General features: G+C 41.6%; 6 protein-coding genes and 1 pseudogene across 6 annotated transcripts; 3 read left to right on the top strand and 4 right to left on the bottom strand.

Moving 5' to 3' along the window:
• The first annotated feature begins 17,249 nt into the window (after positions 1–17,249).
• Positions 17,250–18,203, top strand: LOC128331132 (olfactory receptor 5V1-like). Its single transcript, XM_053264486.1, has one exon. It carries the CDS (start codon positions 17,250–17,252, stop codon positions 18,201–18,203), a length of 954 nt encoding a protein of 317 aa, XP_053120461.1.
• Positions 18,204–26,150: 7,947 nt separating this feature from the next.
• LOC128331131 (olfactory receptor 11L1-like) lies at positions 26,151–27,104 on the bottom strand. Its single transcript, XM_053264485.1, has one exon. The coding sequence runs from the start codon at positions 27,102–27,104 to the stop codon at positions 26,151–26,153; it is 954 nt and encodes a 317-aa protein (XP_053120460.1).
• An 11,092-nt stretch (positions 27,105–38,196) lies between these two features.
• LOC128330632 (olfactory receptor 2F1-like) lies at positions 38,197–39,132 on the top strand. Its single transcript, XM_053263770.1, has one exon. It carries the CDS (start codon positions 38,197–38,199, stop codon positions 39,130–39,132), a length of 936 nt encoding a protein of 311 aa, XP_053119745.1.
• Positions 39,133–45,886: 6,754 nt separating this feature from the next.
• Positions 45,887–46,822, top strand: LOC128331130 (olfactory receptor 2F1-like). Its single transcript, XM_053264483.1, has one exon. The coding sequence runs from the start codon at positions 45,887–45,889 to the stop codon at positions 46,820–46,822; it is 936 nt and encodes a 311-aa protein (XP_053120458.1).
• A 6,987-nt stretch (positions 46,823–53,809) lies between these two features.
• Positions 53,810–54,736, bottom strand: LOC128331129 (olfactory receptor 5V1-like). The gene has a single exon (XM_053264482.1). It carries the CDS (start codon positions 54,734–54,736, stop codon positions 53,810–53,812), a length of 927 nt encoding a protein of 308 aa, XP_053120457.1.
• A 5,653-nt stretch (positions 54,737–60,389) lies between these two features.
• LOC128331127 (olfactory receptor 2D3-like) lies at positions 60,390–61,319 on the bottom strand (annotated as a pseudogene).
• Positions 61,320–66,393: 5,074 nt separating this feature from the next.
• LOC128330652 (olfactory receptor 5V1-like) lies at positions 66,394–67,323 on the bottom strand. Its single transcript, XM_053263820.1, has one exon. The coding sequence runs from the start codon at positions 67,321–67,323 to the stop codon at positions 66,394–66,396; it is 930 nt and encodes a 309-aa protein (XP_053119795.1).
• Positions 67,324–72,089: the final 4,766 nt, after the last annotated feature.

Here is a 72,089-nt window from a genome sequence, read left to right as displayed (position 1 = left end):
TGGGTAACTTCATGGAGGAGAGGTCTATCAATGGAGACTAGTCTGAGGGCTATAGGCCACCTCCAGCCTCAGAGGCAGGATGCCAATGAATACCAGTTGCAATGCAGAGGAGTAACAGCAGGAGAGAGGGCATGCTCATAGCTCTTGCCTGTGGGCTTCCCAGTGGCATCTGCTGGGCCACTGTGTGAAACATGATGCTGGACTAGATGGGCCTTAGGCCTGATCCTTATGCTGACTTCAAACCTCAGGTGACACTCCCCCCACCCCCGCCACCCCGCCCCATCTCCTCCTCCTGCGGCGGCTGCCACTACCGTTGCCTTCCTCCTCCTCCCTTCCCTCCATACTCACCCTCCCCATGCTGAGGCCTCAAGGTGAGTGAGCCTCTGAGGTGAGTGGGGTGCCAGTGCACCCCTGAAATGCCTCCCCCCAGAGGAGGCGGGCAGGCAGGAGAGGAGCCGCCGCCACCACAGCCGCCGCTGCTGCCACCGCTGCACCAGCGGGAGAACTCCTTCTTTGAAACAGAGCGTTCATTCATCCCTTGAAGCTCCTGCATCCTGGCTTGCCAGTTTCCAGAGCCATGGCAATGGAAGAGAAGAAACCTGATGCAGAATCGACCAAAACACAATTGATGCCAAACCTCAGGTTGGTGCAGTGAAACTCACTACAAACAGAAGATTCAAACAGGAGTTTGTCAAGGGAAACTGCATGTTGCTTTTGTCATGAAACTAGAGCTGTGCAAACAGGTTCTATGTAAAAAAGAAGTGGTACTATGTAAAAAAGAAGTGGTAAAAAAGAAGTGGTACTATGTAAAAAAGAAGTGGTACTATGTAAAAAAGAAGTGGTACTTACCACTTCCTGAAGGCTTGTCCGAGGCCACAGGGGGTATCCAGAGTTTCCCCCCTCCCTACCAGACTCCATTATGCAGAAAATAACTCTGTTTGGGTGGTCTTCGGCTCCTACCAGGCCTCACTTCTGTCACAGTCATTTTGGAGACCTCCACACATGCCCAATGGGCCTCTGCATGCCCACGTCATAAGGCCCATTGCAGAGGGCCTTGCTCAGTGCATTGCAGAGGGCCACGCAGAGGCCCATTGGGCATTCACAACAGTCTCCAAAATGGTCACCATGTCCTAGTCCTAGAATGGGCTGACGACCACCCAAACAGGGTGATTTCCCACATAATGGAGGTTGGCGGGGGAGGGGAAACTCTGGAGACCCCCCCATGGCCTCAGAGAAGCCCCCAGGAGGGGGTAAGTACATTCTAAAAAAAACAACCAATTGCTCACATCCTCCCGGACCGAACCGGTCTGGAGGCATTCGAGGGGGTGCCCGGCCAAACTGGCCCGGTCTGGTTCAGGTACGGTTCAGACCCAAACTGAACTGGGCCAGCTGGTTTTGTGCACACCCCTACATAAATCCACGGTTTCACACATTTGGACAAATACAAATTCCAACCTCTACTCCATTCAACTTGTGTGAATAAAGCCATTGTTTCACCAAGTCCGTCCCTTCCTTCCTTCCTTCCTTTCATCAGAAATGGCTACCTGATGTTGATATCCCTTCTCAGAGGTTTGCAAGATGGGTGTGTTTCTTATAGAACTGGGTGCTCTGTTTGAAATGGGGAAAAAATAGGTCATAACATTCTTGCATTGCAGTGATCCATCTTGGTATCACTAGAGATAACATTACTTCTTTTCATCCAAGATTTTACCGATGAAACCTCTTGTTATTTTTCTAGTCCATATGGATTCATTAGTGGGATATTCCCGGGAGTTTCCTTGTAATTAAGTAGCATCAACTTAGAGAACGACATTACAGGGGGGGGAAACCTGTTATTTGTTACATCACGTATCATTGCAATGAAGCAAGAAAGAGCATTTGTTCCATCTGCAAAGTAAGATTCAGTGGGTGGTTTGTTGCCAGTATAACAAAGACATGTGATCTAATTTTGGGATTGAGAATGAGGTCTGCATGATCTTGCTTCATTCATATTGGAATGAAAGGAACATCTAACATAGTACAGAGGATCGACTTTTGCATTTCTGCATAACGGGGAAAGTTGTGATGGTGATAGCAACAGAAACATATAGATAGAAGCATCCTAGTGTGATTTTGTTTAGATATGTATTGAGTTATACTCCATCTCTTGCAATCAGAAACACTCAATGTGGCTGATACAAAAAAAATATAAATTATGAATTTTTTTTTTAAGGATCAGTACAAAGGGACTTAAAGTAGGTTCTCTCTTTGTCCTTTTGCTGCCTGCAAAGTAGTTTGACACTCATGAAGTCTGTGAGGGGAGGGGTTGCCTGACAGTGCAACATCTTTAGTGACCAGTGCAGATGTTCTCTGAACTGGCCTATGCAATGAGGAAGGGGGTTGCCCCAACATCACACTCAACCAGACATCATTTCGATATAGCCTGACATCATCCTGGGATGTTCCTTTATCATATAGAAGGTGGTTTGTCCAAATTGTGAATCTACATGATCCAAATATGAGTTTAAACTAGTATTTAGACTGTGTGTAGAGTGGTGGTTCAGAAAACTGCCCCCCACCCCACGATGTATTAAAGGAATGCTACGGAAGGATGTCAGGCACACTCTCACTGCATTCCCTTTCTTAATTGCATTGAGCCAATTCATGGGGGTGGGATAGATAGTGTCTGAATCCACCCTGTGTTTTTATCTGGACCTGATGCCCTTTGGTTCACACGTCCTCCATTGTGTGGTGCTCATCCAGAAAGTATAGTATGTAGCTCTATTCTTCTTCAGTAACTAGGCTTAGGACTTCCGGTCAAGACGCTGATGGGAGGACAGCGTTTTTGTGAGCTTACTCTTTTAATCTTTTAGCTTTGTTTATTTCGTTTTATCAACTTGGCTAGCTGCCTCTGAGGAAAATCTTGAAGCACAGCAGCTGCTGTTTGGCTTGTTTTAATTTGTTTTTATTCTATTTGAGCAAATATCTATTTGAGAAACTATGTCAGAAAGGAGACTGAGCATTGAGTATTAACAAGGACTACCTGATTGTTTTCTATTATAAAGAGATCTCCTGACTGGTCTTCGAGGTGTTATGACTAAGAATAAATCTTCTAGATTTAAATCACGAGAGCAAGGGTTGAACTCTGGATCTCCAAAGCATGCCTTTGTCCAGACTAAATTGGATACCTTCTTATCAAAACAACGGAATGCTCATAAAAGTGATAGTAATGATGAAGTCATTTTATGCCAAGAGTTAAAGTTCTTGGGGAATGAGACTCTCCCTTCTGAATTAGATGTGACTGGAAGGCAGAAAGGAGATGGAGTTAGAGAAAACTTTGCTTCTTCCTTGTCTCTATCTTTATCCACTCCTACTCCCTTTCTGCTTACAGACTCTCCTCAAGCACAGAATCTGTCTGATCCAACTAAAGAGTCATTTTTCCCTTTGGCTAGCACGGCTAGTGATCCATGCCTTAAACTCTCACTTCTTACATCAGAGACGCTTATTTGTTTATTTCAGCGTATGTCATCAATTGTTGCTAAGCTTGATGAACTTAAGGTTGCAGTCAATAAACTATCTTCAGTATCAACTTCAACTTCCTCCAAATATGAGACCAAGAAGTTTGACTTATATTCTGCTGAAGGATCTCAAAAGATTTGTCAAGTGAACTCAGATGATTGGGCTAATGTTAATTCTAATTTTGCCTCTACTCATTGCAAGGAGACTCCCAATGAAAAAGCAGCCCCTATAGGCTGTCTTAGTAAAGTTTTACAATTGAAGCAAGTTTCTCTTTTAATCTCTTTGAACCGTTTGAACTCAAGCCGATGGTCTAGTTGGTTTTTAATTAAGCGCTCTCTTGCACAACTTCTTTCATTCCATATCAATTTTATTGATCTTCAGTCATATGATATACAACCCACCAGAAGACCGAATACTCTTAAGCTTCTCCTCACATTCAAGTCATCCTTAATTCCGCTTTCTCTTCTATGTATGCATGATTTTTTGGCTATCTACAATATCCAACCTCAAAGAGTTTTTGCTGATGTTTATTCTAAAACATTTAAAAGGAAGAGCTCTCCTGAAGTGTCAAATAGGAATTTCACTTCGGCTGTTAAATGCTCTGTGTTCCCTCAGGATATTGCTCAGGACATTTCCCCCTTGGCTGATTCTGCTATGAATCAATTGCAAATTTTATCTGTTAAGATGGACTGTGAGTCCTTTAATAACTCTGGAAATTCTGGAAACAATCTTAGTATTTCTCCGGATGAATTGAATAGTAGCCAGCTGTTGACCTTATCAGAGATCAATTCTTTTCCTGATCATTCTTCTCCTTCCACCTCTGGAACAGATGAACAATTAATTGTTATGCAGGAGGAACTGGAGTCTAGTCAGAGGATCTGTATTAAATCGGATACTTTGCCAGAATTACCAATCCTATTAGACAGTTCATCCCAAGACAAGAGGGACCCTGCATTGGAGGGTCAAGTATTGCCTTTCTCTGCAGATCCACATTTTGATCAATGTATGTTACTCTTAAATACAGGTTCATCCCGTCAACCTTTGCAGGAAGCTATTCAAACTAAGGCAGCACTATCTCCTATGCCTGCCCTAATGAATTTGCAAGATTCTGGTTCTCCAGCTCTTCTTCCTTCTCTGCTAGACCAGTCATTTCAGCCCGAGATGGAGGACCTTCAGGCATTTGCTGATTTTACTGGTCCGTATATGGAACACAGGCAACTTTTGGATTATGCTAATATTGTAACTGAGCATTCTGACTGACAATTTTGTAAGAGCCGTTTTCTCAAAAGTCTCTCGTGGAATGTGGCTGGACTAAGGACAAAACTGCTGGATTTGGAATTTCGGAAATTTCTGGTGGACGCTGACCTTCTTTTTTTGCAGGAAACTTGGATGACCGAGGACCCGTATTTGAATAGTTTTGTTACCTTCTCACTTGCAGCTACTCCTCCAGTGAATAGAGGTAGAGCGACTGGTGGTCTCTGCATATCAGTTAACACTGCTCTTAATTTTGAATGTCTTTTACTACCGAGTTGTGATCAGTTTGCTATGGCCCTTCTTGTTAAAGCTAAGGCCTTGCTCCTATTACTCATTAATGTATACATTCCACCTTTGAATCGGATTGTTTGCATTAAGTCAATATGGTCTAAACTGAAATTATACATAGAAGGTCTCCAATGTTTGTATCCTCAAGCGCATTTGATAATTGCCGGCGATTTCAATGCTAGGCTGGCTGATAATAATCAAAAACTATTTGCTATGTTTAAATCTTATTCATTTGATGGGGAAATTCAATACCCACTGTTAACTCGTCAATTTAAGGACTCCAAGGGAAATTTTGCTGGGCTATGCCTATTACAAACTTTTGATGAACTAAACTTGCATATTCTTAATGGGGCAATGTATGGTGATTATCCAGCTGAATATACATATTGGTCTAGCGCTGGCTTTTCAACAATTGATTATATGGCTATCTCACCTTCGCTTTTTACTCAGCTGGTAAATTTTAGAATTGTTATCCGGTGTGAGAGTGACCACCTCCCGGGGGAATTACTCCTAAATTTTGATACTTTACCTAAATTGGATGTGATTTGTACCCCCACTTCTGATCTGGAGGTTTGTCCCTCTCGGGTGAGATGGTCGGATAGTTTGGGTGCTAGGGTGGACTCCTTACTGACGTCTCGTAACATTGATATGCTTCGCTCAGTTATACTATCTGGTGGTTGTGAACTTGGGCCAGACTTTTTAAGATCTTATGACAAAATAATACAGACCCTACAACCTATTCTTACTCAGCCAAAGCCTGGGGGAGCTGGTGGGATCTCAAAAAGCTCCCATGGGTGGTTTGATGAGGAGTGTTACAAAGCTAAACACCAACTTACTGCTGCCCTTTTGGTCCACAGAACTACTCTGACCTCTACCTCATTGGCTGAGGCGATGGATAGGAAGAAAGCTTATAAACTTCTTATAAAGCGCAAAAAGAGCGAAGCAGTTATGGCTGACTGGAATCAATTAATTATGGCAGCTAAAGCTAGAAACTCTGCAGTCTTCTGGAGACTGATTACCTGTCAGTTACGATGCAATTCTATTCTTTTTGATTATGTAATCCCCCCATTAGTTTGGGAGCAACATTTCACGAAGTTATTCCAAAAGGAGGACGATTTAGTCTTCCATTTAACAGACATTTCGGCTCCATCATCAGACTGGCCTCCGGTGTCATGCAGTGAAATCAATGCTCTTATTACCCAGTTGAAATCAGGCAAAGCCCCAGGTATTGACCATATTACCGCAGAGATACTTAAGAGTAACATGGCTTGGTGGTCTCCTGTTTTAGCTTCCCTATTCACTTTTATAGACCGAACCACTCAGATCCCGAGTGATTGGGGCATAGCAATCATTATTCCTATCTACAAAAAGGGAGATAGGAGACTCCCAGAGAACTATCGCCCAATTAGTTTACTTAGTACTATTGCTAAACTCTATGCTAGGCATCTGTATGAAAAATTGGTGGATTGGTGCGATAGAGAAAACATTCTATCGGATGAGCAATTTGGATTTAGAGCGGATCGATCAGTTTTGGATCCGGCTTTAATCCTTCAACATCTTGTTGGGAAATATGTGCTTGCTCATAAGGCTGCTCTTTTTGCCGCCTTTATCGATTTTAGGGCTGCATTTGACCTGATCCCGCGTGATAAATTATGGTCTAAGCTGTCTGAATCCACAATTGATCGTCATCTTCTATGCCTCATTCGCAAGCTTCATAATAATTCTAGGATCAGAGTTCGTTGTTCTAGAGTTGGGCATCTTACTAAGGAAGTACTGGTATCTAGAGGAGTTAGACAGGGATGCATTTTGGCTCCCTTGCTGTTTAACCTATATATTAATTCATTGATCGCTCACTTGAATCAACTGCATCACCATCCACCTAAGTTAGGCACAAGACATTTGTCCATTTTGCTTTATGCTGATGATGCGGTAATTTTATCTAGAACTCAAGTGGGTTTAAGGAGAGCTATGCGTGCCCTTGATGATTATTGTAAGTTGAATCTGCTGGAAGTTAATTGTTCCAAAACTAAAATTGTGGTATTTGCAAGACGTCCTATTTTACATCGCTGGTTTTTTAATGGAGTCCAACTTGAACAAGTGAAACAATTCAAATATCTCGGGATTGTTTTTTCTGCTACTGGATCACGACTACTGCACAGAGATTATGTTATCCAGAGTGGAAGAAGAAGTGCTAATTTGATCCAGTCCTTTTTCCGCTCTAGAGGTGCTCAGTATGTCCCAGCAGCCATCAAACTATTTAATGCAAAGGTAAGGGCTCAACTACTGTATGGTGTTCAGTTGGGGCTATACTCCAATTTCGAGAAAGTTGAGGCAATACAATCAACCTTTCTGAAAAACATCTTTCAAGTACCTGGCTGTGTGCCCAGAGTAGTGCTGCGCCTTGAGGCAGGATTGATTAAAGTTGAAGCCTGGGCATGGCTTTTCATTTTGAGCTATTGGCTCAAATTGATGTTTAGGCCTATTGGTATTGTCTCATTGATTTTTCAAGATTCTTATCGCTCAGCCTGGTTGGAAGCTATTGAAGCGAGATTGCAGTACTATGGATTTTCACCTGCAGCCATCCTTAGTTTGCCTTATGAGGAGGCTAGGGGCAGACTTAAGGAAAGGATTCTCGATATGGAATCTCAGATTGACAGGAGTTTAATTCCTAGGGGTGTTTTCCTGAATGTCGAAACTGTAAGCTATTCCCCAGCCAGATATGTATCTCTTCTTACAGTACCTAAATTTCGTAGGGCTTTAACTTTGGCCCGTTGTAATGCCTTGAATACAGCTGTGCTGCAGGGGAGATTCCAAAATATTCCTTATCATTGCCGTGTTTGTCCGTGTGGATCGGGAGAAGTTGAGACGACGGCTCATGTTCTTTTGTATTGCCAATTTTACAGTGATATTAGGAAGAAATACATTTCACCTCAACTTATCCTGTTTCCAGGATTAACTGAAACTGATTATTTAAATTTAATTTTAAAGGATTGTAAAGAGGAGAACTTACTCAATGTTGCTAAATTCTGTTATATTTGTGGTGTTATTCGGAATGAAGTTGTTAATTCTAAATGATTTTATTTTTGTAATTCTGGTCATTGGCTGTATTAATAAAGACTAACTAGGCTTAAGACAAAATATTTGTAATAGATGGCATTTTATAGTCTGAATCAGTTTCTCTGACCTTATGTTTAAGAAAAGAAAATGTTGGGTTAGTTGGTAGAAGTCAGAAGACCTATCCAAATGAGATCTCTAGAAGATGGACTCACTTCAACTCCCCTTTTTGTGGGAGAGAGATTTGTGCCACATCCTTTCTGGGGTAGGGGAGTTAGATGGGATGGTTACTGGTCCTTCCAGAACTGTCCATGACTGATGCTCCAAAATGCATCTAGGTTGAAACCAGTGCAGAAATCCTGTGAATCAATCCATGCTTCTAAACAAATGAACATGGATTTCTGCAGAAATGACTAACACTCTGTGTTCCCTGCAGACTGAGTACTTCCCAAGTTGTTGTTATTGTTGATGAAGAAGAAGAAGAAGATGATGATTATGATTTAGTACATTTAAATACCGCCCCATAGAAAAAGTTCCTGGGAAGTGCACAATATAAACTTTAAAACATAAATTTTAAACTTAGTGGTTGATATCCAGACTATGATCGGTCTTCTATTGCTAATGCCTTATTTGTCCTAAGGGGTAGGGATGATTTTCATCAATCTCCCCTTCACATCAAAGCTTATTGTGCCTGCTGAGAGTATATTCCTAAGGGATGTACAACCCTCAAACACATACTTTTTCAGGCACAATGGGCTTTTGAGTTGGAAATTGATGAAAATCACTTCTTTCCTCTAGGACCTGAGCAGCATTAGCAGCATGAGCACTACAGTAGTATGGATGTCAGACACTGTCTTCCTGATGTGCTTGCTTATTTACTTACTTAATTACTTACTTATTACATTTATATCCCGCTCTTCCGCCGAAGAGCTCAGAGAGATGTGCATGCTTATTTTTATCTTCACAACAACCGTGTGAGGTAGGTTAGGCTGAGAGATACATGACTGGCCCAGAGTCACACAGCGAGTTCCATGGTTGAATGGGGATTCAAACTTGGGTCTTCTCACAGAATGGCATCAAGTTTGCTTTTTACCATTATTTATCATAGTACACAACTGCACATGTAAAACTGCCTCAAAAGGATTCTGATCCGATGGTGCCTATGGTTAGAGCAAGCAGGGGCGTAACTATAATAGGGCAAGGGGAGACAGTTGTCTGGGGGCTCACTGCCTTGGAGGCCCCCCCAGAGGCAAGTCACATGACTGACTCCCCCAGCCGCTCACCCACCCGGGCTTCCTTCCGTTGTATTCATCCTCCGAAATTGATGTGAATGTTAAGACCTGGAGCTACCAGAACAGCAAGTCCTTCTCTCGTACCATTAAATGACTTGCATCGTCCACAATTTACAGAACCTTTAAAAATAATTTAGGATGATGTTCTATTGTGGCACATAGGATATATATTTACTCTGCTTTTTGTTACCACTATTCAGCCTCATTTAAGATTTCTTTACTTCACGAGCTGAGCTTCATTGGTGGGGGGACATTTTAAAATCTTGTCTCTGGGCCCACTCCAACCTTGCTACGCCCCTGACAGCAAGAGTACTCTTTTGCACTCTTTCAGCACTTCATCCATTGCATTGACAATACAAACAGAGGCGATAGAGATGTCAATTACATAAAGGGACTGAAAGTTGTAGCAAGGTATGCATGCACAATGCTGTGTATAAATATTGGAAATGGTGGTGGTGGTGATGATGATGAAAGGAGAAGGAGAAGGTGAAGGAGAGGAGAGTTCCTAATGCATTGGTACCACTTGGCAAAAAAGAATTGCTAATTTGGAATTCATAAAGTTGAAATAAATTTGGAAGAGAGTATTTCAAGAGCATCCATTCCACTAGATTTCCTTTCCAGCAATCTTTCCCCAATTTCACCATCTGAAGGAGGTATTTTAATATTTTGTCTTGAATTACAGTTTTTATCCAATTTTGGCTATTCTCAGTACATTCAAATCAGTTTAATGCACATAACATTTGATGATTTGAGACCCTGAAGTCTTTTCACTACAAAAAGTTAGCAATCACAGAGTGCAACAGGTCTGACTCAAGAAACAAGTTCTTTGATGTTTGAGAACAAGGATATAACTTACTGAATCATTTCTCTGAAAGACTGGAAACAGTATCTGTATGGAACTTACCCATTATTGATTTAATTAATGTACAGTTTCTTTCTCTCTCTCATTGATACAGGGTTTTCATTTTATGGACATACCTACTGAGAACCAGACCAATCTCAATGAGTTCATCTTGGTAGGGTTTTCATACTTCGGTGAACTGCAAATCTTGCTGTTTTTCATATTTCTAATGACATACTTCATCACTTTAGTGGGGAACATGCTTATCATACTCTTGATCAAATTCAACCCTCCCCTTCAAACTCCCATGTACTTCTTTCTGGCGAACCTCTCATTCTTAGAGATTTGCTTCACCACTACTGTGGTCCCACAGATGCTGATCCATTTGTTAACAGAGCATAAAAGCATTTCCAAAGCAGGCTGTGCAGCCCAAATGTATGCTTTCACCATCCTGGGATTGACAGAATGCTGTCTCTTAGCAGCCATGGCATATGACCGCTATGTTGCCATATGTCACCCACTGCACTACACAGTCATCATGAACCACCGGGTTTGTACACAGTTGGTAGTTGCATCATGCATCATTTGCACCACAGTGGAAGTTGCACAGACAACTTGGATCTTTAGCTTACCCTTTTGTGGTTCTAAATACATCCAACACTTCTTCTGCGATATCCTACCACTGGTGAAAATGGCCTGCACAGATACCTCAAAAAATGAGATAGTCATTCTGGCAGTTTCTATACTTTTCATCATGACTCCATTCTTGCTGATAATCCTCTCTTACATCTGTATTATTTCCAGCATTCTTAAGCTTCCTTCAGCAGAGAATAGAAGGAAGGCCTTTTCCACATGCTCCTCACACCTCATGGTGGTGACATTATCCTATGGGACTGTCCTCTTCACCTATCTAAGGCCCAAGTCAAGTTACACTCCAGAGAGTGACAAAATGATTTCTCTTATGTATACTGTGGTAACTCCTGTTCTGAACCCTATAATATATGCCCTACGGAACAAAGAAGTCAAAGTAGCTTTTAAGAAGACAGTTGCAAGAATCAGTTGTAGAACTGAAACAAGTTGAGTATTTGAAACATGGTGCAGGGTAAAAAGTAGGAAATGAACATGGAGAAGAAAAGGCTGTGAACATAGAAAACAAATTTGATGAGGTGGTAAACCATGTGTCTGGTTGGCATGGCATCTGACTGCAGCTGTGACCTGAATATTGTACATAGAAAAATCCCTACAGGGATTCTCAAGGATCTATCCCTGAAAAATAAATAGATATTATCTTATCTCATTGATAAGCTAGTTTTCAGTGTAGAGAAAATGTGGGTTCCATCATGGGAGTCCCACTTGCAGTTTGAAGTGATAGATCCATATAGATTCACCACCTCATCTGCTCTTTGTAAGAAGTAGGTCATAGTCTCTGATGCAGTCTTTCTGTATTTTGTACTTCCTTTCATGGCTTTGCTTAGGAAAATATCTCTCATCTGGGAGATAGCTAAGGAATTATTAAACAAAAATTTCCACCAGCACAGTGATATATGGCTCCTTTTAATCAAGTCAAATGCAGAACACCAACCATATACCATGATCCATCCGAGACTTGATGACCCTACTCATTTTGTTGTCTGCCTAAGACTGCTAAATAGGGGCAAAGCATGTCACTAAACAAGATGCAGACCATAATACAGGAGTAATGTAAGGAAGATTTGGCCACAATTACACACACCCTAGTCACATTGTGGCTGGATTACTTGTAATGCGCTCTATTTGGGGCAGCTCTTGAAGAATATTCAGAAAATGCAGCTAGTGCAAAATGTGGCAGTTAGCTGCCCGTTGGGATCATATTGCACCCATTCTGAAAGAGCTGCACTAGCTACCAATTTATTTCCAGGTCCAATTCAAGCTGCTGGTTTCGAACTTTAAAGCCCTTAATGGTTTGGGCCCTGGAAAGCTGAAGGACCTCCTGCTCTCTAGGGTTTCTGCCCTCTTGACAAGATCGTCTTAGGGGGATCTGCTCCACATGCTGATGGTGAGAGAGGCTGGTTGTTGAGCACGCAGAACTTCTCAGTCATTGCCCCCAGGCTTTGGTATGCTCTCCTGGCTGGTATCCACACCTCAGTCTCCTTGACAGTTTTTAGGACAAAAGACATGGCAAAAGACGTGGCTCTTCACCCAGGCTTTTGAATGAAAATATTGTTTTTACTGCTGCTGCTTTGTGTTTTATGTATTATTATTATTATTTCTGTTTTTATGGGTTATTAAATTTTTAAATATATATAATATTTATATTATATTAAATGTTTAAATAAATATTATTTTTATATTTATATTAGCTGCACTTTTGTATTTTAAATAAGTAATATTTTAAATTTGGAGACCATCTGTACCTATGTATTTTAATTATGAATTGTTTTTATTATGTTATAAAGCAATTTGAGATTGTTTTAATGAAATGCAGTATATAAATGGAAGAATAAATGAATGAATGAATGAATGAATGAATATTCGGCTACCCTGCATATTGGGTCAGTAGCAGTGCAGCTCTGGTTTTCTTGATGCTGATATCCACTTAGTGGGTTGGCAAAGGGTAAAAAGATAAAGTGTACTGTTGAGTCGATTTTGACTCCTGGTGCCCTCCGAGCCATGTGGTTTTCTTTGGTTGAATACAGGAGGGATTTAGCATTGCCATCTAACGCGTAGTATGAGATGATGCCTTTCAGCATCTTCCTATATCGCTGCTTCCCAATATAGTACCAGTGGAGCTTTGAACTGGCAACCTTCTGCTTGATAGTCAAGCATTTCCCTGCTGCACTTACCTCAGCAAATATTCTGTTACTCCAGAGGTGTATCTAGGGTCGGGTTGCCAGGGCACGGGCACCACTTGAAGGGGGGCACCAGTACCATGCAGCTTCCCACTCCCTCCCCAGTTTGCAAAATGGCCACCACTCATGCTCAAATAGCCTCTGTCTAGGGCCTCACAGGGACCATTTGAGCATGTGCAGTGGGCATTTTGTTTTCGGCAGCCATTTTTTAATTGTTTATATATTTTAAAAAATGGCCACCACACATGCTCAAATGGTCCCTGCAAGGCCCTAGGCCTTGCCAGGCCTTACAGAGGCCATTTGAGCATGCGTGGCTGCCTCCAAAATGGCCACCATGCTGTTATTTGCAAATCAGCCCGGGACGGGCTGCGGTGGTAAATTAAGAGGCCGGCGGGGGGGAGGGGGAACCTTTGCAGCTCCCCCCAGCCTTTAGGAAGCCCCCCGAAGGGGCTACAGGTTACAAAAACGGTTTTAATTTAATGTAATATGTCAGTGAGAGCCGCTGCCTGTCAGAGTAGATAGTGCCAAGCTAGATGAAGTATCTGTCTCAGTATAAAGCAGCTTCCCATGTATCTAAGTTGCTTCTGTAAATCTTCAGGAAAACCTACAAGCATCAACATCCGAGTGTATGACTATCAGAATTTTTATTCAGCACTTTATAGCTTCTGAGTTTTTTGTTTTTTAAAAAATATATATTTCAAATATCTTTCCGGCAAAAAGGAATAGAAGGGCACTTCCAGACTTGTTTAATCTGGAACTGTGATACTGTGTTTATTGGGTACATGTGTGTGCTACACAATGTAGTTCTCCATCCTTTGTCAGCCTGTACTGTTGATGGAACTGCTCTGGAGATTATTGGTCAACACCCCCAGTTTGGGTGAATGTGGGGAATTTAGCTCAAAAGGGGAGAGAGTTCCAAGCAATTTTAATATGTGCAAGTGTCCGAACTCAAGAAAACTGGCTTTGGAGAGAGGTTTTAATTAACAAAAGGAGTTTACTGTAAGAACAAATAAAAGTATTTTTTGCTACAGTTAGAATGCAAACCCTACAAGTATCTTTACTCAAAGTCTGAAGAGTTTGTGATAGGTGGATCCACTGCAGCTCTAATCCACATATTCATTAAAATGATGTGGTATAGCCCTGAGATGAAAGATTGGACTGTACCACTTGAGGGTTGGTAAACCCCTCCTGTATTCTACCAAATGAAAACAACAGGGCTCTGTGGGCGGCAGGAGTAGAAATCGACTTAACTGCACACTTTACCTTTGCCTTTTACTTCAGGGTGCATGTGGGAATCAGGTTTTTGAATGTTTTTGAGTGCCCCCCCTTTTCAAGTTTGAGACTAAAATGTGGGAGACCATATATGCTACTCTGAGTTCCTTAGAAGAAGAGTGGAATACAAATGTATAAAATAAATGTCAAAGTAATTATTTATTTGTTTCTTGGTTGTTGAGTGCAGGAGGTTCTCAGACATGGGTCCCCAGGTGTTGGACTACAACAACCATCACCCACAGTGGGTTTTTTGGCTGTGGATGATGAGAGATGTAGTCCAGCAACATCAGAGGGCACATATTTGAAAACCTCTGCTGTAAGGAATTATGCTCCCTGTAGGGATCGATTATGGATGTCTCAATCAATAGGGAGGTAAAAAATTTGGGGACCATTGGAAAACTCACTTTACTGTTGGATTCTTACAGGAACCTTGTGCTGATTTTGTGTGGGAGGTGGGCTTTTTTTAAAAAAAATCCCTTCTAAGTTACTTTTTCCCACCCTAATGGAACAAAGCAGTTTTTATTCTAAGTTTGCATCAGATGTTTGGATGGGGCGCAATTTCAGAGCTTGCCCTGGGCACTATTTTCCGTAGATATGCCTCTGTGTGACTTGGTCAGCTGCAACACAAACAATCATCTAATACTGGATTATCCACATTCCATAGCAATTTAAAATCTAGGTTTTATTTCAGATGATCAGTTTTGATCAAGATCTCCTCAAAAGAAGGAATTTGGCATCTTAGGTAAAAGCAGGATAATTTGTGGTAGTGAAAGACCCAAGAGAGTTGGAGTCCAATGTCCCATTACAGCTAATCATTTGGGTCCCCATGGAAATTTTTACAACCAAAACAATAATTACCAGGGAATGACACCATGTTCTCAATAATGATACATTTGGGGATGATGTCTGCACATTTTAAAATCCTATTACAAAGGACATGTCACACACACATATGCAGACACACAATTCTTAAAATGTACCTGCCACTGAATGACCATAGCCATTTCATAACATCTAGATTTCATGATATAGGAATTGTGATTGATTGACCTTATTTCTTCAACTATCAGTCATCCTTAAAAAGTAAGAGCTTGTTTCTTTATCTCTGAAACATAAAAGATAATTCAATATGCAGCCTGCTCATAAAGCTTCTGGTACCTACTGTGGTTCTATTTTGGGAGGCAGTCATGAGATTCTGATCACCAGTTTGTGAAATCTTCCCAAGGCCAAGGGCTTTGTCTTACTATCCATTTCTACAATCTCACAGGCCTATCACAATAGGGCAATGCAACCATGAGAATTACAGAGTTTGTGTAGTTAAAACCTGTTTGGCGTTAGGGAGGAAATCCCCAGTCCAAGCAGGGGCAATATATGTGCTTCAACAGACTTCAAGATGTAATGAAAGGGGGATACAATGGAATGTATATGCTGTCTCTCCTCCCCAAGCAAGAGTGATTGTGTGTAAAGGTAAAGGTAAAGTGTGCCGTTAAGTCGATTTCGACTCCTGGCACCCCAGAGCCCTGTAGTTTTCTTTGGTAGAATACAGGAGGGATTTGCCATTGCCTCCTCCCACACAGTATGAGCTGATGCCATTCAGCATCTTCCTATATTGCTGCTGCTCGACATAGTACCAGTGGGGATTTGAACTGGCAGCCTTCTGCTTGTATCCCCCCAAAAATCCAAATCCTCTCCATTCAGCTATTTGGGAAAGAGAACTGGGAAACTGGGTTGCCATTTTCTCATCAAACAGTTGACTGCTTAATACACACTCGGTTGGAAGTGAGTGATGATGAATAAATAGCCTAATAAATACTAGGGTTGGACCTGAAATTTCTATCAAGAGAGATTATTCCTTTACATTCCTTGAGATGATTTATAAGTTCCCCAAATTATCCACCTAAAGTAAAAATAGCACTCAGGTCACTCAGCTTTGTCCATGCTCATGTTGGAGTTTGCCCAGGGAACACAGTGGAACTTATATATGAGTAAACATTCACACAATTACACTGCATGGCTACAGTATTAGTATGAAACAAAGTTCATTGAAATTGTTAAGAGAATATTAATTCAGAATGAAAATCTATGCACAGAAACTCTGATGGTGGGAAAGTAAAGTGTGCCATCAAGGCGATTTCAACTCCTGGTGCCCACAGAGCCCTGTGGTTTTCTTTGGTAGGATACAGGAGGAGTTTAGCATTGCCTCCTCCCATGCAGTGCGAGATGGTGCCTTTCAGCATCTTCCTATATTGCTGCTTCCCTATATAGTACCAGCGGGGATTCGAACCAGCAACCTTCTGCTTGTTAGTCAAGCATTTCCCCTCTGCGCCACTTAAGGTAGAGTTTGCTTAATTCTAAAGTAATTCACATCCACATGATACCTTTTCCTTCTTTTTCTTTTCTTTTTTGAAACCCCCCCCCCCCATTATTTATAAGGCTTATGGATTCTTTATATGCTAGGGGGAATGTCCTTATCAGTGTCCGGACTCTAGGCTATATTTGCTTAATGAGGGGACAATTACTGATGTTCACTTCTAAGAGATGGCCATAAGCCATGCAACTGGAAAATGGAGATAGGCCGGCTAAAGGTTTCTGTGCCTAAAACATGATTGAATGAATGGGAGGCACTGTAAGGCTCAGCAGCTGGATAGTAAACTAAACTAAAAATGTAGAGGAGCATCAAGAAAGGGTGAAGTACGGAAATGAAAGTCAGGTTTGTGTCAAGGGGTTCTATGTATAGGATGTTGGGGTATGTTACTAACTGCAGTACACATGATGGCTTCATTTTGACAATCAATGCATAGCACTAATATTTAACACTTAAACTGTAACCATATAGCAGAATGGTTTCTCAAGGGCAAATGTTGTTTAATGTGAAATGAGTTAAATGTAATTTTTGTATTTGCAATATTCAGATTGAACAAGATGAGGTTCCCCTACTTCAACAATCAAACATCTGTCACAGAATTCATACTCCTGGGATTTATAAATATTAAACAAGGACAAAGCTTCTTCTTCATCCTCTTTCTCACCATGTATACCATCTGCTTTTTAGGCAACTCACTCATTATCACTGTGACTCTGTTAAACCAATCTCTCCACACTCCCATGTATTTCTTTCTGGGCAACCTCTCTTTCCTAGATATCTGTTACATTTCTGTGACTGTACCCAAAATGCTAGCAGATCTTCAGGCTCCATCTCCAAGCATTTCCTTCATGGGATGTGCAGCACAGTTGTATTTCCTTGTTGCCTTGGTGGGCACTGAGGGATTCCTCCTGGCCTCTATGGCTCTGGACCGCTACTTTGCTATATGCTGTCCATTAGTCTATACCAGACTGATGAATAAATATACTTGCCTCCAGCTGGCTACCCTATCCTGGACTTGTGGCTTCCTCAATGCTGCTCTCCATACAGCACTCACATTTCGTCTGTCCTTCTGCCGATCAAATGGGATTGGTCATTTTTTCTGTGACATTCCTCCATTGCTGAGCATCTCATGCTCTGACACATCAGCCAATGAAGTTACCCTTTTGACCGTGGGTGTATTTGTAGGGCTTAGCCCTTTCTTCTTCACTCTGGTCTCCTACGCTTTCATCCTTCATGCCATTTTGAGCCACAGACAGAAAGGACAGCGTCACAAAGCCATTTCCACCTGTGCATCTCACCTTACTGTGGTGATTCTGTTCTATGGTTCTAGCATTTTCACATATGTCTGCCCGACCTCCAGTTACTCACTGGAAAAGGATCAGCTTGTGGGGGTTCTATACAGTGTCTTAACACCGACACTCAACCCTCTCATCTACAGCCTCCGGAACAAGGAAGTGAAAGTGGCAATGAAGAAGTTGATGTGTGAAGGTACATTCTCCATTGGAATTTAGGACATTTACATGAAACCTTTAAGTGTGGCCTTAACCTATGGATCAAAAATTGAGGATAAATAGAAGACCTGGGAATTTTAACTGAAAACAGCCATTGTGGTGGGAGGAAAGTTGACAGACACTGAAAGACGCAAACTAAACAAAGAAGCACATCTTCTGGTTTTCTTTGTTGACTTATTTTGAGCTGGTCTGGAAATTATGTAATATCTGACAACCTTGTTTTTCTAGGTTTCTGGCAAACCTGCATTCCCAAACCTCTCATTGCTTTGCTTCTCATTTGCCTGCTCTGTTCTGCTCCTTTTGTTGAAGCCTCTGGTGAGCCCATTATCTGCTTTGTATTGTCTTCTGGCTGCATTGATACAAACTTTTATCCCAGGAACTAGTGCACCCTTGTAATTTGCATTTCTACATGCCACTGACTGTAATTTGCATTTCTACAAGCCAGTGAGTGCATGTTTCTGAACTCGATCTCAGCTATCTATTTTTGTGAACTAGATATCAGCTAACTTTCGACTTCAAAGGGTGGCAGGGGCGTATCTAGGGTAGGGCAGGTAGGGCACGTGCCCTGGGCGCCACTTGAAGGGGGGGCGCAAATTCTTAAATTAAAAAAAAAAATTGGCGACCAAAACCAAAATGGCCACTGCACATGCTCAAAAGGCCTCTGTGAGGCCCTAGGCCATGCCAGGCCTTGCAGAGGCCATTTGAGCATGCACAGTGGCCATTTTGTTTTCAGCGGCCATTTGAAAAAAACCACAATTATTTTTAAAAATGGTCACTGCACATGCTCAAATGGTCTCTGCGAGGCCCTAGAGGCCAGCGGTGGGAGGGGTAACCTTTGCAGACCCCCCTCAGCCTATAGGAAGCGCCCTGAAGGGGCTAGAGGTTAAAAAAAAATAATTTAATATAATATAAGTCACTGTACACATATTCAGTTTGGCACTATGTACAGAGAATCAGGGCTTGTGAACACTGAGCTGAAGCTTATGAGCTAGGATTGTATTCATTTGCTCTTACTTTGCTTCTTATGATAAGTGAGTTAAATGTGGTGTCTTAATAATATGGCTATTAATGGTGAGTTTGTCTTGTGGCCAGAACCTCAGGGGTATACCCGTGAGTCAAATGGGCTGTAACCCAAAATTTGTCTTTAAAAAAGCCAAATCTGGCAACAGAGTGTTTGAATCAGTGTGAAATCCTTAGTATTAAGGACCACTGGGAGTTTCTTGCTCTCTTTCTTTCATTTTTACTGTCTTTCTGAAAGACTAGAATATATTCCAAGCAGTGACACAGTTTACTCTGCATATCCTTTAATTATTTTCAGAGTATCTGGGAAAAGTCAAATTCTCCATTTGTTTTTAAAACTTATGTAATAGTGATGCTACAATGCACAGTAGAGAATTAGATAGGCATTTCTGTTTAGTTTTCCAAGTACACCTCCACATAGTAAGTATTTGGGTATTTCATGAGCCCCAGCATACTGAAATTTGTAGTTTTCCAGCATTTTTTGGTCTGGTTATGTCCACTGCTAAATAGTTTTTGAAATATTAAAAGATTAATGAGCTTGACTTGTATTTTTCAGCTGATATGATGGTGAAGTTATCTGAAAGATGGGTGTCAGATGTTTGGACAGGGGGCGCAATTTCAGTGCTCGCCCTAGGTGCTATTATCCCTAGATACGCCTCTGAAGGGTGGAGATGCATATGTCATTTGAAATGGACTGTCAAGGATTCTCAAAACAAAGATAATATACAATGAATGACTCTCATACTTAGTTTTGAAAATGAAATTCAGTGTTCCATTAGTGTTGCAGAAAATCAGAAGCAGAATAAGCAAGGAGGACTGGGAAGCACAGCTTATATCTAGGGATGTGCAAAACCCTATCAGCAGAATCTTGCTGATGGACCTTTAAATAATGGACCTTCAAATAAGCCTCAAAGATCCACCGTAGCAACACTGAGTGCTAACTGTATTTATATCTTGTTGGGCAATGTGCCTGCGAATGATTAAGGCAGTTGGGGGGATTTCCCCATGCTGAGATCCATCAATAAGTCTGATACCTGATAGAGACCCTTTTTCCAAATGGTGGCACACAATAGTAGGGATGTGCACATTATTCAATTTGTGCCCAAATCAAATCATCCCAGATTAGTTTTGTGTCCAAATCTACCCCCCCCCCCAAATCACACCAGATTTGATTTGTATTTGATTTGATTCTGGTTGATTTGGACCACTTAACAAAGTCCTAGGGGCACCAAACCTGGGTGGTGGGTAGTTCCCCATGTACGCCACCTACCAACTAAATTTCAAGGTGTGAGGGCACTTGGTTGACTTTTAATGAATTTCTTTATTTTTTACTGATTTTTTATATTTCCACCATAGGAAATAATGGGGATTCAAAGTCATCCTATCCTAACCCTAACATGGATCCCCAGCTTTCATTTTCTTTGAAAACAACAACAAAAACAAAAACAAGCTCTAGCCCTTGTAGAAGTTGAGTTATGGTGCAAAATGTGCAGTCATTATTTTTATTGTGTTTGGGTTCTTTGGTGTATTATAAATTTTTCTCATAATTAATCCCTATGAAGATTCATTGCACACCTTCATTTCTTCTGTTCATTTTGACTGTCATTGGACAGTGCCAAATGTCAACTGCCATCTATCAACTGCACCCAATCACCCCCCACACACTGGGGTACTCAGTTTATTTTTAAGGAATTTTTGAAGTGTTTAGATTCTTTGGTGTCTTCATTACACACCTTAAGAACATGAGAACAGCCCTGCTGGATCAGGCCCAAGGCCCATCTAGTCCACCATCGTGTTTCACACAGTGGCCCACCAGATGCTGCTGGAAGCCACAGGCAGGAGTTCAGGGCATGCCCTCTCTCCTGCTGTTACTCCCCTGCAACTGGTACTCAGAGGCATCCTGCCTTTGAGGCTTGAGGTGGCCTTCATTTCTTCTGTTCATTTTGACTCCAATGCTTTGCAGGTGGGGGTGGGGAATTAGTGGCACCCCATGTGCCGACTACCCCCCAACCCACAAGCGACTGGGTACTCAGTTTATATTTTAGGAATTTTTGAAATGTTTAGACTCTTTGGTGTGTAATAAATTCTCATAGTGATTCATTAGGAGGAAGGGTTATTAGACACTAAAGAGCCTAAACACTTGAAACAATTCTTAGAAGATAAACTGAGTAGTACCTCATTGCCTTGCGGGTGGTAGGATGGTGTAGTTGGCACCTGGCATTTGACAGATGGCACTGTCCAAAGGACAGTCAAAATGAACAGGGGAAAAAATTAAGGTGTGTAATGAATCCTCATAGGGATTCATTGAGAGAAAATAATTATACACCAAAGAATTCAAACACTTGAAAAGTAGTGGCCATAAATTTTGCTCCATAACTCCACGTCTACAAGGGCTAGAGCTTAGCTTCTTTTTTAAAATTAAAGCTGGGAATCTGGGGGAATTAATAGGATGGATACAAATCTGGAATTGATTCAAATCTAATCAGGAACAATTCAATTTGGACCCAAATCTAGCCAATGGACCACAGGAGTTATTTGTTTTGTCTCCAAATCTCCCAAATCAGCTAGATTTGAGTACAAATCAATTTGTATCCAAATCTATTTGCACATTCCTGCACAATAGCTGCTAAGGCCTTGAACAGACAGTGAACCCTTTCTCAAGACCATATGGGGGTTTACTTACTCAACCCCCACATGATCGAACTGGTGGAAATAGTACCCCCCATGTGCTCCAGGTGGGAAATACAACCTGAGCTGGGTCCACCAGTAGCCCACAAAGCAGTACATGAGCAGTGGAGAGACAGATCTTTATGCCGCAACAGCTATCCTCTTCCTGAACCCTCTTTCCACCCAACTCTGTGGTTAACATGGCTGCCAGTGGCCCAGAAATAGCTTAATAGGCACCAGCTGCACAGACCAAAACAAAACGTAGTATGAAAATGGAACCTGTCCTACCTCATTTTTAACCAGGGTAGCAGATCTGGACTACTCAGATTTGGAATTGCTGGGTCAGGAGGGCTCCCATTACTGCAGACAATGATGGGTTCCTTGTTTAACCCAGGAACCCTACCCAAGAATCTGTGGGTCTGAGAACAGGCTCAGTAAGTCTGTATTTGAAATGATTACAGGACTGGTGTATGATGAGTGATGTAAACCAAAAAAACGTTTTTCCTAAGACCCTCATCTGGAAACCACAGTCTGAAAAGTGGTGGGATATTGCACAATTTGGGAAGGAGAAGTGGCAGATGTGGAAGAAATTTATAATACTTTTTCTAAACTCACTCCCTCATCCACTTTTTTTACAGATGTGATTCCCAGAAAAACACTTCTGGGAAAAGCTGGGAATCATATCTGTTAAAAAGTGGCTGGGGGAAGGGCAATCTAGGAGAAAGGCAACTGGGGAATCAAGTATCAGAAAAAAGCAACAGACGTGGCACAGATTAAGCACCCAACGCCACTTCTCTCCTCTATCTCATTCCCTTCCACCACCAATTTTTATGAGCTTGGCACTGTTGTAGCATGAAGAAAAGATTGTGCCATTGAGTTGGTGTCAACTCCTAGCGATCACATTCCATGTGATTTTTTGGTAGAATACAGGAGCGGTTTACCAGTGCCTCCTCCCATGCACTATGAGATTATGCCTTTCAGCACCTCCTTATGTCACTGCTGCCCAGTACAGGTGACTACAAATGTATTTACTAGGCACAGTCTGGGAAGCACACTGTTGGAGATTTAAACTAACAGCCTCTTGTGCTCTAGGTAAGCTGCTTCCCCGCTGCACCACATAGCCAAGTGAAAATGGTTTCTGAGATCCAGTCGAGATATCAAACTGTTTGGAGAGTGAGACAATATTTTGAGTGAGACAATGCGCCTTTTAAAATGCTGTTATTTATTTTAAAAAAATATGATGAAGCAACATTAGGTGTGGTGCATTATTAATTTCATCAAAGTGTAGTTATCATGGACCATGTACTAATCATCCAAAGGAAAAAAAAATCTGGAAAGATGTGAGGTGTCCTGGGAGTATTGAAAGTGACAGTAATGCTTAACTGAACTGGTATGGCAGTGATCAGCTTCCAAGACAGAAGACCACTAGGGAGCCCATATGAGATCAGGATATTATTTTTAATAAATACATATATAAATAAAGACAGGGAAGCAAACTACTACAGAGTTCAGCTCCAAATATCTTGAGATAGGGGAAGAAAATCAAGACTGTGCGACAGCCTTTGATTCATTGGCTGACATGCTGCATGGGCTTACATGGGTGGAGCAAGAGCGCTATCCTCACAAGGAGTGACTAAACTAACTGTCTGCAAGGTTTGCCTCACAGCAGGCATAGGAACATAGGAAGCTGCCATACACTGAGTCAGACCATTGGTCTATCAAGCTCAGTATTGTCTTCACAGACTGGCAGTGGCTTCTCCAAGGTTGCAGGCAGGAATCTCTCTCAGCCCTATCTTGGAGAAGCCAGGGAGGGAACTTGAAACCTTCTGCTCTCCCCAGAGCGGGTGCATCCCCTAAGGGGGATATCTTACAGTGCTCACACTTCTAGTCTCCCATTTATATGCATCCAGTGCAGACCCTGCTTAGCTAAGGTGACAAGTCATGCTTGCTACCACAAAACCAGCTCTCCACAAGACCAACAGAAGGTGGAGGAAACAAAGTTTGGTTTTTTTCCCTGTAAAACCCCCGTTGCATCCAGGAATATGTCTGTGAAGTCTGTGCAACCCTCATGGACATATTTACACAAAAGGACATTTGTGGGGAGGGGAAGAAGTGAAAATGCTTCACGCTGCTCCTCAGCCTGCCTAGCACTGTGAAACACTGTGAAACTAACTCTTGTTGTGAGTTCCTGCTAGTAAAGACAGAACACTTGCTCTGCCTTCATAACGCTGCATAGTACATCAGCCTCTGAAAGCAGAACAGACAAAATTATCTAATGAAAACTCTAGGGTTGATTTCTTTTGGAGGTTAGGGATGAAAAGAATACCATCCCTCATTAATACAGACATGAATTCTATCCCTCATCACATGACTGAATTACTGCTTCTAAATGTATTTACATAGCACAGACAGGAGCATTTTGGACATTTCACCCTCCCATGTAGTGTTGTGGTGAAAGTGCAGCATGCCAAGAAATATGGCATGTGTGCCCACACACCCTCAGGATTCAGTTGGGCCAATAGACAGTATACTGTATTCCATACTGGTCCATTTTGTTTAAACCCATCCCCAGTATCTATAATATAAAGCTGTTTGGGCCTCACTCTCTCACTCATTCACTGGCCACTTTAGCAAGTAACACAGAACCACAACTGAACAGTCCAGAAGTTATACAATCAGTTTGTGCAAATGCAAGCAATTGGAGTTTGGCATGGCAATGAACCTTAGGTTTTAGATTTGGTACTCCAATTTGAACCCTCGGGTTGTAGTGAATTTTCTCACTGCAACCTGAAGTTGGTTGCAGCCTACAGTACACTCGGATGTGGAAATGCAGGCTGCATCCCTTTCAACCAGCCGTGATTCCGGCTGTGACTCTGGCCATGATTGGCTGTGTGGGCTGTCTTTCAGTCAAGAAGGAAGCCCACACAGCTAGTTCCCCCTCCTCTCTGTAGTCTTGCTGACTAAAGAGGGGATGTTCTTCATTATGTCCAAATTCAGATGGAAGAACGGAGGAAGGGGGAACAGAACTGCAGGTCCATTGGATCCTCAGTTCTGTGTTATGTGTGAATGCAAACACTCGATCACTCATTCACTGACCATGAGCCCCATCACCTGTTAAGATCATTTGGAGAGGTTTGTCTGTGGTTGCCGCCAACTCGTTTGGCAGCTACCTGGGAGTGGACCTTCTCTGTTGCTGCCCCTGGACTTTGGAATATGCTCCATGATAAGAGCCTGCTCGTCTCTGGCCACTTTAAAAAAGGCATTGAAGATGTATTTATTCACCCAAGCTTTAAATTAGATTTATAGTTTTAATATTTTAATGTTGGGTTTTAAAAATGATTTTAATGATCTTGATGTTTGAATGATTTTAATTGTTTAATTGATTTAATGTTTTAATTATTTTAACTGTAAACCGCACAGAGACCCAGGTTGTGGGCATTATAAAAATGTGTTAGATAGATAGATAGATAGATAGATAGAACTCCCAGACCAAACAACAAAAGATAGAAACATGCCATTTCCATAGATAGGTTCCAGACCTTGCCCAGAGTAACCCCCCTCCCACAATATATCTATATCCAAAAACCTGGAAAAATTCATAAGCTCTCCCATTGGAAAGCATGCAGAATGAGACCTCATAGAGACAGAAAAAGGCTTGAGTCACAGGGAGATAAGACATCAATATGACTGCAAACTGCAAGCTCTCCTTGACTCACTCACTGACTGACAAAAAACTCCCAGACCAAACCATGAAAGATAGAAATATGCTCTTTTTATAGACAGGTTCCAGAACTCACTCAGATTACAAAAACAAAACAAAAAGAAAAAGAAAAACCACCCCCCAAAAATTCATTACTTTTCCAGAAGTTGTAGAAGAACTCCATTAGCAAACTTGAGAGCTCAAACAGATGGAAAAAGACATCTATTACAGAGAGATAAAATGTTAACATGCTTGCAAACTGCTAGTATACTGGTATGCAATAAAAACTCAGTGCCTACACATTACACCATAGATGCTTGCCAATAATATTAAACATCAGCAATAAAATAACTATGAATCCTGCATCATATACAAACAGTCATTGAGTTATGATTGAGTAAATCTTCTCTGCAATGAGTTCAGTAATATAACTGTAATCTAAGAGAGAGTCATGCTAAATGACACTCTTCTTCTGTTTGCAAGTGCACAGATAGATTTTGGAACATCTTGTACCCCACATTTTAAAGTTATGAAATCTCACGCAGGCCCAGCTCTCTTTTCTAAGAAGTTTGCCTTCCAGGAGAGAACCTCCTCAGCAGCATTCGTTTCGTAGCTTTTTTGACATCTTCATTTCTCAAGCTGTAGATAACTGGGTTGAGCATAGGGGTCACCACACTGTATATAAAAGATACCACCTTGTTAACTTCCATTGACTGCTGGCCTGCAGGGTTGACATACATGAAGATGACTGTTCCATAGTAGAGTGAAACCACAGTCAGGTGGGCAGTGCAGGTGGAGAATGCCTTCTGCCGTCCTTTTGCGGAAGTCATCCTTAGGAGGGTCGCGAGGATGCAAGCATAAGAAAGCATGGTCAACAGGAAGGTGCTTAACACGATGACAGCTGAGCTGATGAAGATGATGGTCCTGCTGATGCGGGTGTTGCTACATGAGAGGCTGAGCAGTGGGGGGACATCACAGAAGAAGTGATTAATAACGTTTCCACAGAAGTGCAGCCTGCTGACCAGGATGGTGGACGGGCAAGGATTTAGGAAACCAGTCACCCAGGAACCTAATGCCAAATAGATACACATCCTGTTGCACATGAGTGTTGGGTATCTCAGTGGGTTGCATATGGCCAGATAACGGTCGTAAGCCATGACAGCAAGTAGGAAGCATTCTGTGGAACCCAGGAAGAAGAAGAAATAGGACTGCACTAGGCATGCTGTTAGAGAGATACCCCTAGCTCTTCCTAAGGATATTGCCAGAAGCTTAGGAAGAGTGACAGAGGTGTAACCCATCTCCAGCACAGCCAGGTTGCTCAGGAAAAAGTACATTGGTGTGTGAAGGCTTGACTCTGTCTTTAGTGTGAATAGTAAGATAATGTTGCCTGAAAGAGTAAGTAGATAGATGAGAAGAAAGGTGATGAAATACAAAACTTGGAATTTCCTGGTGCCCTGGAATCCCACAATGATAAATCTTGTCACTCCAGTGTAATTGGATTTATCCAATATCATGTTGTCTTCCATCTGGAAGACAATGGGAATAAGCACTGTTATGGAGGTTAATTGGCAGTGATGGCAATGCTGAGTCCTGTGAAGAGTTATCAGCTACACGGTTAAATCCTGTGAAAATATCAGGCACAATTTTTATAGCCCATAGAAACTTTTAGAATCATTACCAATGTAGAATCAACTCCATAATGGCCGATGCACTTCCTATGCAGAGACATAGCAGCAACTGCTTCCTAATATTACTCTTACTTGTCATATTATCAAGAGCTAGCAGCTCTTAAAGAAAGATATATTATTATTATTTTTATTAATTATAGCTATTTCTATTCCACCCTTTGTCCAAAGACCCCATGTCGGTTATGAACAAGATAATAAAAACAGTAATCTCTCCAAACTGGGTGAGTGGGCAAGAAAATGGTAAATGTAGTTCAGTGTAAGCAAGCGTGAATTGATGCATATTGAGGCAAGAAACTCCAATTTCACAAACATATTGATGAGGTAAAAGCTGTCAGTGACTGGCCAGGAGAGAGAACTTGAGGTCATTGTGGACAGCTCATTGAAAGTGTTAACTCAGTGAGTGGTAGCTGTGAAAAAGTCAAATGCTATGCTAGGAAGAGGGCAACCAAGATGATCAGTGGCCTGGAGCACCTTCCTTATGAGGCAAAGCTACAGCATTTGGCGCTTTCTAGTTTAGAAAAGAGGCGACTATGGGAGATATAATATAGTTGTATAAAAATATGTACAGAGCAGAGAGACTGGACAGAGAGAACTAGGGTGTGGTGATGGCCACTAGCTTGGATTGCTTTAAAAGTGTCTTAGACAAATTGATGTAGGACAGGTCTATCAAGGCAAACTCCAGCCTCAGAGTCAGAATGCCTCTAAATACCAATTGCAGGGGAGCAATGGCAAGAGAGAAGGGATGCCCTAAACTCTTGCCTATGGGCTTCTCAGCGGCATCTGGTGTGAAACAGGATGCTAGACTAGATAGGCCTTGGGCCTAATCCAGCAGGGCTGTTCTTATGTCCTTAACAAAACTTCAATAAAAACAAACTGCCAAAACAAAAACACAGCTACATTAATAAGAGAGCTGGGGACCAGATATGTGTTATCAGGTTAAGTCCCACCGCCACTTTTAAAATTTCTGAGAGAGCATACCATGCATGTTCAATACTGGGATATTAAAAAAAAAAAAAAAATCACCATCTCCACAAATAAACTTATTACTCTTTTTTTGTCCCTGTAGACAAAACAAGGTGGCTTGGGAGCTCGTAGGTTTTTCTAAAGCAGTTCTCCCAATATTTGGGCTTGCTGCTCCCTCTCTTCCCTTCTAGGCAATACTACAAATTTCATTGACTGGATGAGTGGCAGCATGGCTGTGCCATTTTTAATTACTCTTTTCCTCTCTGAGTGATCAGGATTGTGTTTCATTCCATGCCCATTAATTTATCTCCATTTGTAATTGGTTTCAGTATCATCAACTAAATGACATTTCTAAAAAGGATCTTAAGGTTGGGTTTGTGGATCAAATGTCAAGCTTTGAGAAGGAGCTGCGTGAAAATGATGAAAGATTAGTCTCTAAGATGTATAAGTTGTTGCTTTTGGAGGAAACAAGAGATTAAGTGGTTAAAACGACTATGATAAAATGGGCTCAAGATGTGGGTCATAATATAGATATGGCTGCTTGGGAAAAATTATGGAAAAACTGCAGGTTTTTTGCCAAAACGGCAATTAAGAGATAATGTGAGAACAGTTCTGAATGTATTGGAGTATTACGAAAAACACAATGATAAACAGATAGCTATGATCTTTCTGGATGCAGAGAAAGCATTTGACAATGTCTCTTGGCAGTTTATGTGGAGGCTATTGGATGTAATGGGAGCTGGTAATAATTTTATTAGGGCTATTAAGACAAAATATTCGGAGCAATATGCTAAAATTATTATAAATGGGGAACTATCAGATAATTGTAAAATACAAAAAGGAACTAGACAAGGCTGTCCACTTTCCCCATTTCTTTTTATATTAGTACTGGAAGTGCTTTGCAGAAATATTATTGAAGATGATCAAATACAAAGCCCAAAAGTTGGGAAACAAGAGTATAAACTTAGAGCCTTTGCGGATGATGTGGTGTTTTTTCTAGAAAATCCATTAGAGAAGATTGGAAGACTTTTGCAAAAAATGCAACAATTTGGCCAATTGCCCGGGTTTTATATAAATGAGGCTAAAATGAAGGTGTTGACAAAAAATATGGACCAGAAATCTAATAATAGATTTTTTAAAAAATAAGTGAACTGAAAGTGGAGAAGAAAATTAAATACTTGGGCATCTGGTTGACAAACAAAAACTCTTTGTTGTTTTCAAATAATTATATCAAAATATGGAATATAGTAAAAACCGATTTGCAAAGATGGACTAGAATGAACTTATCTTTAATGGGAAGAATTTCAGTTGTGAAGATGAATGTTTTACCTAAAATGTTGTTTCTTTTTCAGACTATTCCTATAATTAACATGTTAACTTGTTTCAAGCAATGGCAAAAGGACATAACCAAATTTGTTTGGCAAGGGAAAAGACCAAGAATTAAATTTAAAAATTTAACAGATGCTAAAGAAAGAGGTGGTCTTACCCTGCCTGATTTAAGGTTGTATTTTGATGTTGTTTGTTTGATGTGGTTAAAAGAATGGATAACATTAAGAAATCCCAGAATACTTTATCTGGAAGGATTTGGTAGAAGATTTGGATGACATTCATATCTGTGGTACGATAAAAGTAAAGTGCATACAGATTTTCGTAATCATTATGTAAGAAGGAGTCTAATGAGAGTGTGGGTAAAATATAAAAAATGGTTGGAATCTAAAACTCCATTATGGTTATCCCCGATTGAAGCCTTAGCACGTAAAGAGACAAATATGCAATCTGAATGGGGTACCTATAGGGATTTGTTATGTTTCCAAGAAAAGGGCTGTAAATTTAAAAACCCTAATCGAAGTACAAAATTTGGTTAGTAACTGGTTTCAGTACCATCAGTTAAATGAAATCTATAAGAAGGATCTTAAAGTTGGATTTGAGGATCAAATGTTGAGATTTGAGAAGGAGCTGTGTGAAAACGATGAAAAATTAGTTTCTAAGATGTATAAGTTGTTGCTTTTGGAGGAGACAAGAGATGAAGTGGTTAAAACGACTATGATAAAATGGGCTCAAGATATGGGTCATAATATATATATGTCAGCTTGGGAAAAATTATGGAAAATGGATTTAAAGTTCACTGCATGTTATACTTTAAAAGAAAATTATTATAAGATGATGTATAGGTGGTATTTGACACCCAAAAAATTAGTGAAGGAACTTTTTTTCATATGTGGTGGTCTTGTGGGAAGGCAAAGGCCTTTTGGGATATGATATATAATGTGTTGAAGAAAATTTTGAAAATGAAATTTCCTCAGAGGCCAGAATCCTTCCTGCTGGGAATAATGCAAGGAGAGTTTTCCAGAAGAAACTTAACATTTTTTATGTATGCAACCATGGTAGCCAGAATAGTATATGCGCAGAAATGGGAGGACAATGAAATGCCCTCAAAAGAAGATTGGTTGATAAAAATTGTAAAATATGCTGAGATGGCAAAATTTACAGTACTGATAAGGGATGAAAACTTGGAATCTTTTAAAGAAGATTGGAAACCATTCTTACTATACTTAAAGAACTATTTTTCTAATATGGACCTTTCAGCAGGGTTTGAAATTTAGTAATAATAGCAGGTTGGGTAGAGCAAAATCTAGTTTGCAATGTGTAGGATATATGTTTTGAATTACTATAGCAATGGTTGACTTGTATAGTTAATGAATCGCACCGATTGATGAGCGGGAAGTCTATATTTACTTAATTAGATGTAACGGGATTGTTAAGATATTGTAAAAACCAATAAAAAATTTAAAAAGCAAAAAAAAAAAGGAAAAATTATGGAAAAACTGATTTAAAGTTTACTGCATGTTATACTTTAAAAGAAAATTATTATAAGATGATGTATAGGTGGTATCTGACACTGAAAAAAATAGCATTAATGTATAAAAACGTTTCAAACAAATGTTGGAAATGTGGACAATGTGAAGGAACTTTTTTCCATATGTGGTGGTCATGTGGGAAGGCAAAGGCTTTTTGGGATATGATATACAATGAAGAAAATCTTTAAAGTGACATTTCTTAAGATGCCAGAATCTTTCCTGCTGGGAATAACTGAAAGAGAGCTCTCTAGAATTAATTTAACATTTTTAATGTATGCAACAACAGCGGCCAGGATAGTATATGCGCAGAAATGGAAAGACACTAAAATACCCTCAAAAGAAGACTGGTTGATAAAAAATTTGGAATATGCCGAAATGGCTAAGCTTTTAAAGAAGATTGGGAACAATTTTTGCTTTACTTAAAGAATTATTTTTCTAATATGGACTTTTCAGTAGGGTTTGAAATATAGTAATAACAGCAGGTTGGTTTGGTTAAAATCAAGTAGTACTGTGGAGTATGTATGTTTTGAATCATTATAGCAATGGTTTATGTATAGTTATTGTGAACCACGCAGATAGGCAAGCAGGAAGTCAATATTTGCTTATGTGTAGAATTAGATAAATGAATGTAATTTGAATGTAAAAGCTATTGTATAATCTAATAAAATTTTAAAATGCAAAAAAAATAATTATTATTATCTCCATTTTCTTCTCCTGCAAAGCAGATTCTTTCACTCCTCTCTTGTCCTGCAACACAATTCTCTGGGAATTCATGGCTTTTGGTGTTAAAAATGCCCCAACCACCCTGAGCCATTTTTGGAAGGGCCGTATATAAATTGAAATAAAGAATAGAATAGAATAGAATCCCATATTCTGTTGAAGTAAATATTTAGACAAGCTACCATTCTATGCCTCCAAAGCTGCTGTTCCATACTAGTAGCTCCCAAGATTCTAACAAAAAAAGATAGAGTATTTTCCAGAAGCCTTAAGCCTACCCACCCTTGCTTTAATCTATAGAATGGAAGTGTGATCTGGGAGTAATTAAATCTAACACACACACAAACACAAACAAAACACCACCTGCATTCCAAGGTCAAAATAGGAAGTCTAAGAGGTATGAGCCTTGTCAGAAATCCTTCAGATATCCTGTCAGTAAAATAAAAATACTGCTAGTTTTTGACCTTAATGGGAAAGAAAGGAGCATGATTAGAAAAGAACTATTGATCTTATAAGATCAGAAGCTAAGGAGTCTGCTGTCTCCATGATTTGGAATTCATTGGGTTAGATATTTCATTGGATCCCCTCCCCTTTTACCTGAAAAAGGTGGACTGTGTATGCTGAATATTCTCTCACACTGCTGTCAGGTGATCTGTGTAGAGGCAGAACGGCAGTGATGTTTGGGGTGATTGGAGCTGAGCTAGTGTTGAAGTCCTGGCAAATTCCAGATATTTTCCCCACTTGGGCCAGCCCTGAAAGAAGTTGAGATGATCTATGCAGGGCTACTTTTACAGAGGTGATATAAATAGCTGTGGGCGGGTGGCATACGCCACAGGACAACTGTTGCTAAGAAAAAGAAAACCCCTTCTTTGGACTGGTTTGCTGAACAAACCTAGAAAATAAATATAGCTGCAGTAGCAATTGTCCCATGGTTGTCTGTCCAATATTTCTTGATCTTGCTGGATCTCTGATTTGCATGGGCTCAAAATGGAGGGAACGCAAAACAGATGGAACTGATCAAAGAAAGCTACCAAAAATTCTGCCTACAGTTCTGAAAAGAAGAAAAAGGCTTTAAAAATGGATGGGTTAAAAATGAAGATCTTGAGTTAATATAAAATTGAGTCAAAGATTGTGTGCACTTTCCTTCAATCTGAGCTAGTATTTTTTTAAATATACTTACTGAAGTATTTCAGTATTGTTCTTTCTGTCTCCTGAGGCCCAATCCACTTAGAGCTTCAGGGAATAGAAAAGATAAGAATTGAGAAGATAATTGAGTTAGTTTTGCATTGCATAGTAGCTGAGATGTGATGGTGGCAAGAATTGTTTTTTTCTTTTATTTTCAAGTCATTCAATTCACGTTTGTATTGTTTATACATTTGTACTGTCTTTCCACTGGAAAATCCATGAGACAAATGTGACTTGGTCACTAAATACAAGAAAGCCATCAGTATTCAAAGAACCACATAATAGCATCAGCAGCTCAACAAGCATGAGATAAGGAATGGCAGCAACTAAATTCAAAACAGATTCAGAATGGTCCTGGGACCCATGGAAAGAAAATTAGCCCCTAATATTAAATAGGGTGAGGATGAGACTGCTTAAGAAGTGCATGGGAAGGAGTGTTTGAAACTTCCCCTACCATTTAGATACATTCTTAGATCACTTCCACTATAAGGGTGCCACCTACTGGAAGGTGAGGGTTCAGCACTTCTTTCTCTTTCTCTCACACCCTGTTTTTGCTGCTAATGTTAAGATTCCTCATCTCACATTTTAGGTGAAATGTGAATAGTGGCCCTTTAAATGTGAGCGGTGAGCCTGCGGATTCCTAGCTGAGCTCTTGCTTCTGCCATGAACTCGTTAGGTGGCATTAGGGATGTGACAATAGTATACAGATTTCTGAGGAAATGTAGGTGATACATTTTGGACACCCTGAACTGCACCACCTAATGGCACAGTGGGGAAATGACTTGACTAGCAAGCCAGAGGTTGCTGGTTCGAACCCCCCTGGCATGTTTCCCAGACTGGAACCACCTATATCGGGCAGCAGCAATATAGGAAGATGCTAAAAGGTATCATCTCATACCATGCAGGAGATGGCAGTGGTAAGGTAAAGGTAAAGTGCGCCATCAAGTCGATTTTGACTCCTGGCACCCACAGAACCCTGTGGGGTGTTTTTGGTAGAATACAGGAGGGATTTACCATTGCCTCCTCCTGTGCAGTATGAGATGATGCCAGCATGACAGCATCTTCCTGTATCACTGCTGCCCGATAGAGTAGCAGCAAGGATTCGCACTGGCAACCTTCTGCTTGTTAGTCAAGCATTTCCCCGCTGCACCACTAAACCCCTCCTGTATTCTATCAAAGACAACCATAGGGCTCTGTGGTTGTCAGGAGTCAACACCAACTTGATGGCACACTTTATTTTACTAAAGTGCCGTATCCGTGTTTGGAAGAGATATGTTGTACAGTGCACAGAGACTTGGGCATCAATTGGTGCTCCAAGAGTATGGTTCCCATATTCCAGTTCTGTCAATTCAGAAGCCCTAATATGCATACTGTGCAAATTATGAGTCAATGAAGCAAATGTATGTATGTATGTATGTATTGTTGAATTTACGTACAATTTACGATATAATTAAAATACAGTAATACAATATAATTAAAAATTAAAGTAATAATTAAAATAAAAGAATACACCATTAAAAGGACAAATATTAAATTTATATATAAACATAAGACATTTCTTTAAAATGGTTAGAACATACATAAAATAAAACAAGACAAGGAGGAACAGCAGCAGAGAAAACATTTCTCCAGTATAAATCCTGGGTAAAGATCTACATTTTTACTTGTTTTCTAAAAGCTTGTAATGGAGACCAAGGACTGGATAACAGCCAGGTGAACATTCCAAATCCTGGGGGCAATGACCAAGAAGGACTTGTCCCACGTGCTGAAAAGCTGAGCCACCCTCATCATCTGCATGCAGAGCAGGGCCCCCTCCAATGATCTTGTCAGGGAGGCAGAAACTTTTGGGAGCCAACAGTCCTTCAGATATCCATGGCCCAAAGTACCCAAATGGTGGGTGGGTTTCTGAAGGTTTCAGAAACCTCTCCACTGCTTTTCTGTTCCAGATCACCTCTCCCAATTCTGCTTTACAGCAAGGGAAACAGGTCATTGGACTTTTCTTATCAGGGGGAAGTCTGGTCAGATTGGGTCAGAATTCTGACATTTTTAGCCTATTTTCCTTAAGGAAAGTAAACTTATGAGATCACCCAGCTGTGTGGTGTGTGTATATCGTGTCTCTCTGTGTGTCCCTCTCTATCAACTTCACAATGCCTGGACCAATTTGAACTAAATTTGGTACTGTTGTAGGGACACATAGTGACACCTCAATGGCATAGTTTGTGATAGGCTAACTTATGGACTGCTTAACTGATTTGAACTAAATTTGGTATGTTTGTAGGGACACATGGGGACACCTCAATGGCATAGTTTGTGATTATTTCATCCACCCCAGTTCAAGATGGTAGACACATAAATGTTTGAGGTGAAAGTTGGTATTTATGAATTAAGATTACAGTGAAAGGAAAGTAGGGTTTAATCTTAAAAAGATTAGTCACTCCCGAACTTCTTGTTCTGATATCCAGGCAGACTAGAACACCCCCACCCTTCCAAGTTAGATTTCTATCTGACTCAGCTCTGGGGGTGGTTTTTAGAAGCTACTTCCTGGAAATCAGATGCAGAGGGAAGAAAGGCAATGTGTCCGAAGGCCCCCTGTGGAGGCCCCCAATTCTCCCCCCACCCCAGTTAATCAACTAAATGTTGTTGCTGATGTGTCTGTACTTTTCTGTGGTAGTGTTATATCAGAGGCATTAGAAAATCAGATATGTGCTTCTCTCTCTGGGATGGAGGAGAAACATCTTTACATACAAAGGAAATATCATGACTGAAGAATTGAAAAATGTTCTAACTGATGCCAGCCTGGCCCTATGGTAAATAGTGTTCTGGGAGAAAAGTGCTTTCTGTTCCCCTGCACCCACCCTCCAATAGTTAGTTTATCAGTGTTGCCAGTTTGGGTTTGTGGTGGATATATCATCTGAATCTGCTCATCAATATGTCTCACAAATGGAGACCTGGCTCAACCCCATAATGTACTTGAAGACTCTGGACTTTCTAACTTGAAACACAAGTTGCTTCTGGGCTAATTGTGCAATGGGGAATATCAGGGACTCAGTGCAATACCTTACTTGAACTCAACGACTATCTGCTTTGTTTGTATGTTCCTGGGAACACACATCTTTTAAAATGCCTTCAACAAGGCAACGTCCTTTCTTTGTGCAGGTGGACTGCACCCCAATAGAGGTATGCTATGAGGTGGGGATCATCATTCTTGCAATTCTTTTATCACAAAGAAATCCTTTCTAGTTCAGCTTGGCAGAGCAACTGAAAAGTCCAACAGAGCTATGTGCTCAAAAAGCTGAAAATTTGCAATTGACAGACTTTGGTGTCAGGTAGGTTTATATGGAAACCGATATACTGTACCTCCCTTTGATGATTTTTGAAAACTAGCAGAGCTCTTCTTGTTTCCACAGAATCCCTGTATTAACTAGGGACTTTTCAAATTCTACTGAAAATATTGAATGAAGTGATATAGTAGCTACTCTTTCTCTGCTATGGTTCTTAGAGTCGGGAGTGTGAAGCCAAGATGGTGGTGTCTGGTTAGATTATTGCCCGGCTTCTTATACCAGAGCAGGCACATTATTATTTTATAATTATATTTTTGTGAAGTTTTGCAAATTGTAATTTTTTGGATGCAGTTTTTTCTAGATTTGCAGGAAATTCACAGTACTCAAATGGGAAATTCACAGTACCCAATAGATTAACCATTGGCATGCAATCAAAAACATCCAAACACTGACCAAATCAACATTTCAAAGGTCAGGAAAGATGGTTTGTATGGATGGCATTAATTTTACACTTGATAAAATTTCTTTGGGATGAATTTCGACACTTATTTGGCTCCACTTATTTGAGGCCAAAATGCAATTTCCCCCATGTAATGTTGGCTGTTCACATTTGTTTGCCTCCTTATTCAGCATGTAGTACATTTGCCTGAGTTAGTTGGATATAGTGGTTAACATACTGTGTAATGCTACGTGCTCACTGTAACATTGTGTCCATGCAGCTGTGCAAGAGCAGTCTTGTGCAAGTGCAAAAATGGCACACAGACATTTATGCAATGATATAGCCATTATTTCCAACAGCTGTACCACCACATAAATTTGATGGTGTAACATTGCATAAAATGTCAGACACTGAGGCTATTCACATGATTTTCTACAATCATGAGAACCACCGGGCTCGGCTGCGAGCCCGGTGGTTCTTGAGCATGTAACCCGCTCAAGTAGCCCGCCCCTTAAACCAGGTTTGCGGAGTGAGCGCTCCGCAAACCCTGTATTTTTATTGTGAGTAGCCGCGGCATGGCTCCGCACCACTATTTCTCACAAGTAGACCCCCAGAGGGGAGGCAAAAAGCCGCTTCCCAGCTCCGGGGGTCACCCCCGTATGCCATGCATGCTCGCGCAGGGCATACTGGAGCTTCCAGGGGCCGCGTGGCCCCCAAACTCCCCAGCCCCTGCCGGCTCTGTCATGGAGCCGGCAATCATGTGGCCGGCTGATTCGGCCGCCCATGGCTCCTACCCTGCTCATGTGCAGGGAGAGCAGGCTTAGCCCGCTCTCCCCGTTGAGCTCCCCAAACTGGGTCTCACCGATCGTTATTCAGACCAAGTTACCCAATAGTACTACTCAGGAGATACTCCATAAGACTATTTAATCCCTCTAGTTTACTCAGGAATAATTTAGTCTGGATGCTGCCCAATGATTTTGTAAAAAACCCTAAACTGATTTGTCTAAAGCTGCAGTTCAATGTGAATTAGAATAATTTATTTAATGTGGAGAAACTGTGATAACATTCTCTGACATTTCTCCTTGGGAGGAACCCTGAAATTCAGAGGCAACCCTACACATATGGAGAATGAAAACTTCCAAGAAATTCCTCTACACCCCTTGACCCTCAACTCATATTCCAGTTTTACTGACTTATTTTAAAGTAGATGTATATATTTATGAATATATACATTCATCCTTACCCACTTAATAAAAACATTTGCAATTTAAACAAAATGCAAAAATGTTTCAAGGATTCAATGTAGGTAGGGTGCAGATGCCATGGATACTTAACAACAGATGGTCTCCACAACTGCCTTTTTCTTTCTTCAAACCCCAGTTCAGACAGTTAGAGAACCACTGTTTGCCTGAGTTATAAAACTCTCCACACATCAGTTCTGATTTTTTTCTTTCAAGTCAGATATTTTCTGCATGATGGAACAATGCAACCAGACAACAACCATAGCTTTTGTGTTCCAAGGATTCTCCAGAGAACAAAGCACCAACCTATGCCTCTTTTCAATTTTCCTCTCCATGTACCTTGTCACCCTAGCAGGCAACACAGTCATCATCACAGCCATCCACACTGACTCACGGCTTAGCACACCCATGTACTTCTTTCTAAGCAACCTATCCTTCCTGGACATCTGCTACACAACCAGTGTGGTGCCTCAGTTGCTGGTTCATTTCCTGTCTAGTCAGAAGACCATCTCTTTCAAGCGGTGCATGGCTCAGCTCTACATCTCTTTGTCCCTGGGTGGCATTGAGTTTATCCTGCTGGCAGCCATGGCTTATGACAGATATGTGGCTGTCTGCCATCCCTTGCATTACATGGCCATCATGAGCAGAAGGGTTTGCATCCAGATGGCTTTGCTTTCTTGGATGGGTGGCTTCTTCAATGCTTTGGTACAGACTGTGTTCACCATGCATCTTCGCTTCTGCCACTTCAACACCATCAATCACTTTGCCTGTGAACTCCTGGCTGTCATTAAGGTGGCTTGTTCAGATACTTTTGTCAATGAGATTGTGATTGTGGTGGCAGGGGTCATTGTGCTGCTGATTCCCTGTATTGTGGTCATGCTTTCCTATGTGTATATAATATGTGCCATCCTGCGCATCCGCTCTTCCGAAGGTCGGCATAAAGCCTTCTCCACATGTACCTCTCATCTGACTGTTGTCACCCTCTGCTATGGCACAGCCATCTTTGCGTACATGAGTCCTAAAGCCAACACTTCACCCAACCAAGACAAGATGGTTTCCATCGTCTATGCAGTGGTTACCCCCATGCTGAATCCTATCATATATAGCCTGAGGAATAAAGAAGTAAAAGGAGCTTTGTCTAAAGCAGTGCGGAAAAATGGTCTTCTGTAGAGTCCATGATTACTTTCTGAAAGTAAACTAAAAGTGGCACAATTGATAGAATTTGATTGTAGAAGACTGAGATTGGATTCAAGCCTAAGGTTGGGTTCTAACAGGAGGTTGGATTCAAACATGAGATTGGATTCATGCCTGATACCATCAGGTATATCACCTGATTACTCAGCACTGGCAGCGCAATGTATGGAGCTGATGACTGGCAACTCAATGACTGGCAGGTATGGAGCTGATGCTATTAGGAGCATAGGAACATAGGAAGCTGCCTTATACCAAGTTAGACAATTGGTCATTCTAGCTCTGTATGATTGAGACTGACAGTGGCTTCTCCATGGTTGCAGGCAGGAGTCTCACTCAACCCTCTCTTGTGGATGCCAAAGCAGGAGCTTTGAAATCTGCATGTAAGCATGCAGATGCTCTTCCCAAAGTGGCCCCATCCCCTAAGGGGATTATCTTGAAGTGCTCACATTTAGCCTCCCATTCAAATGCAAACCAGGCTAGATCCTGCTTAGCTAAGGGGACAATTCATGCTTGTTACCTCAAGACCAGCTCTCCTCCCAATTCAAAACCGATGTATTTTGAAGGAATGGGCATGTTTCAAAGGTGGTGGTATTTCTGTGATGGCTGATCCCCACGTGCAGGTAATAATTTTTTTGGCAGACATAGGCTGACATCAAAAGAAGCATTAGGAGGGCAGAGCTGGAATTCCTGAGACCCTCAGGGACATTTTCTTGGAAGCCAAAGAGTGCCCTTCTCCTTGACCAGCCTTTGGATAAGCTTCAAGCAGCCTTTGCTGCAAGGATGCAGCTCCTGTTCTGCCCTTCTAACACTGCTCTTGATGTCAGCCTATAAGCAATGAATGTGCATGTGTGAACTGGTCCTCAAAATCAAAGACCTGCTTTGCATTGACACAGAACTGTCTAGAGCCCTAATCAAAAATTATGTTGTATGTGCATACAGGTGTCTGTACACAGATAGATATTTTTTGTGTGCATGACTGTACACATTTTAATTTCAAAAGTGAACCTGGGTGCATACCATATCAGAAGGAACTGTTGTACATGTGCTGCGCATAATGTGTACATAAGTAAAAGTGTGTATAGATTAGTATGTATGCAATTTGTACACAGACCTACATTGTACAAACGTACATTTAATACATTGTACATTTTACGTTTGTTGAACGTAATGTGTGAATAGGGCATTGGTTGTCAATATGTTGCAGGCTGGCTGTGAGATAGTGTTCTAAGCATTGTTCTAGAACACTTCACAGTGTTCTAAGGAGAGTAAAGTGTTCATACTAACAAGTGGTAGATAGTGGAGAAAAGAAATAATGCAATGGGAATAAAATGTCATAATATGCACCGCCTAGACCCTTTGGATGGGGCGGTCTATAAATGTAATAAATAAATAGATAACAAATAATGTATTCCCAGGCCCTAACAAGAGCTTATAGGCAAACCATGAAAGAAGCCTTGTAGTGCTATTTGGCGTTCAAGGAGTGAGGAGGTTTGAGGATGGAGAAGCTTTTCCCACCCTCCTGAAAACTTCCCACTGTGCTAAGCACACGAGGTAAAATTGGAGAACAGGTTATCTTCTGAATCAGCACTTCTCGTGACTTTCTTGGGGTTTTTGTTTATTTACTTTTCACTTTATTTTTATTTAATATTTTAAATGTATTTTGAAATCCCATGATGACAAATAAAATATAAACTGCTTACCTAAAATAATGTTAACTATAATAAAAGGTCAAATAAATGAGCTATATCTGTTGAGCTATGTTCTTTACTTTGCCAATAAAGACCAATCTGAAAGAATCGTTTGTGTGTGTGGTTTAAAAAATAAATCTGCTGCCCATCAGGGCACATTTCTAATCAATTATGAGGTTTTCGATTAATATCTAACCAATTATTCTACTAATTTTTGCAATTCTACTGGAAAGCTGACATTAGTTTGGTGCTTTTAAGCCTACTTTCCTCATGGAAAGTAGTCCAATCTGATCAACTTGCTGTGGATGTGTGTGTGTGTGTGTGTGTGTGTGTGTGTGTGTCAGTGTTCATGTCTGTGTGTTTGTGTCTCTGTGTGTCCCTAACAACTTCACAATGCCAGGACTGATTTGGACCAAAATTGGCAAAAGGGCCTCTGCAACATAAGGACAGCTCGATGTCATCTTGTGGTGAGGTCATCCACCTCAAATGTGTGAACATATGAGGTGGAAGTGGGCTAACTTTTGAACTGCTGAAGCTCTCCCAGTGGCCATCTGCTCCTCAGTCTCCATCAGTTTTTAGAAAGTGTGTGAAACCTTGGCTTTTTACCCAGGCTTTTGTATGATTGTCTCTACTGCTGCTGCTTTGTATTTTGTATGGTTATATTGTGCTTGTATTTTAAATCTTTTTAGTCAGATCTATGTTTTTTATGTTCTAGCTTAATATTTTGTGTAATTTTTAGAGTCTTGTTTTAATTTTTCTGTGTGGAACTCCTTGAGATTGTTTTAAAGAAAAGTGGTATACAAATTTAACAATAAATAAAATAAATAAACCTTGATATTCCATAAATGAATTCCAAAACCCATAGCAAGATGGCAACTGTGTGTTCACTCCCCCCTCAACAACTTTTAAATATCGGGACCAAATTGGATCAAATGTAGGATTGTTATAGTGCCCCATAGGAGCATTTCAACAGCGTGTTCTTAGGGTAATTTCCTCATGGAAAGTAGCCTCATGAGCTTACCTTGCTGTCCATGTATGTGTCCATGTGTCGGTGTTTCTGTCCTTCCATGTGTCTGTGTCTCCTCCTCCCCCTTCCTCTCCCTGCTGCCAAATCCACACTGCCTGGACCAACTTAGAGCACATTGGCTTCAGTTGTACTGCCACATAAGGACACCTCAGTGGCATATCTTGTGATGATGTCATCCACCCCAGTTCAAGATGGTAAATATGTGAATGTTTGAGGTGGAAGTGGGTTAACTTTTGTATCACTTAACTGATTTGCAAGAAACTTGGTATACATGTTAAGATTATAGTGGACACTAAACATTGATATCCCATACATGAATTCCAGAACCCATTTCAAGATGATGACTGTGTGTGTGCTATCCCCCACTCAACACCTTTTCAATGCCTCGACAAATATATATCAAATTTAGTACTGTTGTCATGCCCCGTAGGGTCATTTCAATGGCATGATTTAGAATGATTTCATTATCTCATTGCCATCCTCCACCTATGCATGGTGCACCCTGTTCTTACAGATAAGGCTCTCGTGACTACTATTTTACTGTACCCTGCATATTGTTGGCAGTGAAGGCCTCTGCACTGTCTCATGTCTCAATGACAGAGGGGGACAGATTAGTGAGTCAGAGGGCTAGAGGGGTCAAGACATTGGTCACCCCTTCTCTACTGCTTTGACACAATCCCTTTGATATGTAGATTGCTACTCTCAGGGACTTCCTAACTGGCCTCTTCCGCTTTTCTTTCTTCTCCCTTGCAACATACATGCTCCTCTCTCCCTGCACCATGTGTACAGAGATGCAGAAACCATCCTTCTGCATCCAGTTAGGTAGATAGATTAGAGATCCTATCTTTCCACTTTTCTATCTAGAATGGAGTTCTCCAATAAAGACTCCTTATATTGATTTGAAACTATGAACTGGCTCCAAGTTTCTTTTGCTCTCAGCATACGCGCATGCCTAGGCAGACTCCGCTGTGTTGTGCCTCAGTGCACTCTGCTGTAATAGAAGGGTATCTCTTACCAGAGAGAATTCCCAACACATATTGCATTTGGTGTTTAACAATAAAATGTGCTTGAATTTGAAGACGTTAATTATCAATTAGAATTATAGCAAAAGGAGAGGTGGATTAGTTATCAAAACTTCTGCTTTAGTGCTCATGTCATATTTATTTATTTATTTATTTATTTATTTATTTATTTATTTATTTATTTATTTATTTATTTATTAAAGTTCTATACCACCCCAAATTCATGTCTCTGGGTATTACACAATCAGATATGTGCTCTGTCTCTATGATAATGAAGATATTGTCTTTATGCAGACCAAAAATCATGGCTGGAGAACTTGAAAGCAGCACCTCTGATGTGCTCTTAAAGATAATGAAATGTTATATTTGATCTGAGAACTAAGCAAAGAGGCACCTTTTAAAAATGGTGATTCTCTTGATTTAGCAGGGGGGAGCAACTGGCCATATCCATCGCCAGTACCATTCCTCCAGTGGCTGTTGCTGGTGTCTATCTTATGTTACTTTTTTAGATTGTGAGCACTTTGGGGACAAGGGGAGCCATTTATTTATTTATTTATTTATTCATTCATTCATTCATTCATTCATTTATTATTTCTCTATGTATACTGCTTTGGGAACTTTTGTTGAAAAGTGGTATATAAATATTCGGCATATCGCCATATCATATCATAGCTGATAAAATGGGCACCTGGCACAATCCCAAATTGTATTCAAAGACTCTGTATGCCCCCATTTCTAATTTAAAATTAAACCCAAGTTGCTTCCTAGCTAATTGCCCACGGGGGAATTCCAGAGACTCAGTAGAGTTTCCACCTGAACTCAATTAATGTTCTGCATTGTTCCAGGGAACATAAATCTTCTTAAATGTCTTCCATGATTAAACATTCCTTCCATCCTTTTGCAGGAGGCTTATACACAAGGAAAGGTAAGTCATGAGATTACGATGGAGTCCAGCTGAAGAAATGTCATTCTTATGGTTTTTTAATTACACAATGAGGCTCTTCTCATGATCCGTGAGAAGAGCCTGGGGAGGGTTTGTGGGGAGAACGGGCTTAGCCCGCTCTCCCTGCACACGAGCAGGCAGTCTGCTCTGGGTGGCCAAAGCAGCCACCCACATGACTGCCGGCTCTGTTATGGAGATGGTGGGGGCTGGGAGAAGCGGCCTCCAAAAGCTCCAGCATACCCTGCACGAGTGCGAGTGCGCAGGGCATGCTGGAGAGACCCGCAAGCCAGGAGGCTGCTTTTCAGCCTCATGAGTTGCTGCAGTGTGGAGCCGTGCCATGACAACTGACGATAAAACAAACCGGGTTTGCGGAGCACTCACTCCACAAACCCGGTTTAAGGGGAGGGGTAGTTTGGTGGGTTAATCACCTGGAGGTCACCAGGCTCGCCTGCAGGCCTGGTGGTTCTCAAGGTCAGGCAAAATCGGGCTAGGCTTCCCTAGCCCAATTTTGCCTGATCATGGGAATATCTTCTATGCTTTCTTTTCTAGTTCTAGCTTGGGAGAACAACAGAAAGGGGGGGCTATCTGATGGTGCATATGCAACATTTCTCTCAAAAGGCAGTAGTTTATTTGCTTCTGTACTTCTGTACTTCTGCAAACTGACCAACAGAGAGACAAAGGGATGAAGACCCCAATGATACTAATTAACCTCCCCACAAATAACTAAATATAAATATCCCCATTGGCATTATAGGTGGCAGTCATAGAAAAACTGCAACATAGCATTTTTAATGCATGCTTTAAAAACAAACCCTTCACAGTTTATTTAGGGTACTGCTGAATTCTCAGTCACAAACATTTATGGGGTAAAGAATGGCCCTGGGGGATCACACAAAATATTGATTGATGCCAGAGCAGACCTTAGTAATATATCCCCATTTCTCTGCTTTTCAGCTATTGGGGGTATAAAATTGAGCAAAAATATTCATGGGGCTATCACTGTTGCCAATGCAATCCAATTGACTGAGCAACAGGGAAATTTCCTCCCTCTACACACAAATGTATAGGAGGGAACAGCCCTATTCGCATATGTTCCGTTCACGTATGAACAGTGTACATTGTGCACATGTACAGTTATGCACACATTATGCTGAATGCATATACAGTAGTACACTTTCCCATTGTGCAATACAATCATTTGTACCCAGGTTCACTTTTACAATGAACACATAGAGCCTTTTCTCATGTTCAATGAGCAAGGGCTACTCAATTTGTGGAGAAGAAGCCTGAAAATTCTTATCTCCCCGCACAAGAGTAGTCTCCCTTCCTTGGGCGGGCAGATCACCTGCCCAGACAATCACTGACTGCTGCCAGTAGCTCCGAGGGTCAGGGTGCCAGGACACACCACCCTGGAGCTCTGATAGTGCACCATGCAAGTGTGTGGTGCATTATGGGAACCCTCCTCCCCACAAGCAGGCGACTACTACTAGCTGGCATGCATGTGGTTTCTCAGATCGCTCTGTGTCATCCTTGCATGTATGTTAGAAGCATTAGCTCCACCAGCCAATTGGATAAGCATTGTCTTGAAATGCAGTGGCCTTGTCCAGTGTTCCCTCGAACAGGGATTCCCAGCTGTTGTTGACTACAACTCCCAGAATCCCCAAGCAAAATCCATTGCTGCTGAGCTTTACAACTTGAGTTATACATGTTCCAACAAGTTGATTGCTGGTTTGCCCATTAGGATTGCCCCTTCCCTCATGCTTCAGGCTTAAAGTACCATGTATACATGTTTGGGTATATTCATTTCATTATTACCAATCAATATAATCCAGGAAAACCTTTTAGAAACAGTTACGAAATTGCTCTGGGATTTGAGAGAGGTGTGGTAGTGATGCCATAGATAATTTATTAACAGATTTCCAAAAGTTCTGTCATTTCCCCCAGCTCCAAGTGAAACATAAAGGATATTTGAAGAATCTCTGCTTTGGTGCTTTTTCTTGTACAGAACTCTTCACATTTAAATTTTGATTATTTTCCTGTCATCTACATGATGGATAGATGCAATCAGACAGGTGCCCTAGACTTTGTGTTTCTGGGATTTTCAAGTGAGCGGGGCACCAACCTATGCCTCTTTGCTGTGTTCCTCTCCCTTTATCTTGTTGCCATAGTAGGCAACACACTCATCATCACAGCCATCCACATAGACCCACGACTCAACACACCTATGTACTTCTTCCTAAGCAACCTGTCTTTCCTGGACATCTGCTACACAACTAGTGTGGTGCCTCAGTTTCTGATCCATCTCCTGACTAATCACAAGAACATCTCTTTTAATTGTTGCATGGCTCAGCTCTATATCTCCTTGGCCCTGGGTGGCACTGAATCCATCCTTTTGGCAGCCATGGCCTATGACCAATATGCAGCTGTCTGCCAACCCTTGCATTATAATGTTATCATGAGCAGAAGACTGTGTGTCCAGATGGCAGTGGCTTCCTGGATGGGTGGCTTCCTCAATTCGCTGGTGCAGACTGTGTTCACCATGCGTCTTTGCTTCTGCAGCTTCAGCAACAAACTCAACCACTTTGGCTGTGAACTCCTGGCTGTTATTAAGGTGGCTTGTTCAGACACTTTTATCAGTGAGATGTCAATCTTGGTGACGGGGGTCATTGTGCTGCAGATCCCCTGTATTGTGGTGTTGTACTCCTACATGTATATAATCCGTGCAATACTGCGCATCCACTCTTCCGAAGGTCGGCATAAAGCCTTTTCCACATGTACATCTCACCTGACTGTTGTCACCCTCTGTTATGGAACAGCCATCTTTGCGTATATGAGACCTAAAGCCAACATTTCACCCAATCAGAACAAAATGCTCACTGTCTTCTATGCTGTGGTTACTCCCATGCTCAACCCTATCATATACAGCCTAAGGAACAAAGAAGTAAAAGGAGCCCTGGTTAAAGCAATATGGAAAACTATTCTCTGAGAAAAGAAATGATCACTTTCCGAATTTACATACTTATGGTAGGATGGCACAGTGTATAGATATTTGGTATTTGCCTCTCTCTCTCTCGCTCTCTTTTTTCTTTTGTTTAAGAGTTGGATTTGGATTTGGGAAGGGTTGATCCATACATGTATGTACCTCACTTATCTATTTAATACTTGATGCATGTCAGCTTAATGTGTGAGCTCACTCTATTAAAAAGTGTTTTGAGTGATTTGGATATCCGAAGTCTGGTGTGAGAACTAGGATGGCTGAATCACACATGTAGGCTTTATTTGATGTCTGCAGTAATCGGGTGATGAATGTGGACGTGTGAACAATGTGATTCAAATATTTATGTAGCCTTGACACAGGTTGGGTCATGGTTGCCATTTTTTCAAAGCCTACCTTATCTTGCAGCATTGACACGAGAATAAGTATTGTGTTTACTGATTAGTGATAGAGAATGGTGGACAATAAATTTGTACATGTGGGGAGGAAAATGCTCCTGTTCAGGATTCCAGGAGCAGAGATTTCTTTCTGAAGGGCAGAAAGGTAAAGGGACCCTTCTTTTATTCCCTACCATTCTGAAAACCTCCCCTGATTGGCCAAAAGTGGAGTATGCAGAGATTTCTGTTTTGTCTGTGGATATGTGTTTTATCTGCTTTGTCATTTGATTGCTAAAGTTATAGATGTGGGGCCACCAGGTTTGGTATTAGAAACAAAGTTAGAGGGATGAAGAACAATTCCTCTCTTCCGGATACTCATGATGGAATGCGCCACGGCAGATCAGATTTTTGTAAAAGGCTCGTAAAAGGCTAGTTTACAAGCATATTGACATCTTACTTCTCTGTGAGTCCTGTCTAGTAATTCTAGTAAGTAATTCTAGATTCAATACATTGTATACATTATGGAAAGATACATATTTAAATGCAAATTTTGAAGCATAGGAACATAGAAAGCTGCCTTATACAGTCAGACCCTATTTCCATCTAACTCAGTATTGCCTACACTAACTGGCAGAGGCTCTCCAAGGTTTCAGGCAGCAGTCTTTCTCATCCCTACCAAGACCTGCCAGCTATTGAACCCGGGACCTTCTGGATGCAAAGCAAATGCTCTTCCGCTGAGATAAGGCCTCATCCATATCATCACATCAGCTGTTTGGGTTAGAAATAGTGACAAGTCTGAAAACATGGCTTAAGAAGTATGGAAATATTTTTAAAATATGTATTTAAATGTGGTTAGGGAAAGATCCATTGGTTTGTAACAGAAGATAATGAAATGGATATTATATCCACCCTGAGCCATTTTTGGAAGGGCGTTATAGAAATCAAATAAATCAATAGAAAGAAAGAAAGAAAGAAAGAAAGAAAGAAAGAAAGAAAGAAAGAAAGAAAATAAAATAAAATAAAATGGATGAAGTTAAAATAGAACACAAACTGAGGGTTCTATCTATATCTACAATGCTAATCATGCTGATATTTGACTTCAGAATTTTCAACATTCAGTTATTTAATGATTGGTGAATGGCTGTCATCTAAATGTGTGAACTATTTGCACTGAGAACTGTTGCATTCAACATGACATTATCTGCAGAGGCGTAACGATAGGGGGGGCAGGGGGCACGTGCCCCGGGTGCCACTCTGGGAGGGGGAGCAGCGCAATGCCCCAGAAAAGCTCCACCACCAAAAAATTTTTTTTTACAAAAAAAAATTTTTCGAAAAAACTTTTCCTCCAAATTCCGGGCAGCAGAGGGTGGCAGGCGGGCACTCCCACTGGCTGGCGTCTGGACGCGGCGATCCGCCACCGCCCGCCACCGCCGCGCGATGTCAGGGTGCAGTCAGCTATGCTCATAATCAGCCTGCTCCTTTTCCCGCCCAGGCTCTATTTCTGAGAAAATACCCCTCCCCTCCCTGCTATGAGTGTAAAGGAGGTCCCGACCTCCCCCAAGGCGGCGCGCAGGTGACGGGTCCACTCTGCGCCCCTTCCTGATCCACTGTCCAGTTCAGATTCGGAGGACGCGAAGCTCCTCTCCCGCCACAGGCTCTGACCCGGCCGGCCCCTCCGCCACCGGCTTTTTCTCCTCCGCAGCTTGTTTCTCCACACGCAAGCGACCATGCTGCCCGGGCGTCCTAGAAGCTTTTGGCACGAGGCATCGCAACAGATTGTGGCCAGGGGTTCTGCGGGTAAGTCTGGCCGGTTCCTCTTGCGCGCCGTCTTTTTCTCTCGGGAAGCCTGCCTGACTTCACTGCTTCAGCGCCTTTCTACAGCAAAGTTTAGACCTGACGTCTCAGCCTCCCACTCTTCCTGCCCTTCGTGCCTAGATTTCCTCATCAAAGAAATAAGACCCTCTTCGGAGAGTCTGATCGTTGATCTGCCTTGACAAAATGAATTGTGACTAGTTCCGTGGGTTTATAAAGGAGCTGGAGAAATGAGGATTCCTAAGAAACTATCTAGTCAGTGTCTTAAATTAGAGGAGAATGGACCCCAGAGGGCGGGATGGCTGGGGGCGGGCTCCCTCGAAAAGTCTCTGTGCGTTTGTCTTTCTGAGAAGCTTTCTTTCGATTTTGCACCTTTCCTGAGTCGTCGGCTGCCCTCTGCTCTTTTCTTCTTCCTCCTTCTCCTCGGAAAGCAGTCTACCGAAGTGACTACAAGAAAAATTAGCACGTCCCTGTCTTAGATTTATTTATCTAAGACTTCTTAATATCCCAGTCCCCAACTTGGTTCCGTGCACACTAATTCAATCGAAAGCAACGGAAGTCACTTCGAGTTTAGACGCCGGTTTCCAACTGACAAAATGAGGCAGGCAGCGCCCTCGAATTGCACCCTTTGCACCGGATTACTCTAAATTTTAGGATTTCGTGGCGACTCTTGCTACGGATTGGGGTGTCCCAAATCAATTACGTGATCATTATTCATTTTTTCCTTCTCCTGTTTTTTTCTTAGGAAATTTGCAGCACAATCCTATGTATATTTACTCAGGAGTAGGTCCTACTGCGGGGCTTCCCTTAGATCGGTGCGTGACTGGAGTGTAACGTTGGTTCCCTAGGGAAAGTTACATGTAGACATGACATGGCCACCTGGGTGAAACTGTAATAGTTATTGGTCCAGTTAGTAAGCCTCCCTCTTACTCGGCTTTTCGTTCACCTCTACTACTTACAACCAATGATCCGGTCAAGTTCCATCAAAGAAAGTGAGAAAGGGAAAAACAAAACCTACGAACGAGAATTCATAAGTGGTTTATTCAAGGCGGGAGGGCAGTCTGAATTATTCCTCTGTGAAGAACCGGCTAGGGAAAATAAGAGCGGGTGAGACCAAGAGCCTTACAAGAATCCCAACCTTTTGAACACAGTGGTGCCGCATTAGCTTCAGTTATTTCCAAGCTGCGGGGCGGGGGAGAGTTGCCATGGGCCGCGGAGCCAAATCCTCCGCCTTGGAGGCAGATCCTGGAGGGCTGCGGGCTTCTCATATCCGCTCTTCATGTTACCAAACTGAAGGCGGTACAGCCAGAGTGGTTGCTTTAATTTTGTTCCTGCTTTCAAGGGGTTCCTCTCTGAGCGCCGACACTTAAAACAGAATTTCATGGTTTTCCTCGCAGGTGTTCACAGAGCTGCCTGAGCAGCTGGTTTTAGTCTGCGGGCTAACTTTATGACATGCATTTAAGTTGTTTCTTTATTACACTGCAAGCCTTATGGCACAAAGTTGTTTGTACTTTTTAATAACACAGAATTGCAGTAGGTCAACTAAAATGTCAGAACCCCTTTTCAGGCTGTAGATACAAGCATACCAACAAAAAGGGTAGGTGGGGGATTAAAAACCAGGGTATAATGGGGAAAGTCCCAAAGTCTGCAGTTCTTAAATGCCTTATAATGACATGCAGGGAGTGTTTAATCCTAGGGGTTTATTGATAGGAATACTTGTTAAAGTTTCTTATATACAAAGAATATAAATACAAAATTAAGGTTTCTGGTATCCACTTTTACTTGCTCCTTATTTACATTGAGGCAGAATATGAGTTTTGCTTTAGCTAGAGTGCTTAGTACTTACAAATGTTTCAAAATCTCTTTCTTATTTTATGAGGTAAAAGGATCTCTCCAAACTGCAATAAAGTGGCAGATGTGGTTCAATGTTAGCAAATGTAAATTAACTGTGTGCGCAGTTCATAGATTGAACTGCGCAGGTGCGGCGCAGTTGAGAAGCGACGCCGGGCCGGATGGCAGGCCTCGGCGTTGCTCCAGTCGTAGCCACCACCCGCCACTGCTGGGGGGTGGAAGGAGGACCCCTGGTCATGGCAGCGGATGAGCGGCTGCACGGGGCGCCCGGCTCGGGGGGGGCGGGGGGGAGGCCGGTGGTGGCGGTGGCTGGAATGTTCAGGGGTCGCCACCGGGGGGGGCGCAATCTCGGGGGGGCGCAATTTCAGTGCTAGCCCTGGGCGCCATTTTCCCTAGTTACGCCTCTGATTATCTGGTGATATGAAACTTCTTTTGGTGATGTTAGAACTATGATGGTTCACTCACACATGATGCTGTAGACCAGGGCTGCTCAACTTAAGCCTTCCTGCAGATGTTGGCCTACAACTGGAGGAGAGCTGGTCTTGTGGTAGGAAGCATGACTTGTCCTCTTAGCTAAGCTGGGTGTGTCCTGGTTGCATATGAATGGGAAACTAGAATTGCGAGCACTGTAAGATATTTCGCATTAGGGGATGGAGCCGCTCTGGGAAGAGCAGAAGGTTCCAAGTTCCCTCCCTGGCATCTCCAAGATAGGGTTGAGAGAGATTCCTGCCTGCAACCTTGGAGAAGCCGCTGCCAGTCTGGGCAGACAATACTGAGCTAGATGGACCAATGGTCTGACTCAGTATATGGCAGCTTCCTACAGGTATGTTCCTATGTTCCTAACTCCCATCACCCCTGGCTATTGGCCACTGTGGTTGGGTATTATGGGAGTTGTAATCCAAAAAACCATCTGTGGGGCCTAATTTGAGCAGGCCTGCTCTAGACATTGGGCCTCTTCTCATGAGCAGTGAGAAGGGGTTGTGGGCGGGCTGTGGGGAAGGAAGGTTAAACCTACCTTGCCGAGAGACTATCATCTCTCCTTGCCTGGGCAGGCAGGTCTCCCACCCAGATGAGCAAGAGCTCTCTCAGCAGCTCTGAGGGTTAGGGTGCATTGCCCCCCCCCCCCCAGAGCTCTGACAATTATGTGAATCCTCCTACCCAAGTATGCCAGCCAGGTTTAAGGGAACACTCGCTTCCTTAACCTTGTTTTACTGAGTGGCTAAATATGCCTCTTATGATTCACAGCTCCAAAGAATTCTTAGCCAATTTGCATAAAAGTAGACCTTCACCATTTCATCACAGCCAGAAAAGCGTACTCTGTGATCAAGAGTGGGAGAGTAATCCAAGGCCCACCTGGATGGGATGACTTTCAAACGCTGAGTGAAAGTCTGGGTAGGTGCACTTCCTATTGATTCTCTTGCTCCGTCCCTCTAGTCCCTTTAACCAATTAGAAAACTCCACCATCCTCATGCTTCATTCAAGGCTGGGGGGGTGGCAAATCTGTCATGCCTAAGACAAGCTCAGGTTGGCAACAACATTTACAATAAATAATTTTTTAAGTGTCTGATTTTCAGAATGTTTGTATTGTCCTATATTGTCTTAAATTACACAAGTATAAAAAGAACATTATCCTGTTAAAGTTATATAATGCATCATGATTGCAAAAACATCAGTTATGTACTTCTAATGGTCTCATGGACCTCCTGGAGCAGCCCACCATTTTAAATCATGGGAGGAATCTCTGTAGACCAACACTACAGTATAAGTGTGGATATTTGGGTGTGTGGGGTGGAAATAGGGATTTAGTTCTATCATGGTGGGATATAAACATAAATATATCCAGGGGAACTTTTTTCCACATACAGTTCCCCTTGTGAGGAGATAATAGTGGAGACTAATGGTTGTTGGATTCCCCCCCCCCCCCGCACTGCCATATCTGCTTATTTACCAGTATTCAAGTCAGGGATATAGCGAGGTTGAAGTGTGTCCTGAGCAGTGTTCTCTCTAACAGGGATTCCCATAATCCCCAAGCACAAGCCATTGCAGCTGGGCATTCTGGGAACTGTAGTCAACATCTGGGAATACCTGTTAGAGAGAACACTGGTCCTGAGACAAGACATTAAGACTGGCGCCTGGGCCCCCTGCCTCCTCCTTCTCCCCCCTGTCCTCCTGTCTTTGCAGCAGAAGAACTATATGGACATGGAGAAAAACAAAGCATTCTTCTTGGCATGCTCTTTCTCTCATTCCACTGCTAATAATATAACTCACTTCCCACACCAATCAAAAGCCAGCAGCTTTCCAATGAGTCAGAAAGGCATCAGGGAAGAGTGAAGAGTGGACTGGTTCCTAGCTTAAGAGGCTCCCTTCAAACATAGGCCTAGGAATATTTGTTGCTGTCCTCCACACAGTGCCCTGTTCAATTATAGCTACGCCCAACTATATAAGTTGAACAGCGAAGAGGCAGGCAAACAAAGAAACAGAGGCAATACTCATCTTCAAAGAAGTGTCACTCTCCACAAACAACAGCATATCATTGCAGCCCCATTCCCCGGATGCTTCTGGAGAGGAAGTTACCAAAATTGGCAGTGGTGAATTATAAATGAGAATGGAAGGGCTGGGAAGGAAAGGGGAAAGGAGGACCAGGTGCCTTCCATGTTCAAGAGATGCTTCAGCTACCCAGATTTGCTTTAGTGATGATTTACTGATCTGATGTAAATCTACTTTACGTTATTGATGACAGGCTTTTAGGCTGACTATAATATCCCAATGATATCTATGTGCATAAACAATGGTGTAATTTAATATGTAAACATTACATGCATATGATCCTTTCCATCAATTTTGATTACATTAATTCATTTCAGACTGAATGTGTGAATATGTAATGCCGAAGGGGGGGAAATGACTATGGTTGATAAATGTATGTTGCTCACAATAATCATATTTTTCTAATCATGCTTCTCCAAGCGTTCTTCACATCTTTGTTGCGCACTGTATATATAATAGGATTTAAAAGTGGTGTTAAGACACTATATATCACTGGAATTAGCCTGGCATGATCTGAGGAATGACCACTATTTGAACTCAAGTAGGTGAAAATAGAGCTGCCGTAGTACAGAAGGACCACCGTCAGATGAGAGGAGCAGGTGGAAAAAGCCTTTTGTCTTCCTTCAGAGGAGCGTATCTTCATCACAGTTGAAATGATGCAAGTGTATGAAAGAAGGATACAAACTAATGGGGTCCAAGCTATGAATAGGCCAATAGATAGCAACAGAATTTGGTTGAGGGAAGTGTCTCCACATGACAGTTTCAGCAATGGAGGGATGTCACAGTAGAAAGCATCTATGCGGTTGTCCCCACAGAAAGGTAGCTGAAAGGCAAATGTAGTGTGCACCACAGAGTTGAGGAAGCCACCAGCCCAGCAAGCTGTGGATAGCTGGAGACAAATGTCTTTTCCAATAATCAGTGTATAGCGTAGAGGGTTGCATATGGCCACATAACGGTCAAAGGCCATCACTGCCAGAAGGAGACATTCAGTGCCCACAAAGGAAAAGAAAAAATATACCTGAAGCAAACAGCCTATGTAGGAGATACTGCATCTCTCTGAGAGAAGGTGAGCCAACATTTGGGGAATAGTGGTGGTAGTGTAGCAGATGTCAAGAAAGGAGAGGTTTCCAAGGAAGAAATACATAGGGGTTCTGAGCCTCTGGTTCACCATAGTCATTATGATGATGAAGGTATTCCATAGCACGGTGAATAGATAAGTAATGAAGAACCCACTGAAGAGCAAAAGATGCACATCCTGCAGATTCTTAAAGCCCATAATGATGAACTCAGTCAAGTGAGTTTGGTTCTGTGCTTCCATGTTTGACCCAAAACAAGAGTGGATGTTCTGTGGGGACTAATAAAGTGAAACACATGTGAATAAAGTAAAGTGTTGACTCCTGGTGACTACAGAGCCCTGTGGTTTTCTGTTCTGAAGGGACTAACAAAGTGAAATACATGTGAATACCAAGCATAATATAAAATCAGCAACATGGGAGAGATTCTGGGTCATGACCCGACCACTCAGGGGCCCATTGCACATGCGCGACAGCCCCCTAAATGGCCACTGTGATGGGGGAAAGGCCCACAATGGACCAAAGAATGCCCAAACTGGGTGATTTTTTTGCATAAGGAAGGCTGGTAGGGGCCAGGAAGGGGAATCTCCATGGAACAACCCCCGCCCCCACAGCTTCAGAGAAGCCCCCTGGAGGGGATAAGTACTAATTTTTTTACTCAAAATGGCTCGCGAACCCCCCGAAAAGCTGGGGGTTGGGGTGGTCTGGGTCAAATAAAACCGGCAGTGGTTCGGCTCAACCCCAAACCTTCAAACTGTACTGTTTGATGTCAAACTGGTTTGCACATCTCTACCTGCTACTACCACCATGTGTCATATCTGCAGAATCTGGAAGCGGGGTAGTTGTGGTTGATGAAGTCCAAAAGTGATGTTACCTTCACTCTAGTGGGTGAAGTCCAAAAGTGATGTTACCTAGTGATGTTACAACCATGGGATGGGCCAACCAGAAGGTGGGCTGTGAAATCAGAAGTGATGGCACTTTCTATTTGCACCCTACATCAGGCGTGGAAGTTGGTTCACATTTAAAATAAAAACATTTAGTCCTTCACACAAAAACCTGTGCATGTGTACATATTCCTGAATGCACACACAATGTAATGTCTGAATGCAGCTCATAAAGTGTGTAATTCTGCCCTTAGTAGCACATGCATGTGGAAATTACCTGTTATGCTAGGAGGGTGAACAAAAGCAATATCTGGAGAGGCAGGTAGGAGGACAATAAGTGACTGTGAAGCACCAAAATGTACATGCAATTTCTCGGTTTGTATTTATTGCAGTGAGTTATAGTAAGGGAATTCATTCTTCTGCAAACAGAATTTAAACTACACACTTCTTACCTTTGTTCCAGATGTTTCCAGTGTGAGTTGCAGATGTTTACAGTGTGCAGATATTGGTTGCAGATGTTTTCAGTGTAGGTCTGCAGTTCTTATATTTAGGAAATATTTTACTGAGCACTGGCTTTAGAAAATAATAATGACAACATAGGAAGCTGTCTTTTAATGAGTCAAACTACAGGACTACAGTATTGTCTACAATGATTTTTACTTAGGCAAACTATTGGTCTACAGTATTGTCTTCACTGACTGACAGTGACATGAATCTTGCCCAGTCCCACCTGGAGATGACAGGAACACAGGGAAATAGGAAGCTGCTTTATACTGAGTCAGACCATTTGTCCATGTAATCTCCAAGGCTACAGACAGGAGTCTCTTCCAGACCTACCTGGAGATGTCAGGATTTGAATCTAAGATGTTCTGAATGTAATGATTATGCTTCACTACTGAGCTACAGCCTCTTCCAGTAAGTGAAGATGATGGCTGGCTATGTTACTTGGTTCCACACTCTAGAGTTGCCACCAGATTCAAAACGAAATGTTGAAATGAATGTGGAGAGTCCTACCCAAGACATATCTGAAGGGTTTTGAGGGGAGCAAAATAAACTTCAATAAAGTTAATGACATTTCTCTAATATTTGTAACCAGGACCACAGACAAAATTAAAATAGGCTGCCAGGTGTCCTTTCTTTCTCACCAGTACTGGGTATACTGCCGGAGGCTTAGAACTATGACGAAGAAACTTTCCAATCAATGAGCCATTAAGTCATTAAGATCTGGAACTATGGTTGCCACCAACATTTCCCAATGCAACAATCCAAAGCAAATTTGGAATGATAAACATCAATGGAATTTCAAAGAAAGAATGGAAAATGTTCTGATCAAGCTAGTAAGTTTTCTTGGAGGCAGAATAGTTTCCCCACATTCAAACCCAGTTTTCAGATCACTTATTGCTGGTCAAATCAGAAATAATAACTGAACCATGATGCTTCTGATCCCTCTATTCTCTGTCAGCAGCAAATCTATGCAAACCACGGAATGTGACTAGTGTATCCAAAAGATCAATGTAATTTCAACAGCAAACTGGAAGATGGTGCCATTCTTGGTTCATATTAAAGCAATACATTATCAACAAAGCTGCTAATTAGTATTATCCATCTGAATATGCTGCACAGCAATCCAATCCACTGCGACAGAACCAATGTCACCTTCTGCTTTTGTTGACTGTGGGAAAAGGCTTGTGTTTTCAACCCAGAAGGACTAGTTACTTGTGGGGTAATCATTGTGTATAATTATAGCATCAGCACATGGGGACATTCTACCCAAGAGAGTTTTATCCCTGTTTTGCAACAAAGAGCAGCAAACTTTCTGATCTATAACAACAAGAATACTTTAAAATAGTGAATATTGAAAGCAAATTTCATCGGGTGGGGGTATTTATTTTTTATTATGGAACAGACAGATTGAAACAAATCCTTAATAACCTGACCAGATGGAATACCAGGTGTATCCATCTCTGACCCTGATTCATGTGTGGAGACCAAGTCAGCATGAATGTGAGCAATTTTATCTGAAATATGATTTTCAAATTAGGACATAAGAACAGCCCTGCTGCATCAGGCACAAGGCCCTTCTAGTCCAGCATCCTTTTCACACTGTGGCCCACCAGATGCCTCTGGGGAGCCCACAGGCAAGAAGTATGTGCATGCCCTCTCTCCTGTTGTCCCCCTGCAACTGGTATTGAGAGACATCGTGCCTCTGAGGCTGGAGATGGCCCACAGCCATCAGACTAGTAGCCACTGATAGTCCTGTCCTCCTTGAATTTATCTAAGCCCCATTTAATGTCATCCAAGCTGGTGGCCATCACCACATTCCATAGCAAGGAATTCCATAGATTAATTGTGTGCTGTGTGAAAAAGTACTTCTGCTTGTCGGTCCTAAATTCCCCAACCTTCAGTTTCATGGGGTGACCCCTGGTACTAGTGTTGTGAGAGGGAGAAAAATTTCTCTCTGTCCACTCTCCACTCCATGCATAATTTTATACACTTTGATCATGTCTCCCCTTAGTCGCCTCTTTTCCAAGTAAACAGCCCCAGATGCTGTAGCCTAGCCTCGTAAGGAAGGTGCTCTAGGTCTCTGATCATTTTGGTTTCCCTCTTCACAGGTGACAGGGGACCACTGGTCACAGGGGACAACTGATAGCTCTAATGTACACTTCTTAGGACCAGGAGTTGAACCAAGCCCTTTACTACCCTAAAAAGTTCTGCTGTACAATACTGAGTGAAGCATCCTTTCTTTGCTTCTAGAAGCCTTTTGCAGCAAAGCGGAAGAAGGGGCGGCAGGGAGATATCCTGCTGCTCCGTTTACTCAAGAAAGTATGTGCATGCGCGCGCACACACGCACACACACACACACAAGGCTTCTTAAAGCCTTTTGCACTGCACACCAAGCGGGGGGGGGTGTGTGGCAAGGAGGTATCCGGCCGCCCCATTACTAAAAGAATTGCTGCAGCAGAGCACCGGAGAAGGGGCGCTCAAAAAAATAGTAAGAGAAATTATTCCATGAAATACGGGCACTGGAGGGGGGTAAGCGGCGGGAGGGGTAAGTAAACCCTCCCACGCCTTTAAGAGGAACCCCCACCCTAGTGCCGGACCGTAACTCTGCGGTTCCATGCACACCCCTAGTCAAAACTTAAAGAATATGTAGCTAGAGTAAGCAACATGTTCAGAAGAAAAGCTAAGGCTCTGCACACTGAAAATGGTGGGGAATACTGTAGACTGGGAAGGATATTGAGCAATACTTAAAAGAACAAGAAATTCAACATGAGAGAACAATACCTTGTACTCCAGAGAAAAACAGACTGACAGAGAGCAAGAACAGAACTTGGATTGAAATATCTAGAAGTATGCTTCTTGACTCAGGTCTGGAAAACCAATACTGGGGAGAAGCTGTAATGATTGCAAATTATTTACAGAACAGACTATGAACTCGAACTAAAGGAGTAACACCCTTTGAACTGTGTAATGAGACAAAACCTAACATAAAGCATATGTATATATTCCTGAAGAACTAAGAATAAAATTAGATTGCAGAAGTGAAGAAGGAATATTCACAGGTTATGCACTGAATAGCAAAACCTACAGAATACTTGATCCAGTCACAGAGACTGTTAAACTATGTAGTGTTCCATATTTTGATGAGAAGCAAAAGTCAAATGCCAATGTGATGTCTGATTGTGTGTGAAAATATATGTTGTCTACTGAGGTATGGCCAGTTCCTCAACAGAGGAGCAGTGAGATTTGTTGCTAATTCTTCCAAGACTGCTTGCCCAGGTGACCCACAAAGAAAACAGTCAGACCCAAACCTTAAAATGCAAACACATAAATTTATGCATTAATATTCTTATCAGGCTCAAGGAAAATAATGACTGCATACTGTATGCTGTGCTTAATTTCAGACACTAGCATCCAACAGTGATGCTAGTGAATGGTGACAAAACTCCACAGGACAACTATCACAGCACCATGGAGCCTTGCTTGGCCTTAGATAAGAGGCTGTCCAGTCTAGTGTAGAAAGCCATTTGTCTTGGGAACAGAGCATAGGTGGAAGCGACAACCTCTCACCTGCAGAGCACCACACATATTTGATTGATTGATTGCAGATTAAAATTACTATGAATAAAACTTTAAAACTTTAAAACATATGTGGAGGTAACTGGGGTACATTCATAGACAACCTGATTCTAGATCACAGTTCCATATGTAAGAGAGAAGCTCCCTCTCTCCAATCTATTGAAAGTTAGCCCTGTTCTTCAACAAAATCTGATTGTTTATTTACTGACTCAAGTATCAGTGCAGTCAGATTCTTTTAAGCAGGATTTTAATGTTCTTCTCCCCAGGTACTCATTCAGAAGTCAGCTTCCTGTACTAGGAGTGTGCAGAACCAGTTCAAATTTGAATTGGCCTGGTTTGACCAGTTCGAGCTTGAACTGGACTGACACTTCCCCCCCCACACACACACAAATGGGGCAGGTCTGAGTTTGAATCAACCCAAGGCTGATTTGGATCGAACTGGTTGAGGGGCTATGCTTGTAAAAGGGAATCCGGTGAGGATTTTCCTTTACAAGCAAAGGAGATTCCAGCTTCGAAAGTGGTTTAGAAATAGTGGCTGCCTCCAGTAAGATGCCCTCTCGCTCGCCCTATGATCCCCTTTAGGGGTAGGAATCTACTTTCCTTGGAAAAGGGAATCCTCATCAGGTTTCCCTTTACAAGCATAGCCCCTCAGACCAGACTGAACCGGTCTGAACCATTTCAATCTGGTTTGATCACACAAACCAAACCACCGCCAGTCTAACAAACTGGTTCAAATTCAGTTCAAATTTGAACTGAACTGCTGAGAACAGTTCCATGTACACCCCTATCCTGTAGTCTACAAGAGAAGTTCAGGAAGTGAAAACCTTTAATTCACAGGACCATTATAGCTTCAGGATGATTTACACACTACATGGTAGTGAACTTATAATGACTGAATATGATCCTCATTTCCAAACTCTCATGGAGATAAGACTCAACTGACCTTCCCCATTATTTTGATTAAAGCTCCCTTAACATCCTTGTTCCTTAGACTATATATGATGATTTCAGCATGGGGGAGACAAGAGCATAGAAGACTGAGGCTTTCTTCTCCTGGTCTCCAGCACGGTCTGATCGAGGCTGCAAATATGTGAAACTTATGGTGCTGTAGAAAAGTGTTACAACAGTGAGATGTGTGGCACAGGTGGAGAAAGCCCGTTGCTGCCCCTCAGTTGAGTGCATGCTGAACACCACCTGGGCAATGTGGATGTAGGAAACCACTATGAAGGTGAAAAGCAGCATCAGGACTATCATACTAAGGACAAAAATGAGAGCTTTCACCATGTATGTGTTCATGCAGGCCAACTTAAGCACAGCTGGCTCCTCACAAAAGAAATGATTGATCCAATTAGGTCCACAGAAGGGGAAGTTTATGGTGGTGATGGCCAATGTTGCTGCACTGAGGAAGACTCCAGCCCAGCAGGCTGCAGCCAACTGCATACACACCAACATTCTCATAATAGTTGGGTATCGCAGGGGGTGACATATGGCCACATAATGATCATATGACATGAGAGCCAGGATGAAACACTCAGTCATCCCACAGGACAAGGTCAGGTTGAGTTGGGTCATGCATCTTTTGAAAGAGATGGTCCTTGTCCCAGAGACCATGTGAGCAAACATTTGTGGGATAGTGATTACTGTGAAAAATATGTCCAACAAAGAGAGGTTACTCATGAAAAAAATACATAGCTGTTTGGAGGCGAGAGTCAACCGAGACCAGGAAGATGATGAGGCTATTTCCAAGAATGGTGATGAGAAATGTGGCCAGGCACAGCATCAAGAGGAGATGCTGCACTGTGGGGTGACTACTGAAACCAAGAAGAATGAACTCATTCACTGGTGTCTTGTTTTGATCCCACATTTTGCTCATCAGACTCCATCTGCAATAATAAGAGTAACCATGACAGCAGAAAGCTTTGATTTCAATAACACGTTCAAAACCCAATTGACATCATACAGCACTGTTCTAATTGGGAGGTCAAGGACTGCTCAAAAGAATCACTCAAAGAATGATGAGATGATGATGAAAAGATCACTCAAAGAATGATGAGTCCCGCAATGTAAAACAGGCAAGGTGGGTCACCGTGGAACTCTAAATCACCCAACAGTGGCGCTTTCAAAGAGGGCATTAGCAGTACTCTTTGCATGATTGCACATTGTTTCCATTATTCCTAATGCACTATTACTGCCTTCTTTTGCCACACTGCTGGCCAGGGATTTAAAGCAACATGGGCAGTTCTGCACTGTCCACATTAAAGTGCAGGACATGTCAGCCATTCACTCTTTGTTGTTTTCTGTGAAAAGGCTATTGTTTTTGCTGCTATGGACTAACATAGCTACCCCTCAAATATATCAGACCCACTTTGTCCTCTCAACCAACTCCCTTTCCTTCCAAGCGTCTCCCTCTTTTGCTCTCACTCCATTTATTCCTTAATTTCTCAGTTACATATGGTGGCTGCTGAGATCCTAATCTTGGCTGCTATGCTTCCTTATGGTACTGTGTGCTCATATCTACAGTATTCCAATCTGCCATGGGACTAGTGAAGCTCTCTTTGTTGACAAATCTTTCAGAATTTTGTTCTGATTGGACAGTAAAAGGTAAAGTTGTGCTGTCGAGTCAGTGTTGACTCCTGGCGACCACAGAGCCATGTGGTTTTCTTTGGTAGAATACAGGAGGGGTTTCCCATAGTCTGGGAAACATAGCAACGGGGATTCAAACCACCAACCTTTTGCTCCCTAGGCAAGTTACTTTCCCACCAGGATTTCACAATGGAAGCAGCAGAATGTCATGCATGAATATGAATATGACAAATACAACAAAGGTTCCCAAAGCAGTTTACATAGAGATAGATACATAGATAAATCTGTCTGTCTGTCTATCTATCTATCTATCTATCTATCTATCTATCTATCTATCTATCTATCTATTTAAAATGGCTCCTTGTCCCCAAAGGGATCACAATCTAAAAAAGAAACATAAGATAGACATGAGCAACAGCTGCTGGAGGGATGTTGCATTGGGATGGATAGGGCCAATTGCTCTACACTTTGGTTTTGAAATATCTGTGAAATATACCAAAAGCTAAGGTATAATTTTATGGTTTTCTGATCTAAATCAATTAGGATTTTTTAAAACCTGTTTTCATGACAATTCACACATGCTTTTAAAAAAAACCCCACATGAACTCTCCCTTCCAAATGTAGCCATCAAGTGACATTCTGCACAGCAAAATGTTGGCAGTTCTGTACCCACCCGTGCAAGTGTCATCCAATCATCCAATGCTGCTGCTGCAAAACAGAGCAGTATCAATACCACTGGCTCATGACTGCATATTGGAAGCAGTGTGCAATGTGTGATTGCACAAGAGCTCAGCAGGACTCGTACTACCCTCTCTTATGCAACAGTATTGTCAGATGATTTAGAGCCCTACACTGGCACAGGGGGTTCAGAAGTGCCTACATTTCGCTGAACAGGTCGTCAGCCAGCACGGCATGTGTGTGGGTATTTTGGCCATTCCTGTGAGCGGCATCATGTGTGAATGAGTTATAAGGATTTTCCTCAAGTAGGATAGTTTCAAAAACAGGCTTGCTTGCTTGCTTGCTTGCTTGCTTGCTTGCTTGCTTGCTTGCTTATTTATTTATTTATTTATTTATTTATTTATTTATTTATTTGATTTATTTGATTTCTATACCGCCCTTCCAAAAATGGCTCAGGGCGGTTTACACTGAGAAATAACAAATAAATAAGATGGATCCCTGTCCCCAAGGGGCTCACAATCTAAAAGGTGTTTGTGAACACTTTGCCTCAGTTCTCATTTCCTTTGAGTGCATTTGCATCTTTTCCTCTGTTTTATTCCTATGCACTTATGTGTCAATAAATACAACTAACCAGCAATTTGGAAATGGTTGTACATAAGACTGCATAAGATTTTTTGTTGTTGTTTAGTGTGTCATGTTTAAAAATTCATATATGCACTCCTGTACAGTGGGGATGCGGACGTTGGTTTCAGGCACCCATTGTCCGAAGGTTTTTCATAATGATGAAAGCATCCTGTCATCAGTTGCATCAATGTTTTTGGTGAGAGAAAGACCTCAACAAGAAACTTCCAATGAAAACAGTGTGTACCAGGCACACTATTGGAGGAGAGTGAATTGCATTAGGGGCAAGCTACATGCCCATCAAGTTTCCCCATTGCTTAATGGCAGCACAATCATACTTGTGCCATTTGCCACATTCATTGTGTGCATAATAATAATGTTTACAATTTTAATCATTAAGGACTTCCAGTTTTACACAGTAACATCACCCTGCCTTGCAGGTGAGCAGCTGGTAATCTAACAGGATCAAGTAGAGAAATGTGTACAGCCTTTGTTATCCACTTCATTGGTGGGGTAATACTGTAGATGGTAACACTACTGAAAAGGAACCTTGCCCTGATTTCTGGAAATCACCCCTTACACATATTCATGCATCTGTTTGTATGGCAAGGATGCCATGTACTTTGACTAAACAAATCCACCATTAGATATTTTCCTGCTGCTTCCATAAAAGCCATTCCAGCTCCGACGTGGTTCCTATAGCAAATCCCTTATGCATGAATGCAACATGGGCAGCAGCAACCATAGCACACTCTCCTGAAACTTCTGACCTATAAACGTGTGAAATACATTTAAAAATAAATGTACAATGAAGAAGCCAGAATGGAGAACAAATGGTTAAGCATAACTGGATGACTCTTCAGAGATGACTCAGCAGCTTCAGAAGAATCTGGAATCAAAATAGTCTACATTGGGAAATAATAGGTTAAAATATACCTTCATATCTAAACTGGCACCTTACTTTCCCCAAAGCACTCAAGACAAGCTAAACCGCTTGAGTTCTAACCTTGTTAACGTTTACATTCCATAGGGACAGGCAGCTTTGAGATGCAATTAATCTGAATCTGAACGTTTGTATACTTGCAGCCTGTAAAATAGAACCTTTTGTCAGTGTTAAAGTTGTCATGTCAACTTCAGGGGCATATTTCTAGGTGGCACAGAGAACTTCAGACAGGAGGGGAGATCAGCAAAAATCTCTCCCATGCAAGTGTTCGTGAAGCAGTAGCACGGAATGCAGATGCTGCTCACATTCTCTCATTGCTGCACATGCACACAAAATTAATGTGGCTATTGGCCATTTGCATTTCATTCATTCATCACATTTATATACTGCCTAATATGTGTCTGACACCTAATGGCGCAGTGGGGAAGTAACTTGCTTAGGGAACAAGAGGTTGATGGTTTGAATCCTTGCTGGTATGTTTCCCAGACTGTGGGAAACACCTATATCAGTCAGCAGAGATATAGGGAGATGCAGAAAGGCATCATCTCATACTGCACGGGAGAAGGCAATGGTCAACCCCTCCTGTATTCTACCAAAGACAACCACAGGGCTCCATGGTCGCCAAGAGTCTACACTGACTCAATGGCACACTTTACCTTTACCTAATATGTGTATCTCTAGGTGGTATACACAATATAAAACAAATATAAAACATAGTAAAACAATTAAAACAATTGCACAAAATAAAAAGTCAAAATGTCTCTAGTCTCAAGTCTTCTATTGTCACGGTCTCAGACCAGCACCAAAAGTTACAATGATTTCATAGGTTAAAAAAAATTAAACACTTTAAAATTAATTTCACGTAAAAGCCTGAGAAAACAGGTGTTTCTTGAGGGTCTTCCTAAAATCAGTCAGAGATGGAGATGCTCTTATTTGGACAGGGAGCATACTCAAAGCCCTGGAGCAGTCACAGAGAAGGCCCGGTCCCGAGGCACCACCAAACAAGCCAGTGGCAACCATGACCAGACTTCCCTTTATTTATTTTTATTTATTTTATTTGTTTATTACAGTTGGAAAAGACCAACTGTTTATTATTTATTTGTTTATTACAGTAGGAAAAGACCAACATCTTAAAAGAGATCTTGTTTGATATTTTCAAATCCCACTTGTCCCCCTTCTACATTCTCCAACTTCTGAAAGAGTCTAATATTTTAGAAACTTTTAAACTGACCATCTTTTATTTGCTTGATAGAATGCTACTTGTTAAGGTTGTTTGGTTGATATTTTCTCTGGTGGCTAATAGTTGGGGATGTTTCCTTAATGAGCAATGGCCATCCAAATAGATGAGATCAGTTTCTGGTTGGAGCAGGAAAAACAAAAAAAGAAGCACTTTAAATTTGGTAACACCAAGAGTTAGAGTTAAGAGTTAGAGAAAGAGACTCACGCAGAGTGCAGGGTATTTATATGGAGTTGGCTCAATTAGAAGCATCCATGGAGGTTGTGGATAGTCCATTCTGTTGATTTTAGGGAAAATATTGCAGCAGGTTATACTGCGTGCCTTCAGAGTGTACTTGCTTCCAATATGCTCAACCATTTTACTTCTATTTCCATCTTTGGGGCATATATGCTGAATTGCATTTGCTGGGCATCTCATGTAGTAGACAAGTTTACTAAATGTGAAGGTTTCCCCTTATGGATGCACTGATCACCAGCCAGTAAAGAATGATTTCAAAATTCCATCAAGAAAATAAAATAGTTTCAGAATAACTTTTACATCACTGATCTGGAACTGGTGGACTTAAAGCATCTGAAGAGGGATGGTACTCAGACTTTATTAATGATAGACTTTTGATGAATAGTTTTTACCTGATGCTTTTTGAGTCATGAAAACGTCTCCCTTAACAACTTGGTAGTATTCCAACAATTAGCTGTGCATCTGACATCTCTCCTAATACACAAATTTCACTCGGTTTTAACAAAAGTGTAAGAAATTGGAAAATGCTTAAGAGAAAAAATAGAATGGCAGTTCTCACATGATGAACATGAATTTACGAAACAAGTCCAAGAATAAAAGACATTTATATGCAGAAGAAGAATGACAGTAATTACATTTTTAAAATAATTTCCCCATCATATTTTGCCATGCTTTCTTCACATCTTTGTTCCGCAAGGTATATATTATAGGGTTTAACAAAGGGGTCAAGATACTGTACAGCAATGGGATGAGCTTTTCATTAACTGATGAATTAGAAGAAACAGGTCTTAAGTAGGTAAAGATGGCACTACCATAGTATAGAAGGACCACAGTGAGATGAGAGGAGCAAGTTGAGAATGCCTTCTGTCTCCCTTCTGATGAACGTATCTTCAAAACAGTTGAAATTATGTAGGTGTAAGATAAAAGAATGCTCACAAAAGGTGTCCACGCCATAAATAAGCCAATATAAAGCAAGAGCATTTGATTGAGGGAGATGTCCCCACATGATAACTTTAGCAGCGGTGGAATATCACAATAGAAAGCATCTATGTTGTTTTCCCCACAGAAAGGAAGCTGGAAGGCATAGACTGTGTGCACGGCAGAGTTGAGGAAGCCACCAGCCCAACAAGCTGTGGCTAGCTGGAGGCAAATATTTTTGCCAATAATTATTGTGTACCGCAAAGGGTTGCATATGGCAACATAGCGATCAAAAGCCATCACTGCCAAAAGGAGGCATTCTGTTCCCAAAAAGGAGAAGAAAAAGTACAGCTGAAACACACAGCCCATGTAGGAGATGCTACTTCTCTCAGCCAGAAGGTGATCCAGCATCTGAGGGATTGTGGTGGTTGTGTAGCAGATGTCAAGAAAGGAGAGGTTCCCAAGGAAGAAATACATGGGGGTGCTGAGCCTCTGGTCCACCACAGCCAATATGATGATGACAGTATTCCACAGAACAGTAAAAAGATAGATTATCAAGAATGCCACAAAGAGTAAAAGATGGATGTCTTCCAGATGTGAAAAACCCAGAAGAATGAACTCAGTCAACTCAGTCTCATTTTGCATTTCCATGCCTTGATCAATGAGGTGATGACATTCTGTATAGAAAAAAATAGTGGATGAAAGGTTGTGCCATTAAACTGTATTGAGAATAGGATTATATATAGATCTTTCCTGATTTATGTCAGATTCTGAAATCTGACTCTTCAGTTTGCCAGCATCCATTCTATGCTGTGTAGTAATTGTGGCATTTATTTTCTTATATATATTAGGATCCCTTTGGGATTTTCCTCTCGGGATTTTTTTTTTAAATCATCTTCAGTAAACAAGGAATACAGTGGCAAGAAGTGGTATCACTATCTCACTGATTCTACTCAAATGTTAATGTCCAAATCCATAGGCCAAGCCAGAATTATGGATTGGCCAGAAGTGGTAGAACAACCCAGGTGCCCAGAGACACCTGGCTTGCTGAAGAAAGCGGGACTGAGGGTTCCTCTTCTCTCATTTCCGTTTCTATGTAGGGACTTGGTTAGATCCACTACCTTTTTTTCATCCTCACTGAAGAAAGAACTCCCAAGCGAGTTACTAGGCAGGTTTGAGCCTTGGCATCTCTCAGTGAAGTACAACCTGGGAAAAAGGGAGAAGCAGAGACCAAAGCACCATAGCGAGGAAAGGCTCTCCATTTTCACTAGCACTCAGCTATCCAGCTCTTCCCCCTTGTGAACTGGCTCCTAGAAAATCTGCCTGCAGACTCCATTTTACAAAAATGTTTGGACTCCTGGGATTCATCCAGAGGAAGCTGGTGATAAGCTGGGAGCTGTTGGTAGTTGTTGATAAGCTGTTGAGCCAGCGTGGTGTAGTGGTTAGAGTGCTGGACTAGGACCAGGGAGACCCAAGTTCAAATACCCATTTAGCCATGATTATAGCTGGGTGACTCTGAGCCAGTCACTTCTCTCTCAGCCAAACCTACTTCCCAGGGTTGTTGTGAGGAGAAACTAAAGTATGTAGTGCACCACTCAGGGCTCCTTGGAGGAAGAGCGGGATATAAATGCAAAATCATCATCAACATCATCATCCTCAGTGAGGCACTACCTTGGCGTGGTTGTGGGGCTTGTGTACTCTGAGGAAGGTGAGAGCTATACCAGAGGTCCAACCATACTGGACAGGTCTCACCAGAGGAGCCAGACAAAGAGTGCCTCTCCCATCAACAATATGGTGAGACGTAACTTTAATAAATCTATACCAGATCGGTCGTCGCCCGGGTCAACAAGGACCGCGCCAGGTGCTGGAGTCCCTGGACATCTGGTGGCAAGTGGGCAACAGGACTCAGGATCTTCAGTTGAGCAACCAGGGCTGAAGACAGCAAAGTTACTGGAAGAAACGTCGCTTAAACGAAAAAAATATATGAAAAATGCCAACAAGGAAATAATGATCTGCTATTAGAAGTCTAGTCCAACTAGAAGAGGTTATTTAAAAAGAATGTACCAAATTTGGAAAGAGAAGCATCCAGATACAGAAATAACAGAACAAAGGCTAGCAGACCAGAGAAGATTCATAATAAGAAATAATGTATCCACAGGAGTTGAGCTGGAAGAACTGGAAAGAGCATCACAGGCTCAAGATATGGAAGAAGAATTACCACCAACTGAAGCAGTTGTTCAGGCGCAGGTGGAGGAGGTGTTGGAAACAGAGGATACCACCATTGCTGAACTGTTTCAAAATCAAAACCAGGCAACCTCCCCTTTGCCTACACCTCAAAAACCCAAATGCAGTTTAACAGAAAAGCAACAAGAACTAAAGCAAAAATTAACTGAGCACATGAACCAAACAACCACCAGGGTTCGACTTCTAGCTCTAAAAACAGTTGCCAAAAAACAACTTGCTCAGGCATTAAAAGATGTCAATGCTGCACTTGCAGAAATAACACCCAATAATTTGCAAGAAACAAACCAACTAATGTACAGTGAAGCAACAATAACAACACAAGAGCTCGGATATAAGATCAATGGACCTGTAAAAAAAGAAAGTAGTACATCACCTACAGTAAATGGAAGATTAGATTAGAAAATAAAATCTCCAGGCTTAGATCAGATGCTAGTAAATTGAAAGATATGAAAGACAAGAAGCTGAAGAATGAAAACACCAAACAGTATCTGATCGAAAAATACCACCTAGATTCAAGGAAAATTAGAGAAGTCCTGGAAATAATAAAGCAGCAAATAACAGCAGTGTCAAAGAAGATTAGCAGGTATGAAGCCAGAACTACACAACACAGGAAGAATCTCCAATTCCAGTCGAATCAGACACGTTTCTACCAAAGAATAGAAGAAGAAACTGCAAGAAACCTAGAAACACCAAATAAAGAAGAAACAGTGCAATTCTGGGGGAAATTATGGGACAATCCAATAGATTATAATAAAAAAGCAGGCTGGATGAAAGAGGTCAAAAAATATAACCAACAAATGCAAGATCTAATAATAACACCAGAACTAATAAGTGAAAGAGCAAAGAAAATTAAAAATTGGACTGCTCCAGGCAACGAGGAACTGCATGGCTTTTGGCTTAAACACCTAACAAGCCTTCATAAACAACTATCAAAACAGTTCAATCACATTATGAAAGGCAGTGATACTGAACAATGGCTAACAACTGGGAAAACTCATCTCATCATGAAAGACCCAGCAAAAGGTGCAGTTCCAAGTAATTATAGACCGATAACCTGCCTGCCAACCATGTTCAAATTATTAACTGGAATAATAGCAGATGAAGTGATGCAACACTTATTAACGAATAAGCAGCTTCCAGTTGAACAGAAAGGAAATTGCCCGAACACCAGAGGCACAAAAGACCAGCTGCTGATTGACAAAATGATTTTAGAAAATTGCAAGAGAAGAAAAACAAATCTAAGTGTTGCATGGATTGACTACAAGAAAGCCTTCGACTCATTGCCTCACACATGGATACTAAAATGTTTAGAAACAACTGGTGTCAGCAAAAACATTCAGATATTTATTTAAAAAAGCAATGAACATGTGGAGTACACAGTTAACAATAAATGGCGAGACACTTGGATGGGTTAGCATTAGAAGAGGTATTTTCCAAGGGGACTCACTATCCCCTCTGTTGTTTGTAATCGCCATGACTCCACTTTCACAAATACTAAGCAAAACAGGCCTCGGATACCAAACATCTAAAACATCAAGTCAAATCAACCATCTGCTGTACATGGATGATCTGAAGTTGTATGGAAAGTCCCAGTCAGAAATCGAATCACTGCTAAACACTGTCCGTATATTCAGTAGCGATATAGCAATGGAGTTTGGACTAGACAAGTGTGCTGCATTAATAATGAACAGAGGGAAAATAAGAAAAACAGAAGGAATAGAACTGCCCAATGGAAGCAAGATCAAGAACCGGGAAGAGAAAGAACATTACAAATACCTGGGCATTCTCCAGGCTGATAACATAACACACGAACTTAAAAGAAAAATTGGAAGTGAATACATCAGGAGAGTTAGAAAAATCCTCAAGTCCAAACTCAATGGCGGGAAAACCATACAAGCCATAAACACCTGGGCTATACCTGTTATCAGATACACTAAAGGAATAATAGACTGGACCCAGGCAGAGCTAGAGACGCTAGATCGTAAGACCAGGAAAATCATGACCATCAATCATGCTCTGCACCCCCACAGTGATGTAGATAGGCTATACCTCCCTCGCAGCTCAGGTGGAAGAGGAATGCTGCAAGTCCATCAAACAGAGAAAAGAGGCCTTGAAGAATACATCAAGGACAGTGAAGAAGATGCACTTCAAATGGTCAATAATGCGGAACTATTCAACACCAATGAAACAAAGCAGGCCTACAAGAAAGAACAAGTCAAGAACCGAGCAGAAAAATGGAAAAATAAGCCAATGCATGGTCAATATTTGCACAATATAAGTGGAAAATCAGACATCACCAAGACCTGGCCATGGCCTAAGAATGGCAACTTGAAGAAAGAAACAGAGGGTTTAATACTGGCTGCACAAGAACAGGCACTAAGAACAAATGCAATAAGAGCCAAAGTCGAAAAATCCACCACAAACAGCAAGTGTCGCCTTTGTAAAGAAGCAGATGAAACAGTGGACCACCTAATCAGCTGTTGTAAAAAGATGACACAGACTGACTACAAATAAAGGCATGACAAAGTAGCAGGGATGATACACTGGAACATCTGCAAAAAATACAAGCTACCTGTAGCCAAACATTGGTGGGACCATAAAACTGAAAAAGTGGTAGAAAATGAAGATGTAAAAATATTATGGGACTTCCGACTACAAACAGACAAACATCTGCCACACAATACACCAGATATAACTGTAGTCGAGAAGAAAAACAAGTCAAAATAATCGACATAGCAATACCAGGGGATAGCAGAATAGAAGAAAAAGAAATAGAAAAAAATCACCAAATGCAAAGATCTACAAATTGAAATTGAAAGGCTGTGGCAGAAAAAGACCCAAATAATCCCAGTGGTAATTGGCGCCCTGGGTGCAGTTCCAAAAGACCTTGAAGAGCACCTCAACACCATAGGGGTCACAGAAATCACCATCAGGCAATAACAAAAAGCAGCTTTACTGGGAACAGCCTATATTCTGCGACGATATCTATAACAATTGACAATAAAATTCAGCCCTCCCAGGTCCTTGGGAAGGATTCGATGTCTGGATAAAACAAACCAGTCAATAACACCTGTCTGACTGTGTAAAATAATAATAATAATAATAATAATAATAATAATAATAATGCATTGTGAGCTGTTCATTGGTTTGTTTAAACAACTTATATGCTCTCA

The sequence above is a fragment of the Hemicordylus capensis genome, chromosome 6 (genome assembly GCF_027244095.1).
Source record: "Hemicordylus capensis ecotype Gifberg chromosome 6, rHemCap1.1.pri, whole genome shotgun sequence".
Lineage (NCBI taxonomy): Eukaryota > Metazoa > Chordata > Lepidosauria > Squamata > Cordylidae > Hemicordylus > Hemicordylus capensis.
Note: the sequence above shows the minus strand (reverse complement) of the source record. Positions and strands in the feature narration are given on the sequence as shown.

Bases quoted from the DNA above. Each gene is read 5' to 3' on its own strand.
- LOC128331130 (XM_053264483.1), top strand. From the start codon at position 45,887: ATGGATAGATGCAATCAGACAGGTGCCCTAGACTTTGTGTTTCTGGGA.
- LOC128330652 (XM_053263820.1), bottom strand. From the start codon at position 67,323: ATGGAAATGCAAAATGAGACTGAGTTGACTGAGTTCATTCTTCTGGGT.
- LOC128330632 (XM_053263770.1), top strand. From the start codon at position 38,197: ATGGAACAATGCAACCAGACAACAACCATAGCTTTTGTGTTCCAAGGA.
- LOC128331129 (XM_053264482.1), bottom strand. From the start codon at position 54,736: ATGGAAGCACAGAACCAAACTCACTTGACTGAGTTCATCATTATGGGC.
- LOC128331132 (XM_053264486.1), top strand. From the start codon at position 17,250: ATGAGGTTCCCCTACTTCAACAATCAAACATCTGTCACAGAATTCATA.
- LOC128331131 (XM_053264485.1), bottom strand. From the start codon at position 27,104: ATGATATTGGATAAATCCAATTACACTGGAGTGACAAGATTTATCATT.